General features: G+C 37.1%; 3 protein-coding genes across 5 annotated transcripts; 1 reads left to right on the plus strand and 2 right to left on the minus strand.

Moving 5' to 3' along the window:
• Positions 1-14,919: 14,919 nt before the first annotated feature.
• Positions 14,920-36,238, minus strand: LOC140833058 (probable methionine--tRNA ligase). The gene is made up of 17 exons (XM_073197454.1): positions 36,043-36,238; positions 35,277-35,421; positions 34,363-34,516; positions 34,071-34,226; positions 33,609-33,839; positions 33,320-33,463; positions 32,723-32,813; positions 32,492-32,598; positions 32,299-32,413; positions 31,509-31,627; positions 31,338-31,403; positions 31,022-31,150; positions 30,778-30,921; positions 30,539-30,659; positions 16,480-16,718; positions 16,265-16,366; positions 14,920-15,345 (listed from the first exon to the last, which is right to left on the minus strand). The coding sequence occupies exons 1-17, from the start codon at positions 36,173-36,175 to the stop codon at positions 15,115-15,117; spliced, it is 2,427 nt and encodes an 808-aa protein (XP_073053555.1). The 5' UTR covers positions 36,176-36,238; the 3' UTR covers positions 14,920-15,114.
• On the plus strand, positions 26,489-28,710 carry LOC140833059 (uncharacterized). Its single transcript, XM_073197455.1, has 2 exons — positions 26,489-27,600; positions 27,686-28,710. Exons 1-2 carry the CDS (start codon positions 26,631-26,633, stop codon positions 28,543-28,545), a joined length of 1,830 nt encoding a protein of 609 aa, XP_073053556.1. The 5' UTR covers positions 26,489-26,630; the 3' UTR covers positions 28,546-28,710.
• Positions 36,239-55,310: 19,072 nt separating the features above from the next.
• LOC140831777 (serine/threonine-protein phosphatase 7 long form homolog) lies at positions 55,311-57,246 on the minus strand. 3 transcript variants are annotated; one of them, XM_073195528.1, is made up of 5 exons: positions 57,016-57,246; positions 56,792-56,922; positions 56,677-56,719; positions 56,115-56,546; positions 55,311-56,028 (listed from the first exon to the last, which is right to left on the minus strand). In XM_073195528.1, the coding sequence occupies exons 1-5, from the start codon at positions 57,211-57,213 to the stop codon at positions 55,321-55,323; spliced, it is 1,512 nt and encodes a 503-aa protein (XP_073051629.1). In that variant the 5' UTR covers positions 57,214-57,246; the 3' UTR covers positions 55,311-55,320. The 3 variants fall into 3 exon arrangements, with proteins under 3 accessions (XP_073051629.1, XP_073051628.1, XP_073051630.1); XM_073195527.1 differs by having other exon boundaries at positions 56,632-56,719; XM_073195529.1 differs by having other exon boundaries at positions 56,632-56,719; positions 56,845-56,922; positions 57,016-57,029.
• Positions 57,247-72,089: the final 14,843 nt, after the last annotated feature.

Raw genomic sequence — 72,089 nt, forward strand, 5'->3', positions numbered from 1 at the left:
CCAGATTTTTATAAAGTGATGAGAATACGAAACATTGAAGAAAGTGAATTAATTGTGACTATTACGATGTTATGTTGGAGATATCGTGTGGGTTATAGTCCTAGTGGGAGCCCGACGATCGTACTTCCATTTAGGATATGAGGTTTGAGGCAACAATGGGAATATCATGAGGGGAGAAGGCCCCAGAGAGAGCCCATTTATGGGAAAAGGCCCAGAGGGAGCCCCGATGATCGTATTCTACTGGAAGAGGATAGGCCAATGCTCAGTTGACAGGTGAGAGTGTAGCTGATGTCTCCGCCGCCCAGTACTGTGGTTACATGTAGATGGATCCATCGAATTTTTGAGGTTTGAGGAAAGTCACAATTAACAATCTGAATTCAATAAAGAAAAATGAAAATGTTTATGATCATTAAAAAGGTTTTATGTTATGTCATGTTGAGGAAAAAGAAAGGATAAAGTTAAAGTTTATGTATGCATGTCATGAAATGTTATTTTTAAGTAAAATTATTTTCACTGTTGCATGTAGTTTTATACGTATTATTTGTTATAAAGATTATGGTGTGTTGAGTCTTCAGACTCACTACGTGTGATGGATGCAGGTGAGTTTGAGGGAGGTCTTGATGGATGATTTGACTGGATTGAAGGTGCACATAACCCGAGAACCAGTGCTTCTATTTTTCCGCAAATATGATTCATGATTTACATTAAAGATTTTAAGACTATTTATTTATGCTTTTGAGAGATTTTGAGATGTTTAGTATGGTCTATACTTTTCAAACTTACTGCTTTTTAGGTTTGGTAAAACATTGACGATTTCGTGTTTTGACGTTCCCTCTGGTATTTCAAATTCTAGTTGGTTGACGTTTATTTTTAAAGTGGTGCAAAATATTTTATTAAAATATTTTCATGGATGATGAGGGTTCAGCCTAGTGTGTAGGTTTTTTTTAAAAAAAAATCTAGTACTTTTAAATCAATAAAAAGGGCAGACGTTTCAGTTATAACAAGTACATATACATAATATGCAACAGTGAAAACTATTGTACTTAAAATAAACTTCGTGATCTTAAAAACATGAACTTAAACATACCGTGTCAAAGCATAACGTGTCTAAAACATGTCTCATCATATCAACATATACGTGTTCATTTTTTTTATTTGAATTCAGGTCATTAGTTTTGAATTTCGTAACAGCTCTAGTAGATGGATCCATCTATGTTTAACTGTGGTATCCAGCGACGGGGACATCAGCGACAGTATTACCCATCCACCGAGCCTTGGCATTACATGTTCATGTTCGTGTTCATGTTCGTATTAGTTACAACCAACTCTCATCCTTCAAAACATATCATCATATTCATCACGTATACAAATCATGCATATACGTAAATTTCCTTAAAATCAAGCATGAAACGTATTTTCGTACTTCCATAAAAATTCATGTTCGTGGTAACATAAACATTTAAAACATGTAATTTAGTGATCAGGGCGCTGCCAAGACTGCTAACTCAACCCAAGTGAAAAATGACCATTTTGCCTCATTTTGCACCTAAAAATCCTAATTGACCATTTTGTCCCTGGACCTCAAAATTTCGGCGCGAAGACAACCAAACTCCTTAAAACACCTCAAAACATATTTATAATAATTTCCTAGATGTCAGCTCGAGCCCATGCATGAAATTCTATAATTCATTTTGAAACCTAGACCGGGGTCCTGGTTTTAATCTAAATTAACCCGAAACTTAACCCAATCTTTCCAAACTTAAGCCATGCCTTAACCGTACCCTACCAGCCCTTAAACCACCTAGACCAGCCAACTTAAGACCCTCCAACAAGACCTGAAAGTTGCTGAATTTTTCTGCACAAAAGCGAACCGAACCCAGTGCACTATCCTCCTAAATCTGAACCCTATTCCAAACCAACGAGGACCAGTGAAACATCTACTAATTAAAAATGCTGCTAAAATATATTAATTTTTTTTATAAAGATCACATTTTTGAAATAAAAACTTAAATATTTTTACATGCATGCAACCCTACTGGAAAAAATATATTGTTTCAAATTAATCGTAATATAGAACTTTAAAATGCCAAACTCATCCTGTAATGCCCGAAATTTTTATCTGTTAATTTGCGAAATGATTTATGGTGAATTGATATGATTATGAGAAGATTAATCGGGACACGATTTGATTCAGCACGTGAGGTCGAATGTGCGAGGACAGTACCATCGGCGCATATGCGCGACATGAGACGCGCACATGCGCAAAATGGGCAGAGAGTCTCGCGCATATGCGCGACAGGAGGGCGCGCATATGCGCGAGCTGTGCGATGGTGCAAAGACAATTCCAGTGGACCTCGCGCATATGCGCGGTGAATAGGCGCACATATGCGCGAGCTGTCGAAGAACATATTGCGCAGACCCGTAGGTCTCGCGCATATGCGCCGCATGATGTTGCGCATATGCACGAGACGTGTTTTGCAAAGAAATGGGCCACATTTCTCTACCATGCATTTGATATATATATACATACATATCGCATATCTTCTTCAGAAAATAGAGAGAAGCTTCAAAATTTCCTCCTAGCTCAGAATTTTGGTTGTGCAACGTACGTTTATCAGAATTTGAATCCGACTTCGGTACTGTGTTCCTATCAACGCAGGCTACAACTGGACGTAAGTTTTGTTATGTTCTGACATGTTTTGAAATGATGCTATTGTGAGAATTGAATAGGATTCATATATGATGTTCTTGATATATTAGACATCGTAGAATCAAAATCAGATTGAGAAATAGATCGATTATGGAATTGTTATGAATTTTCAGGGTATATTGATTTATACCATACAGATTTGAATTGTGACTGGATTATAGATTGTATCGGATATTATATATGATTTGTAATTGATGTCTGTTGATATGGTATTGACGGGGATACTGAGATTGTGCCATTACACCGTTGAATTGAGAATGAAATATTGATATTATGATTCTCGATATATCGTTTCAGATTTACAGAGACAATCTTGAGTTCAGAACCGATATTGCTTCAGCCCCCGGCAACAAACGAAAGGTATAAGTCAATGTGATATTGGCAGATCGACTTGAGTCGGTTGGACTTGAGTTTCCCTAAATCACATACTATTTGTTATTATTTGCATTGACTTGATTTGATATGCTTGTTCTATGGATTTATAGAGAGCATGTGTTAGACGAGTCTCGACGAGTGATCTTGTGACAGAAGTGCCTGATAGTGGCGGGATCGCCACGGGCACATTGCACGATGTCACAAGATAGTATAGAAATCTTGGGACAGATGTTCCTGATAGTGGCGAGATCGCCACGGGCACATTGCACGATATCATAAGATAGGATATTGGCGATAGAACCACAGTCCATGACGGTTAGGTCAGGACACTGGATGTTTGGTTATATCGACTTGGATAGAACTGTAGTCTTTTCTATTACTGTTGGTCGATATAGGAATACCCACATCTGGAAATCGGGATCCCTAGACTAGGATTGAGTCTAGTCTGAGACGTGGAGTCACGTGTATGTTTAACAGTTTTATATTGATTATGTTTTCAGATTTTGATATATATTACTGTTATTTGTTACATGCTTTATATTATTTATATGATTGATATTTCGTTGATTTATACTGGGATTATATTCTCACCGGAATTATCCGGCTGTTGTCTTGTTTGTATGTGTACATGACAACAGGTGGGACATGATCAGGGTTCAGGAGATGATGAGAGATCGTGATAGAGTGGAGACTTCGGACTTTGATGTATATAGGGTTTTGACACTGGATAATTTGATGTTGAACCTTAGTTTTTACTGGTTTGTAAACGGTACAGGACTTGTACTTTATTTTATACCGAGTTGTATATTAGTTTGATTTCACTACATTCCGCATTAAAAAGAAAAAAAATTTATGACTCTAATTACTTGATTAGTAAATTGATCCTGATGACGATTAAGAAGTGATTAGCGTCCGGGTCCCCACAACAGGTGGTATCAGAGCGATAGATCCTTCAGATTGAGATAGAAGCTAGTGAACGGGGTAGATTGAGTTTTCTTTCCTGCTTTTGATTGCTAGCATGATTTACTGCTTTATAATGCATGTTTATCTGTTTATCTGATTTGATGTGAAAACATGTGTTATTGAGTATGAATCAGAGCCGATTCTGGATCAGCAGTAAGATGATCGGAGGAGGACTGAAACATATTTCTGTATGGGGATTGCAAACCTTTTTGATTATCAGATATGCCTCCGAGAAGAATACCAGAACAGGGTAGCACTTCAAATCCTCCAATGGATGTGACAGCCACTCCAATGGAGACATTGTTGAAAAGGTTTCAGTCATTCCATCCACCGACTTTGAAGGGTACGGATAATTCCGTGGAGTGTGAGAGTTGGTTGGACGATATTGAAATGATGTTTGAGTCTTTAGAGTATACTGATGAGCGGAGGGTGAAATTGATCGGACACCAGTTGCATGATGTTGCCAAGAACTGGTGGATCACAACAAAACGAGCATTGGAACACCGAGGTACGACAATTACCTGGAATGTGTTTAGAACTGAATTTTATCAGAGGTTCTTTCCAGTGTCGTACAGGAAGGACAAGGGGCCGAATTTGCTAATTTGAGACAGGGCCAGCTAAACATTGAGGAATATGTGGCCAAGTTCTCTTCACTGTTGCGATTTGCTCCCCATGTGGCTGAACATGATGAGGCCGTCGCTGATCAATTCATAAATGGCCTAAATCCGGAAATATTTACGTTGGTAAACACTGGGAGATCGAACAATTTTACCGACGCCTTGAACAGAGCCAAGGGAGCCGAAGCCGGTCTGATGAGACAGAGAGGAGCTTCGTTTGTGCTTCCAGCACCGGGACCACAACAACCACCTCCTCGATTTGAAGCTGGCAGCAGCAGTAGCAGGAAGAAGGATTTCTTGAAGGCTAGAGGGAAGCAGTTCAAGAAGCCCGGAAGCAGTTCTTCTAGATCTGGGAGTCCTCGACAGAGCCAGAGCTATACTGGACCTATTTGCAATACCTGTGGAGGGAAGCATCCCACTGAGCTGTGCCGAGGAGTGTTTGGCAGCTGCCGTATCTGCAAACAACAAGGACACTTTGCCCGAGTGTGTCCACAGAGAAGTGCCCAGGGATCCCAGACAGCTGAGTCATCTGGATCAATGGCTCAGACAGGTAGACGACAATCTGCTGTTCATTCTTTTCAGCTAGCACCGTCTACTCAGTCACAGCAGAGGCCAGGAGGAAGCCAGACTGTGAGCCATCCTCCTAGACAGCAGGCTCGAGTTTTTGCTTTGACCGAGGAGCAAGCACCTGATGCACCTGATGATGTTGTGGCAGGTAACTGTTTTATTTCTGGTTATCCTGCATACCTATTGATTGATACTGGTGCATTGCATACTTTCATTTCTGAGAGGTTTGCATTGAGTCATGCGTTACCTATTGAGTCATTGTTTGCGGTAGTGTCTGTCTCTTCCCAGTTAGGGACAGTTTTGATATCGGTGAAGTCTGTGAAATCTTGTATACTGCAGTACGATGGGCATACGATTGAGTTAGATTGTATTGTGCTTGGTTTATCTGATTTTGATTGTATTATCGGTATCGATATGTTGACCAAGTACCGAGCTACAGTTGATTGTTTCCACAAGATAGTGAGATTCAGACCTGAGATGGCTGAGGAGTGGAAATTTTACGATAAAGGTTCTCGAGCTAGAATTCCTTTGATATCTGCGACAAATATGACTCGATTATTGCAGAAAGGAGCGGATGGATTCCTGGTATATTCAGTTGATTTACTGAAGTCGAGCCCATCATTGGCGGACTTGCCAGTGGTGTGTGAGTTTGCTGATGTCTTTCCAGATGAGATTCCTGGATTGCCTCCGATTCGAGAGATAGACTTCAGCATTGAGTTGATGCCAGGAACAGTTCCGATTTCGAGGGCTCCGTACAGGATGGCACCGATCGAATTGAAAGAATTGAAAGAACAGCTGGAGGATTTACTAGCCAAGGGATATATCAGACCGAGTGTTTCTCCTTGGGGCGCTCCAGTACTGTTCGTGAGAAATAAAGACGGTTCCATGAGACTTTGTATCGACTACCGGCAACTGAATAAGACAACGGTAAAGAATAAATATCCATTGCCTCGTATTGATGATATATTTGATCAGTTGCAGGGTTCTTCGGTGTACTCCAAGATCGATCTGAGATCTGGATACCATCAAGTGAAAGTCAGGGATTCTGATATCTCAAAGACAGCATTCAGAACCAGGTATGGACACTATGAATTTATTGTCATTCCATTTGGTTTGACGAATGCACCAGCGGTATTTATGGGATTAATGAACCGTGTCTTTCAGAAATATCTCGATGATTTTGTGATTATTTTCATCGATGATATTTCGATCTATTCAAAGAATGTGATGGACCATGCTGAGTATTTAAGAACTGTGTTGAGAATTTTGAGGGCGGAGAAATTGTATGCTAAACTGTCAAAATGCGAGTTCTGGTTGAAACAGGTGGTATTTCTGGGGCATATTATATCCGGAGACGGGATATCCGTTGATCTCAGTAAGGTTGAGGCAGTGATTTCTTGGCCGAGACCGACATCTGTACCAGAGATACACAGCTTTATGGGTTTGGCAGGATATTATCGCCGATTCATTAAAGATTTTTCGAGTATTGCCAAACCGATTACACAATTGACTCAGAAGAATGCTCCATTTGTTTGGTCTGAGGAATGTGAGACCAGTTTTCTCGAATTGAAGAAGAGATTGACCAGTGCTCCAGTGTTGACTATCCCGTCAGGTACTGGTGATTTTGTTGTTTATTGTGATGCATCTCACCGCGGATTGGGTTGTGTTTTGATGCAGCGGGGGCATGTGATTGCTTATGCCTCGAGACAGCTGAAACCCCATGAATCTCGTTATCCAATTCATGATCTTGAATTGGCAGCCATCGTCTTTGCATTGAAGATATGGCGACATTATCTATACGGTGAGAAGTTTGAGATCTATTCTGATCACAAAAGCTTGAAATATTTGTTTTCACAGTCCGAATTGAATATGAGGCAGCGAAGATGGCTTGATTTGCTTAAAGATTTCGATTGTGAAATCAAATACTACCCAGGAAAATCCAATGCAGCAGCTGATGCACTGAGTCGAAAGGTATGGGTGTTTCGAATTTGATTGAAGACTGCTGTTTGTCTGGATTAGTAATTGAGACAGATCGGAGACCTATGAGATTATATACTATTCAAGCGGAACCAGAGCTGATTTTGAGAATTATAGCAGCTCAAAAAGTTGATCAGAATATACAGAAGTCGATTGCTATGGTCAGAGCTGGACATCGATCGGAATATCAGGTTCAAAATGGTATTTTGTAAGTGAATAATCGTCTTGTTGTGCCGAATGTTTCGGATTTAAGACAACGAATACTGACAGAAGCACACAACAGTCGTTTTAGCATTCATCCTGGTGGCAGGAAAATGTATAATGATTTGAGGACACGGTATTGGTGGAAACAAATGAAATCTGATGTTACTGAATTGTAGCCAAGTGTCTGAATTGCCAACAGGTGAAGGCTGAAAGAAAGAAACAAGGAGGACTGTTACAGAGTTTGTCGATTCCTGAATGGAAAAGGGATCAAATTTCCATGGATTTTGTGACACAGTTGCCACGTTCCTCCCGAGGTTGTGATGCGATTTGGGTCGTGATTGATCGATTGACAAAATCTGCATGATTTATTCCATACAAGATGACCTATAGATATGACCAAATGGCTAAGATTTACGTCAAAGAAGTTGTTAGATTGCACGGAGTGCCGAATTCGATTGTTTCGGACCGTGATCCTCGGTTTACTTCGCACTTCTGGCAGAGCCTGCAGCCAGCTCTCGATACGAAGTTACATCTGAGTACCGCATATCATACTCAGACTGACGGACAGTCAGAGCGGACGATTCAAACATTGGAAGATATGCTGAGGGCTTGATTTTAGCACTAATTGGCAAGATGCATTGCCTCTTTGCGAGTTTTCGTACAACAATAGCTATCAGACGAGTATTGAGATGGCTCCATTCGAGGCTTTGTACGGAAAGAAATGCAGATCCCCGTTATATTGGGATGATATCTCTGAAGTTTCTGAGACTGGACCTGATATGATCAGAGATATGACGGAAAAAGTGAAACTGATTCAGAAGAAAATGAAAGCAGCTCAGGACCGACAAGCCAAATATGCCAACCTCCGACGACGACCGTTGGCATTTGAGGTAGGAGACCGAGTATTCCTGAAGATTTCTCCTTTTAGAGGTGTTGTCAGATTTGGCAAGAAAGGGAAATTATCTCCAAGAAACGTTGGTTCCTATGAAATTCTCGAGAAGATAGGAGATCGTGCCTATCGGCTCGCATTGCCGCCTTCTTTATCAGGGATACATAATGTCTTTCATGTATCTATGTTACGGAAACATCTCTCCGATGATTCTCATATTATTCAGCCAGACGAGGCCGAGCTTGATGAATCTCTGAGTTACGTTGAAAAGCCGATACAGATTATTGATCATAAAGAAAAGAAGCTCAGAACAAAGATCATTCCACTTGTGAAAGTACAATGGACTCGTCATGGCATTGAAGAAGCAACTTGGGAGACTGAATCAGACATGAGACAGGAATTCCCAGCATTGTTTCACTAATGTGAGTTTTTATTTCAATTTCTATTACATGCCTTCTTATTGATATGGTTGATTGTCTGTGATTTCGAGGACGAAATCATATCTTAGGGGGGGAGAAATGTAATGCCCGAAATTTTTATCTGTTAATTTACGAAATGAATTATGGTGAATTGATATGATTATGAGAAGATTAATCGGGACACGATTTGATTCAGCATGTGAGGTCGAATGTGCGAGGACAGTACCATCGGCGCATATGCGCGACATGAGACGCGCACATGCGCAAAATGGACAGAGAGACTCGTCCATCTGCGCGACAGGAGGGCGCGTATATGCGCGAGCCGTGCGATGGTGCAAAGACAATTCCAGTGGACCTCGCGCATATGCGCGGTGAAGAGGCTCGCATATGCGCGAGCTGTCGAAGAACATATTGCGCAGACCCATAGGTCTCACGCATATGCGCCGCGTGACTTTGATGTATATAGGGTTTTGACACTGGATAATTGGATGTTGAACCTTAGTTTTTACTGGTTTGTAAACGGTACAGGACTTGTACTTTATTTTATACCGAGTTGTATATTAGTTTGATTTCACTACATTCCGCATTAAAAAGAAAAAAATTTTATGACACTAATTACTTGATTAGTAAATTGATCCTGATGACGATTAAGAAGTGATTAGCGTCCGGGTCCCCACACATCCAATAAAATAAGCGTAACATAATCTAATAAAATCCTAGTAATAATCAAAGTGTCAAAACCAATGTAAAGAAAATATTCATGTCCTCACTAATCTCATAAAATCATAATGTGCGGAAGAAATGTGGTCCTCGGGTCGTGCGTGCACATCCAGTCCTGCCTACTCAGAATTCGGCACCTCCAGTCCACTCATCGACATGCTCACATGCATCATTCACACCTAGTGAGTCTAAAAATTTACACACTTGTACTTGAATAACCAGTACATATACATAGCACACAACAGTGAAAAATATATTGTAATCAACATACCTTTCATGAACTTAAAAAGCGTAAATGTAAACGTGTCATATGAAATCACAACATGCCAAAACATATCAACGTATAATCATATACTTATACATTTACTTTAATTGAATTCAGTTCATTAGTTTTGACCTTCGTAACAGCTTTATCGTTTCATCATTATACGATGGATCCATCTACAAAAAATCGTCGTACCCGGCAGCTGTCGGACATCAGCGACAGTATTACCCATCCACTATGCCTAGGCCTCATCATTAGAGTTTACATATACATCGTTAGTCACAACCAATTCTCATCCTTCAAAACATCATCATTGTCATCACTTAACAAAATCATGCATATACGTAAATCTATATATATATAAAAACAGAGTTGTTGCTATTTTTAGTAATTTCCCGCCAAAATATATTTTCTAAAAAAGGAAAAAAACGAAATATGTGCCTAGATTTATGTTCAATAAATGTATTGAGAATATTTAATTTAATATTAAAATTATATATTAATGTATGTGTGTAGAATGCTTGAAACTTGAATCTAATCTAGAAATTAGAAATCAAATTAAATTACATTTCAAATTTCAAATTCAAAAAATTAATTTCATTATGGAAATTATAAAATAAATTTAAATTAATATTCAAAATTTAAATATAAACTACTAAAAAGAAAAAAAAAACCGAAATATGTGACTAAATATATTTTAATAAATGTGCATATTTAATTCAATATTAAAACCGTAGATTAATGTATGTGTGTTTCTGGCTTGAAACTTGAATTTAATCTGGAAATTAGAAACCAAATTAAATTACAATTCAAATTTCAAATCCAAAAAATTTATTTTATTATGGGAATTATAAATCAAATTCAAATTAATATTCAAAATTTAAATATGAACTATGACACTTGACACAGATTTTAAATATTTTACTTCGAAAAAAAACATTTTAGAAATTAAAATTAATATCTTTTAATATGTAAATACTTTTATAAACTTGCATTAAATATCTCTCGGAATTAGAAACCAATTTAAATTACATTTCCAATTTCAATTCCAAAAATTTAATTCTATTCTTGAAATTATAAACTAAATTCTGTATTAAAATTTTTTGAAATTTGACACAAATTTCAAAACTTTTCCTTCAATTAAATAATTTTATAAATTAACGAATCAAATTAACATCATCATCACAATACTAACATAAAATAGTGCATGTTTTAAAATTAAGATTGAGGTCACCTTAAAACCAAATACGAATATTTTTTTGAAAAATTATTCCACAATCAACCCATGTTCCAAAACATATTAAATACTTTTTTCACACGAAGGCAAGAAAAAATAAAATGACGAATAAGTAGTTTACATTTTTGAATAAGTAATTTTTTTGAAAAATTATTCCACAATTGTTTGTCCTAATGTAATTACACCTTCAAGATAAACGAAGTTTATTATCAAAATATTAATATGCAGATATAACAAAAATATATAATAAGGATTAAACTAAGTTTTTTTCATCCAAATATGTTTTAAAAATTAAAATAAGTAATTAATGTTAAAATAACATGAAAAAATATGTGTATACGATAATTTAAACCACATTAAAATTTTGTATCATGTTTATCATTTTATTTTGTTGCAATAACTGTTTTGAACATAGTACATAAATTTATATGTGTATACGATAACTGACAAACACGTTATGTCATTCATTGTCTAATACAAGCATGATATTAATTTTCATCCGAAATACAAAAATGATTTTTTTATTCATTGTTTCATTGTTATGATCTATATGTATATGAAAACAATAAACATTTCAGTTTGATAAAAAATCATGTAGAAAAAATGAAATAGATTATCATATTTTTTAATTCTAATCATCAATTAAATAAATTAATTGTCCGTGCATCGCACGGGTGAAAAACTAGTTTCCATAAAACCAAGCATGCACCGTATTTTTAATTATTTCATAAAACTCATATGCATGATGCATAAACATTTAAAAGCAAGATAAATTTGTGCTCGGGGTGTTGCTAGGACTAAAATCTCACCCTATGTGCAAAATGACCATTTTGCCCCCTAGAAACCTAAAATGACTGTTTTACCTCAAGACCTCTAATTTCGATCCGAAGGTTACCAAACTCCTTAAAACATCCCAAAACATATTTATAATCATTCCTTAGACGTAAACCTGCGCCTGTTTCAAAATTACACGATTCATTTTAAAACTTGAACCGGGGTCCCGGTTTTAACCCGAATCAACACGAATTTCAACCAAACATTTCCCAACTTGGGGTATGACTTAAACCTACATGTCCAGCCTATAACACCCGAACCAACCCTGATACGCTGCTGGAATTTTACTGCCCGTGTTAACTCAAGACCCTAGTGCACCAAATGTTCTACACCTTAGATCCTAGCTCGAAACCACGCGGACCAGCACCTCACCAGCTATACTGAGACCATGTTCGAACCCAAGAAGCTCTCCTGGACCGACCCTAGCTAACCACACAGCCCAAAGCACCAGCCCCGTGCGTCACTTTCCTCCCGATGGAACGCCGCAATAAGACACTGAGCCACCCCTAAACCTAATCCCTTAACCACAACCAGCTGTCCTTGGCCCCCTTCCAGCCTTGTCACATACCCAATAGGGTCAGCTCCTTGGCTGGAAACAAACCATGCACGACCTGCAGCCCACATCCCTCAATCTTACCCAACCCGAGCCAATAGGTGCTAAAACTCGATCGGCCCTCCATGCTCGCCCTTTAGCCAATCCAGCCCCTTACTCTCTTCAGCAGCCCCCTTGCACGATGGTAACCAAAAACATGAGTTACAAACATATGTATGCATTTATTTTCATGTAAATCATGCAAAAATGAAGCTACAAGATGGACCAACGTTTTTCCTCATGCAATAACGCATACATCAGCATCTAAACATGGTGTGAATGATGAGAAAGGAGATATATGGCGTACCTTAGCATTTATATGATCAAAAGCTTGAAGATACGCGCGTGGAACGTGAAACAGAGAGGCGGGGAGAAGTTTTCTTGAAGAACAATCAATGGCCGAGACTTGCTGGAGTTATTTGCTGAAGAACACGTGAGAGAAGCTGCTGAAAGGTGGGGTGGCGGCTGCTAAGTGGAGGAATATGTTTAGGGTTGCTTAATGGGGCTTTTAAAATAATTAATTATGCACTACTTGGCCCTAGTATGAAAATTAAAGGATAAAAAGGTTTATGAGCCCATTAAGCTTAAAAATAAACCCATCAAATCCAATAACAGTCCCGAAAAAATATTTTGTTTTGGTACATTTTGGAAAATATTGCCCGAGCCCTCAAAAAGTCCCCCGAATCGATAAAATTTGTGTACCAGTTAAAAATATGACCCCACGAGTAAAAATACTCAACTAAGGCCCATTTTCAAAAATCAACTTAAAAACACCTCATATTAAATAATTAAAAATAACTATTCAATAAAAATATTTTTCCTGAATATCACTGGTCTTCGTTCCTCATTCGAGCGTGAAATGCAACTTAAAATCCTAATGAATGAAACTTTAAATAAACCATGAATTAAAATACAAATTCATGAAATAAACATGCATTTAATGCTTTAAAACAATTTAATAAAATACCAAATAAATTTAATAACTTACATGAATGATCTTTACGTGGACCTTCAAATTTTCGGGACGTTACAACCAGACCCGAACCAACTCTTCCTAGCCCACCTCAGGACCTTCCTGGACCCTAGCCCAGCCCTCGGCCCCATGCATGATGTTGAGCGCGACTACCCGATTGCCAACAAAACGAGCCCCTACCGTGAAACCCCTCGACTTAACTCTCTCAATCGGCCCCATGACCACGACCAGCGGCATTCGAGCCATCCTAGGCAACCACTCAGACCCACCAAGGTCTAGTCCAAGGATTGGAACAGCCCTTGCACCGACGGCTCCCTCGTATATCCCGATCTAACCCCAACCGAGGCCATCAACCAAGAGATGCGATTGGTTTCCATCCAAGCTCGCCCAACTCATGACTCCTCCAGCACCATGACACCTTAACTCATGACATGTGCAACCCTTTAACCCCTAGCCATAGCAGCCCCTTGCACCATAATCAAGAAAAACATGAGTTACATGTCAAACAAATGCATATTTCGTGACAAACTATGAAAAAGTGATGCAACATGATAGTTCTATGCATTCCTCATGCAAACACACCCACATCAGCATATAATAGCGTGAATGACGAGAAAAAGAGATTTCGGGTGTGCCTTTGCATATAAATGCTCGAAAACTTCGATACCAACGCGTAGAACTTGCACGAGAGCGACGGGGAAGGATTTTTTCTACTGCTGATGATAAACGAAAAATCTACTGCAGAAGTGAGGGAGGGGGCGGCCGAGATGATACATTATGTTTAGGGTTTGATAATGTAGTGCTTAAGTCATAATATAATGTGCTAAAGGGCCCATAATTAAAATAAAGAGATTAAAAGAGTTTTGGACCTATTAAACAATAAAATAAACTCATCAAGCCCAATAACACTCTCGAAAAATATTTCATTTAGGCACGATTTTGAAAATACTGCTCGAACCTCAAAAAGTCTCTCGACTCGCTAAATTTTGCGTGCCGGTTAAAAATATGCCCCAGTGAGTAAAAATATTCCACCAAGGTCCATTCTAGAAAATATCACTTAATTACATTATTTCTATAAATGGGCTTGGTAACAAGTGCTTCGGGTCGATCTCGAGTCGTGTCGGCTACCTTGGGTATAATAGTATATGATATGATATCTATATTTTAAGGGGAATAACTCATATTTAGAATCTACAATCTAAAATTCACCACATTCCTAAATTCATTTTTCAGAAACTTTTTCTCAATTTTCAAATCAAAGTATAAAATTACATTAATTACATCTGCAATATTGCCATTATTATCTTCAAGGGATTTGTGCAAGAATCACATCTAATACTGCTTTTGCATTGCTACTTTCAAAACAAGAATCTGATCCTCGTATAACATACTCTGCTTTGGGGAAATCAATTTAAATATGCCACCATCCAATTGCACTATTTTTCCATTTAGAGGACTCGGAATGAAAATTTTTTCCAAGCATGTTTTTTTTCAAATAAAAAAACACTATTTTTTTCTTTTGTTTTAATCATCATCTGTTACTCAAAAGCTTCTGCAAAATATAAATGATGCCACTATATGGTAGAATCAATGAGATAGGAACCAATAAGGAATTGAGTTAATTCAAGTAATAGTTAACACGAAAAGATAGTACAGAATTCATTACAGAAACAAAATGTGATTTGCACTTTCATGCCTGTTCGCAACATTCTATAATTCTTTTTGAAATTTCCTCTCTGTCGCCTTAAATCCAAAAGTTTTGAAAGCTCAACTTACCTTATTGAGCCTTCACTAATTGATGAAACTCTACAAACACCTGCTGATGTTGTAAGCGGCAAATCTTTGTAGCAGGCAACCAACTCCTTGGAAGTCTGCAAATCGGCTTGAACAGTTTCCCAAACTTTCTTTTTAGGGTTCAAAATATCATCTGGCAAACCTTCGAATCCTTGAACTGTCAATCTTTCACCAACAATGGCGGCTGGGGGAGGCTCGACCAACTCAACCTAAGCAAGCAACATTCATATGAAACTTTCAAAACTAATCACTTATTTTGAAATGTCCATGATTAGAAATTGCACTAGTAGTGATGAACTAGAACATTGTAAAACGTTCACGTCTGTAATGATGGTAGCACCAAAACCGGTTGCGGGAAACTTTGCAAGTTGTTACTTCAAAACTAGCTTCGATTTTAAGAAAAAATCAATGCATCCACTTATTAACTCTCTGCCCATGAGTGATGAAGACTACAAAACAGTGCTCTTCCAAAAATTAATTTACCAAGATTGTCAAGAAACCAGTTGGAATTCCTTTTTTCTCCTGTCAGCTGCAGGAAGCTTCGCTAGCAGTTACTTCAAAACTAGTTTCGATTTTGTTAGAAAAAATCGATGCATCCACTTGTTAAATATAATAAAATTTGCCCATGAGTGATGAAGACCACAAAACAGTGCTCTTCCAAAAATAATTTTACAAAGAATGTCATTGGGATTCCTTTTTTCTTCTGACGGTTGCGGGAAACTTTGCTAGCAGTTACTTCAAAATTAGTTTCGATTTTATTAGAAAAATTAAATTCATTCACTTATTAACTATAATAAAATTAGCCCATGAGTGATGAAGACCACAAAACAATGCTCTTCCAAAAATTAATTTACCAAGAATGTCAAGAAACCAGTTGGGATTCCTTTTTTCTTCCGAGTCCTCTAATGTAACAAAGAATGAGTCCTAAAGGCTTTTTTTTAGGAGGCCTTACATTTTTGAACCAAGAAGCTTTTGAGATGAAAAGATCAAGGCATACCAAATAGAATGGCACGATCCTTGACCAGATTCAGTGAAAATAGACATCCAAACCAAAGAAACGCTGAGAAGGTAAAAAATTCATGAACAATGTGAGGCAACCAGTAATGGTTGCTAATATCAATTTCTTACCTTTGTATGATCACTGTTAGAAGCAGCAAGGACCATAGCTTGAGACTTGATGCCCCTCATGGCTGCAGGCTTCAGGTTACAGAGAACACATACCTTCCGATTCTAACAAAAATCATTCTTTCAATTTGCGTCAATTCAGAATATCACTCGTTAGAGTGCTTGTATGTTCTGTGTTGTAAATATAAACAAGACTCGATAAAAGAGAAATAGGGAACCTGCATCTCTTCAAGGGGAATATACTTGACCAAGCCACTAACAACTGTGCGAGGCTGGCGTTCACCAACATCAATCTCTTCGACATATAAAGAATCAGCATCAGGATGTTTTTGAGCCTTTACAATGAGACCAACACGAATATCCAGTCTACTTATGGAAATTTCTGTTTCAGCAGGAGATGAAACCTTAGGTTTTGCATCAGCTGATTTGGTTGGTCGATCCTTCTTTGTTTTCCCATCTATAAAGAACAAAAATAAGATGTAACTGAGCAACAACGACCAACTTCATTTTGATCCTCTACCAGGGAGTTAACTTCCATATCAAATACAGGTACAAAAAAATATATATCAGTGAAGCATTTAATAAACGCTACTTCAACTGTTACAGTAGTTGAAAGATTTAATGAAACAAAGAACTGAAATTTTCAAAAATATCACTCCTATGTACATGTACATTTATACTTACTGAAGTACTAGTAGGAAAATCTTCAATGTAGTCTCCGCTAATTTGCATTCTAGCGATGAGAAACAGGTCGATGACACATCATTTTCAAATCATCTTTACAGCCCATCATGTTGCTATCAATTTAGTGTACCGTAATCTAAATATATATAAAAGCATAGTTTTTGCGAAAAATAGTAATTTTCGGCAAAATATCATTTATAAAAAAAGAAAGATTTATCATGAATATTGACATATTAGTACTACAATAAATGATCACTTCAATTATTGTTTGCATTGATTATATCAATTCATTAATTTTTATATTACTTCAAATGTAATTTATGTATTATATGTTTTTTATTTTTTTACTCAAATAGAAGTCCATCCTAGAGAGAGAAAAATTTGAAAATGCTCTCTCCTTCACCAAACTACCGTTCGACTGAAATACTTCACCATCCTTTCACCGAGTTCCAGTTTCCCTGAGATTCATCGTTCGCCCTCATTCCCAGTCTCCGGCGCCGGCCATCGGCCGGCGGCGTCAACCAGAACTTTTAAAATCTCACCTACAACGTACCTTTTCTTACTTTGTCGGTCCCTTACTCTGCCTTTGTCATTTTATCTTGTCCCGATCTTTTCCGATCCCTTAGCTTCTCCCGGTTTATCTGACCTTTAACCTAGCCTCTTGATCCCAATAATCCTTTTCTCTATCCTTTTTTCCATCGCAGTCAGTGTGCCTTTCTTCCCAGGTCTTTCGTTAATATGAAATCATCCGTGAAGTATCAGGGTTTTGCTAGAAATCAATACAAAAAAAGCTATGACATCAAAGTTGAACAAAAATTGTTCTTAGTCAGTCGAGGTAGGTGGGGTGACTCGGTCTTGGTTTCTGAAAGAACTAGAAATGCAACCTACATTCTGGAAATTAATATGGAAAGCTTGGATTGGATCATATCAAAACTATATGATTTCATTAACAAACCACAAGATTGCCCTACTTTCAATCGATTTAGAGGCAGAGAATCAGTGGTTCATTTGCAGAAATTCGTTAACGGTCGAGGCAGCTATTTAGAACTATATAAGTTAGTCTGGAGGGGAAAGTCCCAGCGAATCATTATACCAAGCGGACGTTTCAATGGGGGATGGAAATGGTTGGCATCTTTCTTGTCTAGGTTCAGGATAAATGGCAGGGACGATGCTTTGAACTTCAGAGATATTAAACGGCCGATGGACCAACCACAGAGGAGGCATAATGTTTGGTTGAATACTGGTGTAAAGGTAAGTCCAGAAGTGGTAGAGAAGGAACATGTACCAGATATGATATCTAAGGACTGGGACAAGGCTATTATCATCACAAGAGATTGTGTGAACACTTCATGGGAGTTGGTGAGCAATACACTCGGAAAGGCTATCCAGAGAAAGATCGAAGTTTTCCCATTCCAAGCCAACAAGGCAGTTTGGTGGCCACATAACGAAGAGGTTGCTGTATTCTATTTGCGCTTGAAGAAATGCTTTTTGGAACGTAAAGTTACATTATCCTTTCAGAAATGGAGTCAAAATATCAACAGAGAAGAGGAAGTGTTCGAGTGTTGCCACAGTTGGATTCGCGTTTTAGGGATTCCATGGGACTTATGGTCCAGAGAACTTTTCACTAGTATCGGGGATCAATGTGGTGGTCTGTTAAGCATTAGTCAAGATACGGTCCTTTTTAGAGATTTATCAGCAGCAAAACTAAAAGTTGTGGGAATCGAAGGAGGATTCATCAATAGAAATTTTCAGATCAAAACCAAAAGAGGACTTATGTTCGTTCGCATTATCGTGGATTCAGTCAAAATTTCAGAGTACGACATGCAGGAAAAGAGGACTTACGCTCAAGTGGTGATGAATGCAGCCAGCAATGTGAAAGGCTGGGGTACCAAGGAAGGGATCAATGACAAATTTCAGAATGCAGAAGACTCCCAGGATATCCAAAGCAAGCACGAGGATAATACCGAAAACCATCCAGTAGAAAACCAAGAAGGAATGTTCATGCATAAACAGAAGTGCGAGTCAGTGGACAGGAACAAGTTCAGAGATTATAATGCTCCCAAGATCGTCGATCAGGATGCTAACGCTGAAAATCGGAGCTGTGTTTCAGAACCATGGTTCCGGGGGAAGAACATTAAGATACTGAAAAAGTTAAAGCCGAAAGGGGTACAAGACTTTCATAAAGGGAAGATTGACTCTACAAACATTTCTGATACTCAAGAGTTTGGACAGCATTCTTTAGAAGAGGATTGTGGCCCTGCTGTAAGGAAATTTGAGCACGTTTATTGTAGGAAACAGAAAAAGCATCAACAAGAATCAGAACAAATGAATAAAGTACAAAAACCAAAGAAAGCAATCCTTGATATCGGTAAAGTATTAGATCTCGGGGAAGAAGGAATTTGGGAGGAACAACTATATCATGGCGCTAGAGACGACACCTCAGATGATGACGGAGATTTCAGCGATGCCGACAGTCATATATCCGACCACACGGATAAGTCATCAAGAAAATCATTACAATTCGAGGAATTGGGTGAATTCTTTGAACATTCTCCGGTGAAGGTACGCAATTTACCCATAAAATCAAAACCTTGTCAGTATCCTCCTCATTCTTCTTCTGTTTCAGATTCTTTTTTTGAGTCGGGGGGAGGGTTGGAGGGCTGGGGTGAGCGGGGAAACTGTTCGGTCATTAAAAATGTGGGTTTATCCGGAAATAAAATCATGGGACATCGTGAGGGGATGGATGAAGGGGTCAATTCAAAAGGCCTGGGAAAGCAGAAATTAAGCGTTGAAGACGAGAACGAGTGCCTAAGAATGATGGGTGTGGAGAAGGTGGAACTTAGAAACTTTGATGACGATGGAAAAATGGCGGAATGTGAGGCAGCCAGCTGTAGTAAGAGTAACAGGGTAGTAGGAGTGAATCAATGAAAGTCTTATCGTGGAATATTAGAGGGGCTGGATCAGCCACTAAGAGGGGATTGATTAGAGCCGTAATCGTCAAAGAAAAACCGGATTTAATAATCTTGCAGGAGACAAAAAAGATAGTGGTGGACAGGAGACTGATTTCTGGCCTTTGGAAGTCGAGATTTGTGGAATGGGTAAGCCTACCTGCATTGGGAAGGTCGGGGGGTATCACCATTATGTGGGATCCGAGAATTATAAGGGTTAAGGACAATTTGATTGGTGAATTCTCTGTTTCAATTCACATCCAGAATGATTCACAGCATGATTGGTGGTTCTCGGCTGTTTACAGACCGTGCCATCCGAGTCTTCGTAATAATTTTTGGGACGAGCTAGCGGGTCTGAGTGTGATTTGTGGAGAAAGATGGTGCTTGGGGGGAGATTTTAATGTTGTTAGGTCCACTCAGGAGAAAATTAATAGTTGTTCAATGACATCGAGTATGCAATGCTTCGATAGCTTGATACAGGAGCTTCAATTATGTGATCCGCCTCTATTGAATGGCAAATTCACCTGGTCGAATCTTAGGACTTCTCCCATTTGTTGTCGACTAGATAGATTTCTGTTCTCGGTGGGATGGACTGAAATTTATCCATTCTATAGACAATCGATCTTACCTCGAGTAACTTCGGATCATTTTCCGTTAATTCTAGACTTGGAAAAAACAAAATGGGGCCCAACGCCTTTCAGATTCGAGAACGCATGGCTCAGGGACCAAAGCTTCAAAAACTTGACACAATTATGGTGGAATAACTCCATATCTCAAGGATGGGCGGGATATAGGATGATGATGAAATTGAAGACAATGAAGGATGATATCAAAAAATGGAACAAAGATGTCTATGGAAAGACAGAGATGAGAATGGCTGAATTATCGAACAAAATCAGAAGATATGACAGTTTAGAGGGTGAGGGGAAGGCTTCGGAACGTGTAGTGGCCGAGAGGATAGAAGCGAAGATGATGTTAGAAGAGATGATTAATCGAAAGAATCAAATGAATTTTCAGAAAAGCAAGATAAAATGGATCAAAGAAGGGAATCATAATTCTAAATTCTTTCACTCGCTTCTTAACCACCGTAAGAGTAAGGCAATCATTGATAAAATCGAAAGAAATGATGGTACAATTACAACTAGTGAGGATGAAATCGTTTCAATCATTTCAGAATTCTTCATGAGATTGTACAGCAAGTCGGGAGATAGATGTTGGGGTATTGAAGGCGTTAATTGGAGTCCAATTGAAGCCGTGATGAGTCGTCAACTTGAACAAAAATTTAGCGAAGAAGAGGTGAAAGAAGCAGTCTTCAAGTGTGATGGGGGCAAGAGCCCGGGACCTGATGGATTTACCCTCGCTTTTTTCCAGGAATGCTGGGAATTAGTAAAGACAGATATCATGTTGGATTTTGATGAATTTTTCAGTAGTGGCATCGTCAATGGAATCACCAATGAGACTTATATATGCTTGATTAGAAAGAAAGCCGACTCGTTCAAGGTAAAGGATTTTAGACCCATTAGTCTAATAACAAGCATATACAAAATTTTATCAAAAGTCCTATCAGCAAGACTGAAGAGAGTCATGGCGTCGACAATTTCAGAATCTCAAAATGCATTTGTTGAAGGACGACAGATTCTCGACTGTGGCCTTATAGCGAATGAATTGCTCGAAGAAACTAGGATTAAGAAAACAAAAGGATGGGTTTTGAAAGTGGATTTTGAGAAGGCCTACGACAATGTGAGTTGGGAGTTTTTGGATTACGTTTTAATGAAGAAAGGGTTTGGAGACAGATGGAGATCTTGGATGAGAGGTTGTGTATCGAAGGTAACTTTTTCAGTTATGATCAATGGCCGACCGAGAGGAAAATTCAGGGCTTTCAAAGGTCTTCGTCAAGGAGATCCATTATCTCCCTTTCTTTTCAACTTGGTTGTTGATGTGTTGGGAAGATTGATAGACAAAGCCAAGGAATTACATCTTTTAAAGGGGATAGAGGTAGGCAAAGAAAAGATTGAGATAACTCATATCCAGTTTGCGGATGACACGCTTTTTTTCGCAAGGAGCGACGATCACATAAAATTCTTGGCTAAAGTGGTGCATTCATTTTGTGATATATCGGGTTTAAAGATCAATTGGGAGATGTGCTCACTGCTGGGAATTAACCGCGATAGTGATCAAATTGAAAGGTTGGCAAGACACGTGGGATGTGGTACACAGTCATGGCCTATTACTTATTTGGGTGTACCCTTGGGTGGAAATCCTTTGAAAGAAGTATTTTGGCAGCCTGTGGTTGCTAAAATGTCCAGAAAATTGGCCACATGGAAGAAAGCATTTTTGTCGAAAGGAGGTAGATTAACATTGATTCTTTCGGTGTTGAATTCGATGCCCATTTATTACATGTCGTTATTCAAGGTTCCAAAATCTGTTGAGGTATCATTGGACAAGATATCGAGGGACTTTTTATGTGACGGAATGGATGGAGAGAGTCATTTTCATTTGGCCGCTTGGGATCAAGTTTGCAAACCGAAGGAAAGAGGTGGATTGGGGATTTCAAAAATCAGATTCAAAAATACAGCATTGCTTGGGAAATGGTGGTGGAGATTTTTTCGAGAAGAGGGCACACTGTGGAAAAAAATTATTGTGAGCAAATATGGATTACAAGAAAACGGTTGGGATGCGAGATTGGCAAGAAATGTAACATACCGATGTCCTTGGAAATTTATTTCCCGGATACACCCAATTTTTAAGAACTGGACTTTAATTAAGGTGAGAGACGGGAATAAGGTTAGATTTTGGGAGGATAATTGGGTGGGCGACTCTTCTTTCAAGGTTTGTTTTCCAGCTTTATTTCAGCTTTCATCGTGTCACAACTTACCTATCTCTTACTATGCTCATGTCGGGGGTACAAATCGAGAACACTCTTGGGATTTTCATTTTAGGAGGGCAGTGAGAGATGTAGAGATTGATCAACTCACAGGGTTATTAGAAGTCTTAGAGCCTGTTAGATTGGTTGAGGGGGTGGATGATTTTATCCAGTGGAGAGGGGATCCGTCGGGTTTGTTTTCTGTTGGCTCTTTCTATGATTCATTTTTCTCATCGAACCTTTTCCCAAAATATCAACTCTTTGATAAAATCTGGAGAGTTCCTGTTCCTAGTAAGATTCATTTTTTCTCTTGGACTACAACTTTGGGTAAGCTACCGACATCGGAGATGCTTCAAAAAAGATGCCCCGGCCTTGCGTTGTGTCCAAATTGGTGTGCTTTATGCAGACATGACTCGGAGTCTCAGGATCACATTTTCATACATTGCCCATTCTCGTCTTCTTTATGGATTAAAGCTTTGCAGGAGTTGAGGTTGTTTTGGGTTACGCCTAAATCAACTAAAGACTTATTCAGCATGGATTTGGGCCGGACAACAGGCAAGAGAGGAGGAATATTTTGGCGAGTAGTGGTTCAATGCATTTGCTGGACAATTTGGTTGGAAAGAAACCACAGAATCTTCGAAGAAAAAGAATCGGACGTCAACAAATGCTGGGAGAAAATCAAGCTTAATGTCGCCACATGGATTGGAATTAACAAGGAGTTCAAGAATGTTTCGGTTTTTGATTTGATAAGACAGTGGGACTATGTGTATCACTAGACCATTAGTGCGATAGATTATGAATTTTTAGGTCATCTGCTATAATCGATGACTGATGTAATCATTTTTATCACTTAAATTAAAATATTGTTTCCTATCATAAAAAAAAATTTTTTTACTCAAATTAATTCTAAACTCTATTTAAAACATAAACTAATTTTGCATCGATTATACCAATCAGTTTAATTAAAAACTGTAAAAATAAATTTAAAATACAAATGATTGTAATATTCTGTATCACTCATTAGGTAAATCATTCAAAAATAAATTTTTTTATTTTAAGTAATTTTCTGCCCAAATTACTTACTAAAAAAGAAATACAATATTCAATTAGTTATTTAATTTATCTAAAAATAAAATTAGTTGAGTGTTAAAAGTTATCACTAAAACAAGTTTTTCCAATGAACATTAATTTACCATTTAATAATCATAAATTTTTTTATCTCAATTACATATTATTTTGATATTATCTTAATTTGAAAGAATTAATGCGTTCTAATTTTCTTCCAAAACCATATGTATATTGTATATCTGGAATTGTCTTCTTAAAAATTCAAATAAGAGAGCACAAAAAATTAAAAGAGATAGATTCAAAAGAGTTTCAAATGGACATTAAATTACTCTAAATAAATATGTTTATTACCCTCAATAATCAGAAATGTTTGACACTCAATTTATGCAATTTGAGATTTCCATAATTTAAAAGAGTTAATGTATGATATAATTCTGTCAAAAGCATCCAATGTATAACTTTGTCTCTTGAAATGTCTTATTTGAATTTAAAATTATAAATAATGCAATATTGCATATTATATTATAAACCAATTTTATTCTATTTATCTTACTAAATTTATCTACTCCAAAATTGAATTCTGAAATGGCTCCTTTCAGCATCATATATGAGTTCAATCCTTCCAGTATGTGAACGTGGATTTAGACGAAATTACTGAATTTTAAAAAAAAAAGTATTTCTCATTAATTTTTATGAATGCGATTTAAAAATACTTTTTTTATCACATGTTAAAAAATAATAATATATAGCTTCTCGAAAATTAAAGAATTAAATATGTATTAAGGTTGGTGGCCGACATCAATACACTAAACACGATAAGCATCATGTCATTGCCTTAGGCTAACACAATCTAAAATTTTGAGATATGATAGTGATTATTAGCCAAAAAAATTAATCGACAGGCGTTGTATTTAAGAAAGTTTTTTAAAATTAGCGAAAAATAGTTTTTATTTTTATTTTTTATAATTATATTATTTTTTTCAATTTAAATATTTATTCATTTTCACAAATTTTTAATAATATAATCCCGTGCATTGCACGGGTTAAATACTAGTTTCTGAAAAAAAAACTTTATTTCAACTTCATGGAACTTCTTCCTCATTATGTATAGAGAAAAATGTATGTTTCTAGCGGTTCTGTGAAGACAGTTTGAGGACTTCATGCATTAGGAGCATTGATTGGGATCTTAATGCCTCTTCATTGGGGTACTATTCAACTCTAAGCCCCTAGGAGGACTCTTAACATGGTAAAACCCGAAATGAAACCATTGCCTACAGAATATTCTTTGCAACTTTTCCATTTCTATTCCTTTCAGATTCTGGATCTCTCGGTGAATGTCTTCTAACCTCATATTCTATCATATTCTTTGCCATGCATGACAAGGCAACCAACAACCAACACAAGCAAAAATTTCCAAGTTCATCACAATCTAAGGAGCTCTTTCTGTCTACTCACAATGGTGATGGCACCACCACTGGTAAAGGCAGTATTTGAGCAGTTTGGGATTTGTGGTGATATAAGGTTTAAATTGAAGGTGGAATTTGAGGGTGAGGATTAGGCAAGAAAGAACAGGAGAACGAGAATTTAACAAACTGAAACATTCGCCTTTCCTGTGTTTTTATTATTGCCAATACTCGTAATTCCACCCCCATAAAGAGGTGGATTAATGTAACTAGAATTATAATTTTATAAAAGAATATTTGTATATTCCTTTTTAGGTTTAGAAAACATCGTGTGCTGGTGTTTGAAACATAGTTGTTAAAGGCGCGCCTGAGGCGCGCCGGCGGCGCTTCAGCGCCTCAGATGACCACCAGGCGACGTGCATGGCTGGGCGAGCGCCTTTAGCGCGCCTTTCTCCAGGCGACAGGCGGTCCAGGCGTTCCGCCTCTTTGCAGCAGGCTTCTCTTTTATTTTTTAATGACCTAAAGCCCAATTAAATAAGCCCATAACTAATTTCAGCCCATAAGTAATTTATTTTAAAAAAATAGCCTAGTTTGCATGTCGATACGTATTCCTACAATCGTCCAAAGGCCCGCCGATTGAAGCTTCACGCTGCGCACCAATCTCTTTCTGCCGATTGAAGCTTTTGCGCAGTGCGCACCATCTCTTTCTCTCTGGTTTTTTGTTTGTCATCGAGTCAATCCACTCTAGCTGTAGGTCTTGTTCATTATAGTTTCTGGTTTTTTGTTTGCGCACCAATGACAGTAAACTTCTGCAGTAAATAGTTGTGGAACTGGGTATTGGTAGGGGAAGTTTAATTGTTGACTACAATGGGGCTGTTTTGATGAATATTTATTTATTTATTTTCATGAACAATGAATATGAGAGGTTCAGACTTCAGAGTGATGAAATGGGGCATGTACTGCCTCAATCTTATTTGGAGATTAACGATTATATGGTGGTGGTTGTTGCAGGAGTATGGGTTTTGACAACCCAAAATTTTGTAGTAAGGGTGTAGGTCCCGGCAATGATGGGTTCATATTTTATTTTATTCTATTTTGTTATATTCTATTTAATTTATTGTTGTTTAATTATTGCAATATCTTGGTGTGGTAATGGGGATTCACTGTTGGGTGTATTGCTTTCGAGCCTTGATACATGGGAATACAATATCATGATTGTGAAGTATGATTATATTTGAGTGGCATTGTGAAATGGGGCATGTACTGTAGTTGTTCTTATGTTTCAACTTATGTACTGTAGTTGTTCTTATGTACTGATTTCGAGCCTCAATACATTTAGTTGTTCTTATGTTTCAACTTTCAAGTAACTTGGAGTTGTTCTTTTCTGCAGCTGATATCTAATTATGGCTTCTCATCCTCAATCAGAAAACACACAACCAGATGGGGATAATAAGAAAGACCCCGGTTGGAAGCATTGTTATTTGAAAAATCCAAATGATACTAATAGTGTGACGTGTAGGTTTTGTGGCTTCACGTCCAATGGAGGAATTTTTCGAGCCAAACAACATATTGCTGGGAATTCAAAAAATGTAAGAAAATGCAAAGAGTGTCCTCAAAGTGTCCGTGATGAGCTTTTGAATTATATGAATGAAAAGAAGAAGCAAACATTGAGAGCTTGCGGTGGAATGAAGCAAGATTTTTGCTTTCTTGATATCGATGAAGATGAAGACGATGAAGAAGATGTACAACCAAGCAAAAAGAGAAGTTTGACTTCCATACACGAGACTGGAACTGGAAGTGGAAGTGGAAGTGGAAGTGGCAGTGTTAAAGGGCCGATGGATCTCTTTATCACGAAGAAGAAAACCAAAGGGGGGAAATTGAGGCAAACAAACATAAACGATGCTTGTGATAAAGAGCTTAGAGATCGAACAGTTCAAAAGATAGCTCGTTTCATGTATCAAGCTGCGATTTCTTTCAATGCTGCCCATTTAGATAGCTTCAAGGAAATGATTGAAGCCATAGGTCAGTACGGGCCGAATTTGAAACCACCAAGTTATCATGAATTGAGGGTACCACTTTTACAGAAAGAAATTGCCTACACAAATGAGTTGTTGAAAGAAAACAGAGATGAATGTGAGAAATATGGTTGCTCAATTATGTCTGATGGGTGGACTGATAGGAAGCATAGAACATTGATCAACTTTTTGGTTAATTCACCCAAAGGAACAATGTTCTTGGAATCTGTGGATGCATCCGCCCATGTCAAGACTGGAACCCTGTTATTTGAGTTGCTTGATAGATTTGTAGAGCGTGTGGGAGAGAAAAATGTCGTGCAAGTGATTACAGACAATGGCAGCAATTATGTTTTAGCTGGTAAGTGAAGTATTGAAATTTTATTTCCTTCGATATTATATTACATATAAGTTATAACATAATTTGATTCTTTTTTGTTTTGTAGGTAAACTTCTACAAGCAAAAAGACCGAATTTGTTTTGGACTCCATGTGTTGCTCATTGCATTGATTTGATGTTAGAGGATATTGGCAAAATTGAGGTGGTTCGGAAGACTATTTCTAGAGCAATTACTCTTGTTGGTTACATTTACAATCATGGAGGTGTTTTGCACATGATGAGAGAATTTACTGGAAACAAAGAGCTGGCAAGACATGGAGTCACCTGTTTTGCTACTACATTTCTCACTTTGCAAAGCCTCCACAAACGACAAAAGGCTTTGAAGAGAATGTTCATATCAACACAGTGGATAGAAAGTAAATGGTCAAATGATATAAAGGGTAAGAAGGCAAATGATACTGTTTTCAAGCCTTCATTTTGGAATAATGTGACATACACCCTTAAAGTGATGTGTCCTCTAGTGATGGTTCTTCGCATTGCCGACAATGAAACAAGGCCAGCGATGGGTTATATCTATGAAGCTATGGACAGAGCAAAAGAAACAATTCTCAAGTCCTTTGATAACGACAGAGAGAAATGTAAAAAAGTGTTAGAATTTATAGATGCTAGATGGGATAATCAGCTTCATCATCCTTTGCACGCGGCACGATACTACTTAAACCCATATTTTTACTATCACAATCCGAAAGTTGAGACGGATGCAGAAGTCACAAATGGGTTGTTTGCATGCATACAAAGATTGATTCCAATCCATGGCGTGAGGGATAAGATTATTATGGAGGAGTTGCCGGTATATAAGAACTCGGAGTCATTGTTCGGCAACGAATTTGCCATTAGAGCAAGGAATAATAAAGACCAACCAATGGCGCCTGATATGTGTTTTTTTTGCAAGAAGTTAAATAGTTAAATACTTAAATATCAAATGAAAATGATGAGATACATTTTTTTTTCAGCGGATTGGTGGAAAATGTTTGGCAATGGTACTCCAAATTTGAAAGAATTTGCTATCAAAGTTCTTAGCCTCACATGTAGTGCTTCGGGTTGTGAAAGGAATTGGAGAATATTTGAGCATGTGAGTAAATACTATTACGGTATTACATGACTTCTTTCACTTTTTTTTTTCAATTTATAGTTTATGATGGTTTCGTGTCACAGATACATTCTATGTTGCATGGATACGGGTACGAGTATCGTATCGAATACGATACGGATACGGCGATACGTCAATTTTTGAAAATATAAGACACGATACGGCTAGGATACGACAATCATTAAAATATATATAAATATTATATATATTTATACTTCATATAAATTTAGTATTGAAAAGTAAAAATCATAGAGATAGATGTAATATGCGGCGACGGCGGCAGCGGCGGCGGTGGCGGCAGCAGTAGCAGTGGCAGAAATAGAGAAGAAGGGGGACGCGATATCACGAAAGAGAAAGAAAGAGACGACAAATGTATATTGGAATTTAAAAGCCCAACCCAATATATGTTAAAGTATTTTCCTTTTAGTCCTCAGCAATTTTAATTTTTTTAATTAACCCATAAAACTTCTAAAAATTTACAATTTTGCCCAAACGTATCCGAAAAACGTATCCACGCCGTATCCATGGCGTGTCCTCGCCGTGTCCAAAACGTATCCGACTGGTCAACCCTAAACAAAGTCAACGACACGGATTTTGGAGTATCCGACACGCGTATCCGCGTATCGTATCCGTATCCGTGTCGTATCCGTATCCGATACTTCAAAAAAAAAAAAATTCGAGGTATCCGTGCTACATAGGATACATTCAAAGAAAAGGAATAGACTCGATCACAAGAAACTAAGAGATTTGGTATATGAGAAGTACAATCAAACACTCAACGCTCGTGCGGCTAAGAAGGATAAAAGAGATCCTATAGTTTTGAGGAATATTGATGATTGTAATAATGAGTGGTTGATTGGAATGATGGAAGCTGGAGAGGAACCTGTTTTTGATGATGATGATGATACTTTGACATGGAACGTTGCAGCAGAGGCTGCTGGAGTAGAAGAAGAAACCAGATATACTAGACAACAACGGACCTCGAACCCTATTTATAGGGGAGCTTCAACTTCTAGAGGCAAAGGTAGGGGAGGACGAAGAGGTCGGATGACAAGCCAAACTACTCATGATCTACAATCACCAATGGATGTAGATGAAGAATCTACTGACGAGGGAGAGTTTGATGATGATGTGTTGAAAGATGATTATTCAGACATTGATGAAATTGTGGAGGATGGTGATGTGGATGAAATGATTGAATTAGAAAATGATTGATCTGAGTCTAGATTGTTTTGGAAAAATTAAATTGTCTAGCATAAGATTTGAATGTGTTGATTTATCGACAATATTGAGATATTTTTGGTTTTTGTCACTTGAAGCTTTATATATTTAGGTTTTCATATAGTTCATTATTATTAATAGTTGATTTTTAGTATAACATAAATATATAATACATTCTCTCTATATCATCGCCTCGTGGCTAGGCGATCGCCTTTTGTCGCCTAGGCGTTCGGGCGCTAGGCAGTGGCTCATCGCCTTGACGTCGCCTAGCGCACTTTGAACATAACAAACTAGGAAGAAAAAAATCGTTATTCATCTCATTCATTAAGTACAATTATGAAACAGAGAAGAAAATAGAGGAAAAAAATAAGAAGTCCATTTACCACATTTAGTGCACCACATAGAAAACTGGTTATAGAGCACCTCATCTCCATAATATAATATAAAAAAGGGAACAATAACAGATGAAATCGCAGATGTTAGAGAAAAAAATATGTTTAGTGCTAACATTTTAAGGTTTACAGTGTTGTGCCAAGGAGCTACAAGTTACAGAGTCGTTAAACTAATAAAAAAAGAGAACGAGTATAACCTGATATCTTTATTTCTTTAAATTTTTCAGAAATTTCCTTGGCTTCCGCTTTTGCTCTCACAATCCTTTCAGCTTGACTTCCAGAAAATTTGTCTCTATAGAACTCTACTTCTTCGTCTTTCTGCTCATTATATAGGGGTGGAGTCATATATAGACAGTCAACAAAACATGATAATTACTTCAGCTACATGGATTCATAAAACATGCTGCCAAAACGAAGTGACAAAAATGAATAATACCAGTTCTCTGAACAAAAGTGTTGGGGTTCCAATTCTATGACCCGAAGCTAGCATCTCCCAGGGTCTTTTAACTTTTTCAATATCACCTTTTTCATCAGAAAGTGAAAGTTGTCCTTCATGAGGTAAATTCAGCTGTTTAAGCACCTACACAGTCGTGGATGTAAAGGTATCAAATAAACAGATTTGTTTCTGTGTAAAGATGCAGCTCATCTGGAGATCGAAAAAGTAGCTGGGGTCAAATTACCTCAAGAGAAAATGATGGCATAAAAGGTTCTAAAAGACATGCAAGAAGATACACCAATCCAGCTGCAGTTTTCATCACCACGGAGCAGGAAGGCCGATCCTCTTTGTAAAGCTTCCAGAATTGGCTTTCCTACATGGTAAAATGCGAATACAGTAAGTCTGATGTTTCAACATGAGAGCCATCATAAGTCCATCAGCCATGGCAGAAAAAAATTAGGAGCTCAGTTGATTAAAAATAACCTCATAAATCTTTGCATAATCAATATATAGTTGGCACAGAAAAGATTAATATTTTAATGCACGTCACAGGCATATACTTGTAAATAAGCATTTCCTTCACCGGAAATTGTCATGGCAATCTTCAACCCTTGTTTTAATTTCACCTGAATCAAGATGGTTAAACAGTAAATAATTGCAGCGTAGGGTCCTTCAATAGTTCAAGTCAAAATTAAGTGATAGCATAATTAACAGCTACAAATTTTGATTACCTTCTCCATAGCTTCTATATACTGATCTACATAATCACTAATTCTTTCTCCCAATGCCATGGTCAATGGATGGGAATCTGCATCAGGAGCATCAGGAATGATAGAACCATATCCGGAACCTGATGTAATAAAAAAAAATTTAAAAGGTTGGCTGGTCCCACAAAAAAATTTCAAAAGTGAAACATCAGACCGATACCATCTACATCATAGTAGTGAAAGCCTTAAGGCACACGTGCAAACATTGATGCTCTGTGAACTGCTTTGGCTCTAAATTTTTTTTCCAAGGGTATTTTTTAGTGATCTTACAAAAACAGATCCAAAAGTAAACTTAAAAGAGGAATTTTTCATGTATTGGTTCTTAATAAATTGCAACATGTTATTGTCAAGCAAGAAAAGTAATGCACACACCAAAGGGAAAAGGCTGCGACAATTAGAAATTTCTTCCACTCTCTACAGCACTAACACATTGATAATTTATATTAGAATCATGGATAATGGTAAAGTGACGCTCTCCAAAAGATTCAAGACTTCTGTTACGACCACAAGAAAAATAACAGGAAATAATTTATGTACTTTCTGGTAGTAAAAGACTCAACTGGATACAACCCCTACTAAGGGAATCAAAATAAATAAATAATTAACAAAGAATACTCCCTAAGCCTCCATACATAGTCTTTAAGAAATCAACAAAGTCTGACCTATAATCGATACAGAGTCTTTAAGAAATCAACTAGGTATTTTCCAATGAGAGCACAATCTCAAATTTCTAAAAAGAAATAAGATAAGTGACCTGGGTCCTTCCCGATGAAACTCAAGACTCTATTAACATAATTTCCAAGATTATTCAACAGCTCACTGTTTAACTTTGCTTGCAAGTCAACCCATGTAAACAACGTATCCGATACCTATCAATGGAAAATTAAGTATCCAGTCAATCATTAAATAGGAGATGCTGTCGAGGTACTTCAAGTACAAAGACATACCTCTGGTCTATTTGTCAGCAAATAATACCTCCACACCTCCACCGGAATGTTGGTGTCTTTTACATCATTTCCAAATACTCCAATCCCCTTGCTTTTGGAAAATTTTCCTACGCACGAATGTGAAACAATTCAACAAGGGTGAATATTTATAGGAGACTTTGAATTGAATGTATTGTCATCATAGTCCCAAGAATATATACATTTGATTATTTGATCCACTATCTAAATAACCTGATTCATAATTCAAGTATTCTGTAACACTAATGGTTTTCATCAAAGTCCAATTTTCACCCGTTCCAATAAGTGTAGAAGGGAACATCACCTGAAAGGTAACGACAGAATAAACAAAGTAATATTACACCAAAAAAAGAAACATATTTTACTAACCCTGTTAACAAGGATTACCACAAAATAACCAGGTGGCTGAAATTATTATAAATGAAGAAGTAAGCTTCCAAAAAGCCATCACCTCTCCCTACCAAGCGGTCCACACTCGCAAAAGAAAACAAGAAAAACTCCAATCCATGGTTCATCCACACACACATTTATAATCCAGAGAGGAAAAATCACCAACTAGAGACATGCTCGGAAGTTTTAAATATGGAAAGAGTAAATATCACCAAATAACACGTATGTCAAATTGGCTACAAACAAACCAATTACCAGCTACCAAGAGAACAATCATTAAAACCTTGAGTAAAAAGTAAAAACTTTAAGAATATAAAAAAAGATCCTGCAAAAGACAATGATCTCTGATGTGCTATACATCACACTATTCTATGCATCAAATATTACTCAACAGCATAACTTAAACTCGTTTACGCTTACAGTATGAAATGGCACATTATCCTTGCCCATAAACTGGTACAGTTCAACATTTTCAGGATTCTTCCACCATTTCTCCCACTCAGTTGTATGGCATGATGTGATTGAAACATATCCAATCGGCGCATCAAACCACACATAGAAAACCTAATCATTAAAACAGAACATGTTATATGACAATAATATGCTAATAATGGGCATTTTCATTATTGATATCTTTTCCAAGATATTTAAACATGGGGCCTAAATCATAATATGTATTTAAACAGCAACACTTCTCAACTAAATTCACCTTGTCCTTAAATTTTTCAAGTGGGACAGGAACACCCCATTTTAAATCTCTTGTAATACATCGTGATCTCAACCCTTCTCTGAGCCAAGCATGTGTTGCTTGGATAGCATTCTGGCTCCACCCTCCAGCAACGGACATGTTGCCAATGTACTCTTCTAACTTATCCTTAAGCAAAGGAAGCTCGAGGAACAAGTGATCTGTATCTCGAATATGTGGAGTACTGCGACAAACCTGTACATGAAGCAGGCTCAGAATTTTTACTCTACACCCTACAGCTGTTGAACTGCTTAAAATTAATACTGCATACATTCAGTTTTTACTTTTTCCTAGTTAGAAATTTGTGTAAAACATGCATCACAATGCAATTAAGAAAGAAAAGTCAATTGAAGGACAACTCAATGTCACCAAATCATAGGTCCAAGTAAATGACGCCGGTCCTAGGTAACAGTTTCATTAGCACACCTTGCATTTCGGATCCAGAAGTTCCGTCGGATTTAATAGTTTTCCACACTTTTCACATTGATCTCCACGAGCAGAATCATAGCCACAACCTGGAGTTGGACAACTACCCTCTACAAGCCGATCAGCCAAAAATCTTTTACAAGTCTCACAATAGAGCTGCATGAAGAGATCATCATAAATGAACTTCTAGATGATGTCAATTGGTTAGAGAAACAGATTATGACATTTAATTATCACATGAAGCACAGGAACTAAGAGCAAAAGTACCGGAGTTCAAAAATTATTCATGCACCTGCTGCATTGTATTTTCAGAGAGCCAATTATTTTCCAAGAGCTTCTTGAAAATTTCTTGACAAACTTCAGTCTGCTGCGGACTTGAGGTGCGCCCAAACTCATCAAAATTTATATTAAACCATTCATACACCTCTTTATGAATAAAATGAAATCTGACATTAAAAAAACAGAGAAAGCAAAATTAGAACAGATTAATGAACATATTGCTTATGGGTCAAATAAAGTGCAGTTTCATATGCTGGCTCATTCATTCATCATGAGATTTTTCTTTCTCCGCAATGATGTATAATTTTTTACAAAAAGGCATATGATAAGTCAGTTTTCAATCAGGAAGGCTGACTTTAACTCTCAACACAGTTTGCAACTAGAAGTTCTATGTGCAATTGTGACGCCATATAAGGTTGATCTTTGTTATCGTAAGAAATGAATCAATGATTGGCCCCATCTTTTATATAATTAATATGGATAGTGGGTATGAAAATGCCGTTGTATAAATAAGCATCAGAGTCCAATGACATGAAGACTTGAAACTCGAATCGGCAACAAATATTTGAAAAAGTCACAAACAGTGGGTATGAAAATGCCCTTGTATAAAATAAGCATCAGAGTCCAATGACATGAAGACTTGAAACTCGAATCGGCAACAACTATTTGAAAAAGTCACAAACACGTTAAAAAACCATCAAATATTAACATCAAGTAACAGAAAGATTGTCTTTACATTCAAAAAACAACATTCTGCAATCACTAATGACAAATATTGAAACAAATCCCCTTAATTCATGAAAAAAGAAAACATAAGTATTCATTAAATTCATAAACCCAGGAAACATAAAAAAGAATCATGGAAAATCATTGAACTTAAGCCACAGATAACAGTCAACTAATTATGAGTTCAGAAAGACAAATTACTTATCACAAATTTCTTTGGGAGAACACCCTTCCTCCATTGCCTTGGTCTCCGTTGCTGTTCCGTACTCATCCGTACCACAAATATATAAAGCATTATACCCTCTAATTCGGCAGTACCTTGCAAACACATCAGCACTCAACACACCTGTTGAGAAAATAAGTGAAAAAATAAATCTCTAAATAAAATTCAACATGCACGGAAATATTTCTTTGCAAGCATAACTGCGTACAAAAAATGAGTTTCTCCAACCATCATTCCATGCATGAACATAGAATTGTGGGAAATAGTGAGCACGAAAAAAAAATTTAGGGGAAAGCAAACTTTGATGATAGAAGTATGGAATCCACTGAATTGAGGTCCTTACTTGATAAAGTATGTGGTAAATTAAATAAAAGTGTCTATGATTCTACTTTAATATTTCAATATATTGGCGACAAACATCATGTGAACATCTTCACACCATCCCAGCATGACCGTGATTCAGTATATTGAAATACAGAGATTTAAAGCTAAGAAGCTTGCGCATCGAAAAGGAAAAGATGCATATAAACCCAATTTTCCAGAGAGGGAGCTCCGATGCACATAATTGAGCTCCTAGAATTGGAATGTGAAAAAAAATACCAGTTCAAATCTAAATAAATTTGACAGGAATATTAAAATACGAATTCCAAAGCTTCAATCTTTTCGATACCAAAATAATTCACCAGGTACATATCAGAGCTTGCAAATATTAAAAACATGCAACAGTGAAATTGTAATAATTACATCCGATGATGTTGCCAAGGTGAGGAACGTTGTTGACGTAAGGCAAGGCGCTGGTGATGAGTACGTTTCGCTTGCCAGGTATCGGCAGCTTCGCGGCGGCGGCGGCGGCGGCGGCGGCGGAATGATCTCCCATATCCGGGTATTGTGGGCTTTTACGCAGCGGAAATATAAAAAAGAGTGGAAGGGCAGCAGCCTATAGTAGTAACAGAACTTAACTATTAGACTTTTTAAATAAATATTATAAATTAAAAAAAAAATTCAAAAATATTGTTGAAATATTATTTAAAATGTGAAAAATATTTGTGTTGAAAATGTGAATGTTGAATGTTGAAAAATAGGTGTTGAATATTGAAAATTAGTGTGTGATGATGTAGGTAATGATGTATTTTATTTTTGGATTATGTGTAAAGATTTCCTATAAATAGATCTCTCATTTGTGAAGAAAATCACAATTGAGTAGAGAGAAAAATATTATAAAGTGTGTAGTTTGGTAAATTTTGAGAGTTTGAGATTTTTACTTTTTACCATAAATTTTTACTTTTTCACAACACGTTATCAGCACGAAGCTCTAAAAGTCCTACATACTATTCCAAGCTCCAAACAGAAGAAAAAAGTAACAAAAGTAATAATATTTATTTTACTGTTATTTATTTATTGTGTATTTATTTAATATACAATATAATGTTATTATTAGAAATAATAAAAATAAATTTTTCATAAAACTTGTTATAAATCCTGGGAGGATGTTAAGACGACATCCCACACTCCCGGTAAGGGATACGACAAGTATAAAAGCCTATACGGTTTTTAAACAAAAAGTAATAATATTTATTTTACTGATATTTATTTATTGTGTATTTATTTAATATACAATATAATGTTATTATTCGAAATAATAAAAATAAATTTTTCATAAACTTGTTATAAATCCTGGGAGGATGTTAAGACGACATCCCACACTCCCGGTAAGGGATACGACAAGTATAAAAGCCTATAAGGTTTTTAAACAAAGTAAATTATGACGCTCATTATAATATTATGATATGATATACATAATTATTTAAACATGTCTAATATTATATACATCATATTATTACCATAAAATTATACAAATACATACATTTATTTTTTTGTACACCAACGGTCATAAACGGTAACAAACGGCTAGTTTTTGCCCTATAAATATCATCTCACAAACACATTCAATCACTCCAACTTTCTCTTCTTCTCTAAAAATTATTCATCATCAAATTTTTCGAAGAAAAAAGAAGATGGCTTTCTCAAGGATATTTTTAATTATTTTGGTTATCATACTCACGAGTCTTGTATTTATCGGAGAATATCCTCCTCGTGCGTTTTCTTTATTTTTACAAATACTTGTACTTGTTGTTTATCCGTTACTTTGTATTGCAATATTTATTAACTAATAAAATGCATCGTAATTTTTTTTAGTACCACCATGTCAAATTTAACAAAGCTCGAATTTATTGCGCTCGACATCACGGGAAAGAATTATATGCCATGGACTCTAGATGTAGAAATGCATCTTGAGTCATTGGGTCTAAGCGAGACCATTAAAGAAAATGGCATATGCACGTCACAAGAAAAGGCAAAAGCCATGATATTTTTGCGTCGACATCTCGACGATGGATTGAAATGTGAATATCTGACTGAAAAAAATCCCATGGCTTTGTGGAAGGGATTAAAAGAAAGATTTGAACATATAAGGGAAGTTATACTTCCGACCGCCCGGGATGAATGGAACACACTGAGATTCCAAGATTTTAAAAAAGTCAGTGATTACAATTCGGCGATGTATAGAATAATCTCGCAATTAAAATTTTGTGGACATGAAGTCACAGAATCTGAGATGCTTGAAAAAACATTTTCCACATTTCATGCATCAAATATTACTCTACAGCAACAATATAGAGTACGTGGATTTGCGAGATATTCTGAGCTCATCGCCTGTCTTCTTGTGGCGGAAAAGAACAACGAGCTATTAATGAGAAATCATCAGTCCCGACCCACTGGATCAACAACATTTCCAGAAGTAAATGCTGTAAGTAAAAATGAATTTATACCTGGAAACCAAAATCAATTTCAAAGACAAGGTTTTGGTCGAGGTCGAGGTCGAAGTCGTGGACGTGGACGTGGACGTGGACGTGGAATTGGTCGTGGTCGTGGACGCGGCCGTGGTTTTGAAAATAATAGAGATAGTTATAACTCATCTCAAAAGAGCGTCCCAAACCATCCACAGAAAAGACATCATGAGAATACAAGTGTTAATGAGAATCACTCAAAAAGATATGAAAGTTCTTGTTACAGATGTGGTACTCCAGGACATTGGTCCAAATTTTGTCGAGCCCCTGAGCACCTTTGTAAACTTTATAAAGAATCATTAAAGGGGAAAGAAAAGGAGACCAACTTCACTGAACGCGGTGACCGTTTGAGTGATTCAACTCATCTTGATGCTGGTGATTTTATGAATGATTTCTCTGGAAATGATCAACATGTTGGTGGGATAGAAATGAACAATTTTGATGCTGCAGATTTTCTCAATGATTTTTCTGAAAATGAACAATATAGTGGTAGAATATAAATGTACAATAATTTGTTTTTCATGTATTCATATAATAATGTTTTATTGTACAATTATGATATGTGTTATATTTATATATGTATTGTCAGTAATTTTATTTCATTGCATATTTTTTTGAAGTTCAAATATGGAAAATGCTATGAGCAAAGCTGAAGTTTGCATACCCGATAGTGGTACAACGCACACTATCCTCCGAGATAAAAGATATTTCTTGGAACTAAAACCAACAAAAACAACGGTGAACACAATATCAGGTCCTGTAGACTTGATTAAAAGATGTGGTAAAGCACAATTTTTGTTACCTAATGGTACAAAATTTTTGATCAATGATGTTTTATATTCACCCCAATCGAAAAGAAATTTGTTGAGTTTTAATGATATATATTCCCATGGGTATGATACTCAAACAATGAATGAAGGGAATGAGAAATATATGTGTCTTATCACATATAAATCAGGAAAGAAATATGTGATTGAAAAACTATCAATGCTCCCTACTGGATTGCATTCATTATACACATATAAGTCCCATTGAATCAAACATGGTAGTTGATAATTCCTCGATATTAACCAATTGGCATGATCGATTGGGACATCCTGGTTCAACAATGATGCGAAGAATTATAGAAAATACACATGGTCATCCACTGAAAGACCAGAAGATCTTTCAGAATAATAAGTTTCAATGTAAAGCATGTTCTCTTGGAAAACTTATTATAAGACCATCACCAGTCAAAATCCAAACTGAATCACCAATGTTTCTTGAACGTATTCAGGGTGATATTTGTGGACCAATCCATCCACCATGTGGACCATTCAGATACTTTATGGTATTGATTGATGCCTCCAGCAGATGGTCACATGTATGTTTATTGTCAACTCGAAATGTTGCATTTGCAAGATTACTTGCTCAAATAATAAAATTGAGGAATCAATTTCCCGATTATACAATCAAGAAAATTAGACTTGATAATGCTGGTGAATTTACTTCCCAGACTTTCAATGATTATTGTATGTCTATGGGAATCATTGTTGAGCATCATGTTGCTCATGTACATACACAGAATGGATTGGCTGAATCATTGATTAAACGTCTGCAAATGATTGCTAGACCAATGATTATGAAAACAAAGCTCCCTATTTCTATATGGGGACATGCAATTTTACACGCTGCTTCATTAATTCGCATCAGACCAAGTGCATATCATAAATACTCCCCATTGCAGCTTGCATTTGGTAAAGAACCAGACATTTCTCATCTGAGAATTTTTGGATGTATGGTGTATGTGCCTATTGCACCATCACAACGAAAGAAAATGGGACCTCAAAGAAAGGTTGGAATTTATATCGGTTATGATAGTCCATCAATTATTCGATATCTTGAACCTCAGACAGGAGATGTGTTCACAGCACGTTTTGCTGATTGTCATTTTAATGAGGAAATCTTCCCAATGTTAGGGGGAGAACAAAAACATACCGAAAAAGAAATTACATGGTATGTATCATCATTGTTACATCTGGATCCAAGAACAAAACAATGTGAAAAAGATGTACAACAAATTGTACACTTGCAAAGAATAGCAAATCAAATACCAGATGCATTTACAGACACAAAAGGGGTAACTAAATCATATATACATGCTGCAAATGCCCCTGCTCGAATTGAAATTCCAAAGAAACAAATGGAAGATACTCATGATGTCATTAAACGCCTGAAGCGTGGAAGGCCAGTCGGTTCCAAGGATAAAAATCCTCGAAAAAGAAAATTCATAGAGAAACATGATGATCACAAAATAGAGAATGTTGTTCCTGAAGAAACACATGATGATGAAAATGTTTTGTCAGAACCACATGATGATGAAAATGTTCTGTCAGAACCACAAACTGACGAGAATCATGAAATCTCTATCAATTACATTAATACTGAAAAAATATGGAACCGAAAAGATATAGATGAAATTGATGATATATTTTCTTATAATGTGGCAATCGACATCATAAATGATAATGAAGATCATGAACCAAAATCTTTTGGTGAATGTAAAAATCGGCAGGACTGGATAAAATGGAAAGAAGCCATCCAGGTTGAATTGGATTCGCTAAATAAACGTAATGTTTTTGGACCTATAGTCCTTACACCTGAAGGTGTAAAACCTGTTGGATACAAATGGGTTTTTATTCGAAAGCGAAATGAGAAAAATGAAATAGTAAGATATAAAGCTCGACTTGTTGCACAGGGTTTTTCTCAAAGGCCTGGAATTGATTATGAAGAAACGTATTCTCCTGTGATGGATGCAATTACGTTTCGGTATTTGATTAGCTTGGCGGTATCTGAAAATTTAGAAATGCGTCTTATGGATGTTGTTACAGCTTACTTATATGGATCACTTGATAGTAATATATATATGAAAATCCCTGAAGGATTTAAGATGCCTGAAGCACAAAGTTCAAAACCCAGGGAATGTTATTCTGTGAAATTACAAAGATCATTATATGGGTTAAAGAAATCAGGTCGAATGTGGTATAATCGACTAAGTGATCACTTGATGAAAAAAGGATATGTAAATAATTCAATATGCCCTTGTGTTTTCATTAAGAAAACAACATCCGGATGCGTAATTATTGCTGTATATGTTGATGATTTAAACATCATTGGAACGAATAAGGAAATTCAAGAAGTTGTGTCATACTTGAAGGAAGAATTTGAAATGAAGGATCTTGGAAAAACCAAGTATTGTCTGGGTTTACAAATTGAACAAAAAGAATGTGGAATGTTTGTTCACCAGACAAATTATACAGAAAAGATCCTTAAACGTTTTAATATGGATAAAGCAAATCCTTTAAGTACTCCAATGGTTGTTAGATCATTAAACATAGAAAAGGATCCATTCCGTCCATGTGAAGATGATGAAGATATTCTTGGTCCAGAAGTACCATATCTAAGTGCCATCGGTGCCCTTATGTACCTTACAAATTGTACAAGGCCTGATATATCTTTTGCCGTAAATCTGTTGGCAAGATTTAGCACATATCCAACAAAGAGACACTGGAACGGAATTAAACATATATTCCGTTATCTACGAGGAACGACAGACTTGGGACTTTTGTATTCAAAAGATGCTAATTCAAGTATGATTGGTTATGCTGACGCTGGATACTTATCTGATCCACACAAGGCACGTTCCCAAACTGGATATGTATTTACTCGTGGAGGCACTGCAATTTCTTGGCGTTCACAGAAACAAACGCTCGTAACTACTTCATCAAATCATGCTGAGATTATTGCACTACATGAAGCAAGTCGTGAATGTGTGTGGTTAAAATCAATGACCCAACATATCCAAATCTCATGCGGATTATCATTCGATGAGAAACCTGTGATACTATATGAAGATAATGCTGCATGTGTTGCTCAAATGAAAGAAGGATACATAAAAAGCGACAGAACTAAACATATTCCTCCTAAGTTCTTCGCATTCACCAAGGAGCTTGAGAAGAATAAATGTATTGATGTTCGTCACATTCAATCAAGTGAAAACTCATCAGATCTCTTCACAAAGGCACTTCCTAAGTCAATATTCAGAAAGCACATATATAATATTGGGATGCGCAATCTACAAAATTTGTGAAGAATTGTTCATGTCAACATCAGGGGGAGTTTACGTGACTGCACTCTTTTTCCCTTACTATGGTTTTTATCCCAATGGGTTTTTCCAAGTAAGGTTTTTAACGAGGCAGTACAAAACACGTAATGAAGACATCATCGTATCATGATCATCATCACAAGGGGGAGTGTTGAAATATTATTTAAAATGTGAAAAATATTTGTGTTGAAAATGTGAATGTTGAATGTTGAAAAATAGGTGTTGAATATTGAAAATTAGTGTGTGATGATGTAGGTAATGATGTATTTTATTTTTGGATTATGTGTAAAGATTTCCTATAAATAGATCTCTCATTTGTGAAGAAAATCACAATTGAGTAGAGAGAAAAATATTATAAAGTGTGTAGTTTGGTAAATTTTGAGAGTTTGAGATTTTTACTTTTTACCATAAATTTTTACTTTTTCACAACAAATATAACAGATTTTAAAATTTTAAAAGAATATGATAAGGTGGGGTTTGTAGCCCCACTTCATTGAGGAGTCGGGGTCCCCGACTGCTAATTGTGTTTTTCGAGGAGTCGGGGTTTGAGACCCCGACTCCTTGACCGCTACAGTAACCACTGCGAATCTCGGGACAAATGTCTGATTGAAATATATTCATTGAATCCTCTTTTGTTTTTTTATGCTTTCTTCCCACTATATATGTATCACTTACATGACTAATAATTCATTCATCCCACTATATATGTATAACTTACATGAATAATAATTCATTCGTATTGACATTGATGAAGATGCATTCGGCGATGATGTGGTAGTGTGAATGTTGGTTATATATAAAGGTATTTTTTCTTCAACATTTTGTTTCAATTTTATTTACATGTACTAATTAAAATGAACTTTTTTTTCTCTCTAAAATCAATCACTTTACGATCATGGTTAATTTATTCAGAATTTCATAGTTTTATAACATATGTTGTGTTGTGATTAATTATAATTATATTCACGTAACACAGAAAATGGACACTATATCAGTGGCGTTGTATGTCAATGGTTATGTAGTTGCACAACAAGGAACTGTGGAATACAGTAAGCCTGCTGTGAAGAAGATGATGGTACCATGTTCCATAACTTATTCTGATTTGATGAAGAGATTGTATAAAAAGTTAAATATTAACAGCAAGGAATTTATGCTGAAGTTGACAACCAAATATGCCTACATGGAGATGACGCATAGAATAGAGTTTCAACTTTGTATCGAAGATGACGATAATTTACATTTTATGACATCTCAGATTGACCTGCGGTGTTTACATTTGTATATTGAGTTTGAGTCGGTACAAAATAATGTTTGTTCCAATGATCTAGAAGCCTACATCCCATGTATTACACAAGGATTTAGTACAATGGGCTTCGATGATGGAGGAGGCACTTCAAATGTTGTTGTGGGTGAAGATGAACAGCCAAATAATTTGGATCGATATGTGAATAATCATGTGGTTGAACAAACCATTCCATGGGCAGATGATGGGCGTAGATGGGAGTCTAGTGCAAGAAGAAGGTGTAATCCGTATGAAATTACTCCGTTCACATCATATGATGAACAAACGAGACATGATTTCTTTATGGATAGTTACCACGATGAGGATAGTGATGAAGATTCACCTTCCAACGATTCTGAAGATGGTAATGTTGATGAAAATGATGATAATAATGCATTTGAACGTGATGTCGGTTATTCACAAGTTCCAAATGAGGGTACATCATCTCAAGCATGGAGGCAAGGTACGGTGCCTGACAATATTCAAGCGGATAGGTCGATAATCTGTGAAGATCCACCATTTTTCAGCCAAGTGTACGATGAGCAAATTCCAGATTCTACAGATCTCCCATATGCAAGTCGCACGACCTATTACAACCCTGAAAGAGGCGATTTGTGCATCAACATGATATTCAAGGACAAAAAAGAACTGATTGCCAGTGTCAAGGACTACTCTGTTAGGGTCGCACGACGTGAGTACCGTGTCGTCCAAAGCTCACCGACGTTCTGGAAAGTTTGCTGCAAAAATAAGTCTTCAACTATGCCATGTCATTGGGGTCTTCGAGCATCGCTCAAGGTGAAGTCGGACTATTGGAAAATCACTAAGTATGGAGGGCCACATACGTGTATCTCTAGTCATGTCGGCCTTGACCATCATAACATGGACATGAACATGGTGGCAAACACTCTTGTGGGTATAGTTCGTTGTGACCCTTCATACGAAATCAAATATGTAATGCAACTGATTAAGGACAAATTTGGGTACAATATTTCGTATCACAAGGCATGGCATAGCTTGAGGCGATCTGTTGAGAATGTTTATGGAACATGGGAAAGTTCTGTTCGACGACTACCGAGATATATGGGCGCCCTCGTGAAGCACAATCCAGGCTCTATCGTTGAGTGGAACCATATTGATACGTATAACCCAACAGTGAAGATTTTGAACTATGTGTTTTGGGCATTCAGACCGTGCATAGATGGGTTTGAACATTGTCGTACGGTTATTAGCATTGACGGAACCCACTTATATACCAAGTACAAGCACAAAATGTTGATAGCAGTGGGATTGGATGCAAACAATCGGGTGTTGCCATTGGCTTTTTCGATTGTTGATGAAGAGACGTACGACTCATGGAAATGGTTTCTTGATAATCTAAGCAAACATGTCATTCGTGGGGCTAGAGGTATATGTCTTATCTCTGATAGGCATCGGGCTATTGTAAGCGCCGTGGATGATGTACCAGATTTCAAACCTCCTCGTGGAGTACATCGTTTTTGTTTGCGCCATGTATGCTCAAACTTCAACAATCAGTTTAAGAATGTTCATTTGAAAGATCTTTGTTGGCGAGCGGGCACTCAACATCAAATACGTAAGTTTGATGCCACAATGGATGCAATTAAAAACCTTAACCCGAATGCGTATCGATATTTGTGTGGGATTTCACGTGAGAAGTGGACGATGGCCCATGATGGTGGATGGCGTCGTGGTGTGATGACGACAAATATGTCCGAGTGTTTGAATGGTGTGTTGAAGGGTGCAAGACGTCTTCCTATTCCAGCAATTGTGCAGTTAACAAGTGGACGTTGTGTAAAATATTTCTTCGATCATAAGGAAAGAATTACCTATATGGTGGCAAACAACCAACCGTGGCCTGATTTTGCATTCCACAAATACGAGAAATGGTCAATCAAATCAAGCAATCACAGTGTTAGCAGTTACGAAATCAGTGACAAATCTGCATCCGTAGTAACACGAGGACGACTAGGACATAATGAACATGTACAAGTTGTGAACTTGAGTACTCGTGATTGCTCTTGCGGAAAATGGACAATTTTCGGAATACCTTGCTCTCATGCCATATGTACAGCAAAGTGGTACGGTTTGGACCCGATGGAATTAATGCAGCAGTGGCTTAGTATACACCGATATGTTAAAACATATGAAGGAAGATTTATCCCAATACCAGATGAAGGATATTGGGATGACGCTGTGTAAGGCTCGAGATTATTAGTTTCATTTAAATACGACTCGGAGGATAGGAGAATGCATGAAATGCAATGAGGGAAGAAAATACATGAGAAATGAGGGTTTTGCAAGACTGCACCCGCGCTTAGTACAAGAGTGCACCCGCGGTCATGCAATTGTGGATTTGAACAAGAAAACTCGAAGCTACACCGCACCCGCGGTGCCACTAAGACCGCACCCGCGGTGCATGTCCAGTAGGGGGCATGTTTTTGACATTTCGAGACCGCACCCGCGGTAAGATCAGACCGCACCCGCGGTGCAAAGACCGCACCCGCGGTCTTGCAGCGACCGCACCCGCGGTCTTGCAGCGACCGCACCCGCGGTCTATGTTCTGCATTTTTGGATAGAATAGCCGAGAGCTTGGCGCACCCGCGTTCCTTACAGCTACCGCACCCGCGGTCATGCGTGTAATGTGAAAAATATAGACACTTGTTCCTACCATGCAAATTTAATGAGTTGTCTTCATTTCCTTGCCATTTCAGAACTTTGAGGGCCGAGAGAATCCAGGAAGAAAGTCTCCATTTCCTTTGATCTTTGAAGTTAGAATTCTCAAGGTTTAACCATCCGATTTTCACTCCGAGTTGAGATTCTTGTTCTTCGCGTCAAGGGCTTCAAGGTGATGTAATTTTCCTTCAATTCAAGCATGGGTTGAGATATTAGTGTTAGGGAAACTTGGATATGCTTGTAGATATATGTTCTTATGAGTATAAGCATTATATATTCGCAAGCGGATCGATTATCGGATGTCCTACGCAATTGTTACGATTTTCCAGCATATTTAGAGCTAAATTATGCAGATTTTGGATAGTATCATATGATTATGATGATGAATATGAGTTGAGATTATTGATTATTGATATATGATGAGATTTGGATAGACCGGTATTGAGAAATCATGTCGTTATGATGTCCGACTGTACCAAGATCACGTATAGAATTAGATAGGTGTTGAATTGAGTTGGGAATTGATATTGTATGTCTCTGCATTGTCATTTCAGATTGGGAGTGACAGAGGTTAGATCCCGACTTCGAGACTTCGATTTAATTCAACACGAAAGGTATAAGCAATGTTTGTTTGGGAAGTCAAAACTCAAATAAGATATTATTTGAGTTTCCCAAACTAAAATCACATACTAGAATTGTTGTATTTGTTGAATCATGTTTATGAATTGTTTATAGAATTATATCCAAATGTTGTAACATGATTATGCTTTGATTATAGAATTGTATTCAAGCATATAAGATTATTGTGATATTCAGATATGAATATGAGCATGCTTTGTTTACAGATTGATATTCATTGAATTTAAGATAGGAGAGTCGTTGACAGCCATCGTCAACTATCTAGATGTTCGGTGTATCTCAGCTTAGGAGCAGCCATGACTCCTATTGCAACCATAGATACAGCTCAGACCGAAGTCTAGGAATAAGACGTACAGTCACCCCGAGTGGGAGGGTAGGTGACAGCCATTGACGTCTTATTCATACGGGATCCCTAGAGTTATAGTCGAGTCGAGTCTATACATGATTTGATTAGCATTGCATGTATATATATGAATGTTCTTCATGATAGCATGTTTCATGATTTAAATTGTTATATGCATCCATATATGTTTATACTGGGATTTGTTCTCACCGGAGTTTCCGGCTGTTGTTATGTCTGTATGTGTGCATAACAACAGGTGGGGCAGGATCTGGGTCACGCAGAGGATGAGAGCTGGACATAGCGTGGTGATCTCGGGCATAGCAGAAGAACTAGTAGTTGTACTTGTGGCATGTACTGTATTTAATTTCTAGTTGTTGAGTAGAAATGGAACCAGACATGTTTTTACTTTGTGTTTGTACATGGTGATGGTAAAATAAATAAAGACTTTATGTTGTATATTATACATTAGATGTAATATGAAAAGCAAATTTTTGACCACATTTTCTAGCAAAGATCCACTTAAATCCCAAAAGAATTGAGTTAGAGCCCGGGTCCCCACAACAGGTGGTATCAGAGCCATAGGTTCTGTAGACTAAGATAGGATAGAATGAGCGGGGTAGATCGAGTTTTCTTCCTTGCTCTATGATGTGCTAGCATGTTTATTGCTTTCCTTATTACATGTTGTTTGTTATTTGATTGATTACAGCATGTATTGGTTAAGACTAAATCAGAACCGATTCTAGATCAGAGGTAACTGACTAGAGGAGGGCTGAGACAGTTGTATATCTTGTATTCTAATCAGTTGGATTATTAGATACATGCCTCCTAGAAGAGCAGTTGTGCCAGTACGACCACCAGCGCCAGAGCAGGGTAGCACATCCGGAGATACGATGGATGTTACTGCTACGCCCATGGAGACTCTATTAAAGCGATTCCAGTCATTCCGACCCCCGACTTTAAAGGGTACAGAAAATGCAATTGAATGTGAAAGCTGGTTGGAGGATATCGAGATGTTATTTGAGTCTCTGGAATATAGTGACGAGAAGCGAGTGAAACTCATTGGCCATCAACTGCAAGACGTGGCTAAGTATTGGTGGGTGAATATAAGGAGAGCACTAGAACAGCGTGGCACCGAGGTTACATGGAAAGCATTCAAGACGGAGTTCTATCAGCGATTCTTTCCTGTATCCTACCGTAAAGATAAAGGCGCTGAATTTGCAAACCTGAGGCAAGGGCAACTGAACATTGAAGAGTATGTTGCTAAATTTTCTTCCTTGCTTCGCTTTGCACCTCACGTTTCAGGTAATGATGAAGCCGTAGCAGATCAGTTTATAAACGGCTTAAATCCAGACATCTTTACGTTGGTAAATACGGGAAGACCCAACAACTTCGCTGATGCATTGAATCGTGCCAAAGGAGCCGAAGCCGGATTGCTAAGGCAACGGAGTGTTCCGTATGTTGCTCCGAGTCCTAGACCGCCACTACCTCCAGTGCAATCTTTCCCCAGAATTGAAAGTGGTGGTAGCAGTAGTGGACGCAGAGATCAGCTGAAAGCAAAGGGCAAACAGTTTAAGAGGGCAGGGAGCAGTTCTTCGAGCTCCAGCGGGCCAAGACAGAGAGGTCCTGGCCAGAGTTTAGAGGTGACGAGTGGATATTGCGGTACTTGTGGAGGTAAGCATGCCACAGAACAATGTCAGGGAGTATTGGGTAAATGTAATATATGTAAGCAACAGGGGCATTATGCCAAGGTCTGTCCTCAGAGAAGTGGTACATCGAGATTTCAAGGTGCGGGGTCATCTGCATCAGTGACTCAGCCTGAGAGACAAGCTTCATCTGTCCACTCATTTCAGCCGTCAACTACACCGACCCAGCCTTGAGCTAGAGGTGGTCATACCGGGAGTCAGCCGACCCGACAACAGGCCCAAGTGTTTGCCTTGACAGAGGAGCAAGCACAAGATGCCCCAGATGATGTCATTGCAGGTAACTGTTCCCTTTACGGTTATCCTGCTTATATATTAATAGATACGGGTGCATCGCATACATTCATATCAGAACGATTTGCATTATTGCATTCTTTGCCTGTTGAGTCATTGTTAGATGTTGTGTCTATTACTTCGCCGTTGGGAAGTGGTTTGATATCGGTGACTACGGTTAGACATTGCATCTTACAGTTTGAGGGTCATGAACTTGATCTAGATTGCATAGTACTTGGACTAGATGATTTTGATTGCATTGTTGGAATTGATATGTTAACAAAGTACAGAGCCACCGTGGATTGTTTCCACAAGATTGTCAGATTCAGACCAGAAATGGCAGAAGAGTGGAAATTCTACGGTAAGGGTTCCAGATCTCGGATTCCCTTAGTATCGGCTTTGACTATGAATAAGTTGTTGCAGAAAGGAGCAGATGGGTTCCTTGTGTATGCTGTAGATGTACAGAAATCGAGCCCGACATTGGCAGACTTGCCAGTAGTACGGGAATTTGCAGATGTGTTTCCAGAGGAGATTCCAGGATTACCTCCAGTGCGAGAGGTAGATTTTAGTATTGATTTGATTCCAGGTACCACTCCTATTTCGAGAGCTCCGTATAGAATGGCGCCTGTTGAGCTAAAAGAATTGAAAGCACAGTTGGAAGATCTGCTAGCCAAGGGATATATCAGACCTAGTGTATCTCCTTGGGGTGCTCCAGTGCTATTTGTGCGAAAGAAAGATAGATCGATGCGGCTATGCATCGATTACAGGCAATTGAATAAGGCCACGATAAAGAATAAATATCCATTGCCGAGGATCGATGATTTATTTGATCAACTACAGGGATCGTCTGTATAATCTAAGATTGATTTACGATCCGGATATCATCAGCTTCGAGTTCGAGATGTAGATATACCAAAGACAGCATTTCGAACCAGGTATGGGCATTACGAATTTATTGTTATGCCTTTTGGTTTAACAAATGCTCCGGCGGTATTCATGGGCTGGGCTTGACGAATCAAATCTTTCAGAGGTATTTGGACGATTTTGTTATTGTCTTTATCGATGATATTCTGGTGTATTCTAAGAACAAGAATGAGCATGCAGAACATCTCCGAATTGTGTTGCAGACACTGAGAAATGAGAGATTGTATGCCAAATTGTCAAAGTGTGAATTTTGGTTAAATCGAGTTGTATTCTTGGGACATATCATATCAGGAGATGGTATTTCTGTAGATCCGAGCAAAGTGGAAGCTGTGACTTGTTGGCCGAGACCGACTTCTGTACCTGAAATACGCAGTTTCATGGGTCTAGCGGGATACTATAATTCATCCAAGATTCTCCCGTATTGCCAAGCCAATCACACAATTGACACAGAAGAATGCGCCATTCCTATGGTCTGAGGAGTGTGAGTCTAGCTTTCTAGAATTGAAAAAGAGGTTGACCAGTGCACCTGTCTTGATGATTCCTTCAGGTACGGGAAATTTTGTTGTATATTGTGATGCCTCTCACAGAGGGTTGGGATGTATTCTTATGCAGCGAGGTCATGTGATTGCCTATGCCTCAAGACAGTTGAAGACTCACGAGACTCGATACCCCATTCATGATACCCCATTCATGATCTGGAATTGGCAGCTATTGTATTTGCACTGAAGATTTGGCGTCATTATTTATATGGCGAGAAATTCGAGATTTACTCAGACCATAAAAGCTTAAAGTACTTGTTTTCTCAGTCGGAGTTGAATATGCGATAGCGTAGATGGCTTGATCTGCTGAAAGATTTTGATTGCGAAATCAAATATTATCCAGGAAAGTCGAATGCAGCAGCTGATGCCTTGAGTCGAAAGGTATGTGCCTTATCCTTATCGACGATAGGTGTTACAAAACTCGTGGAAAATTGCTGTTTTTCTGGATTAGAGTTTGATACCGATAGAAAGCCACTACGACTTGCTACTATTCAAGTTGAGCCAGACTTGATCAGAAGAATAAAAGAAGCACAAAGAACAGATCAGAATGTACAGAGATCGATTCAAATGGTCAGAACAGGACACGTATCAGAATATCAGGTGCGTGAGCATGTGTTGTACGTAAATAACCGTCTTGTTGTGCCAGATGTTTCAGATTTAAGACATCAGATTATGTCTGAAGCACATTGTAGTCGGTTTAGTATTCATCCTGGTGGCCGAAAGATGTACAATGATCTGAAGACACAGTTTTGGTGGAAGCAGATGAAGTCAGACATCGCAGAGTATGTGTCTAAATGCTTAAATTGCCAACAGCTAAAAGCCGAGAGGAAGAAGCCAGGAGGATTACTCCAGAGTTTGTCAATTCCTGAATGGAAATGGGACCACATTTCCATGGATTTTGTAACAAAGTTACCCCGATCTTCCCGAGGCTGCGATGCGATTTGGGTCGTTATCGACAGGTTGACCAAATCAGCTTGCTTCATCCCGTACAGAATGACTTATCGACATGATCAGATGGCGGAGATATATGTTCGAGAGGTAGTTAGATTGCATGGTGTGCCAAAGTCTATCGTATCAGATCGTGATCCACGATTCACTTCACACTTCTGTCACAGTTTACAGCAGGCCTTAGGTACGACATTACACCTGAGTACTGCGTATTATCCTCAGACAGACGGACAGTCAGAGCGGACTATCCAGACACTAGAGGATATGTTGAGAGCCGTAGTACTAGATTTTGGTACTAGTTGGCAAGATTCCCTACCTCTTTGCGAATTCTCTTACAATAATAGCTACCAGACTAGCATTGAGATGGCACCGTTTGAAGCTTTATATGGTAAGAAGTGCAGATCTCCGCTATACTGGGATGATATTTCAGAAGTGCCAGAACTTGGGCCAGATATGATTCGTGACATGACTGAGAAGGTGAAGATCATTCAGAAAAGAATGAAGACAGCACAAGATAGGCAAGCTAAGTACGCCAATATCAGACGTAGACCGTTGGTGTTTGAACAAGGAGATAGAGTATTCTTGAAAATTTCCCCATTCAGAGGCGTGGTCAGATTTGGCAAGCGAGGGAAATTATCTCCGAGATACATTGGTCCTTACGAGATTCTTGAAAAGATTGGCGATCGAGCTTATCGACTTGCTCTTCCTCCTTCTCTATCTGGGATACATGACGTCTTTCATGTATCGATGTTGCGTAGATACATGCCAGATATTTCTCATGTCATTCAGCCTGACGAAGCAGAACTTGATCAGACATTGAGCTATGTGGAACAACCGATACAGATTCTTGATCGAAAAGAAAAACAACTCCGTGCGAAAACCATTCCACTTGTGAAAGTTCAGTGGAGTCGTCATGGCATTGAGGAAGCAACTTGGGAAACAGAAACAGATATGCGACAGAAACATCCCGAGTTGTTTATATGATGTAAGTAAATTTTCAGTTTTGATTATATTACTTATCATATATGTTCAGTAAATGCCTGCGATTTCGAGGACGAAATCATTTCTTAGAGGGGGAGAAATGTAAGGCTCGAGATTATTAGTTTCATTTAAATACGACTCGGAGGATAGGAGAATGCATGAAATGCAATGAGGGAAGAAAATACATGAGAAATGAGGGTTTTGCAAGACTGCACCCGCGCTTAGTACAAGAGTGCACCCGCGGTCATGCAATTGTGGATTTGAACAAGAAAACTCGAAGCTACACCGCACCCGCGGTGCCACTAAGACCGCACCCGCGGTGCATGTCCAGTAGGGGGCATGTTTTTGACATTTCGAGACCGCACCCGCGGTAAGATCAGACCGCACCCGCGGTGCAAAGACCGCACCCGCGGTCTTGCAGTGACCGCACCCGCGGTCTATGTTCTGCATTTTTGGATAGAATGGCCGAGAGCTTGGCGCACCCGCGTTCCTTACAGCTACCGCACCCGCGGTCATGCGTGTAATGTGAAAAATATAGACACTTGTTCCTACCATGCAAATTTAATGAGTTGTCTTCATTTCCTTGCCATTTCAGAACTTTGAGGGCCGAGAGAATCCAGGAAGAAAGTCTCCATTTCCTTTGATCTTTGAAGTTAGAATTCTCAAGGTTTAACCATCCGATTTTCACTCCGAGTTGAGATTCTTGTTCTTCGCGTCAAGGGCTTCAAGGTGATGTAAGTTTCCTTCAATTCAAGCATGGGTTGAGATATTAGTGTTAGGGAAACTTGGATATGCTTGTAGATATATGTTCTTATGAGTATAAGTATTATATATTCGCAAGCGGATCGATTATCGGATGTCCTACGCAATTGTTACGATTTTCCAGCATATTTAGAGCTAAATTATGCAGATTTTGGATAGTATCATATGATTATGATGATGAATATGAGTTGAGATTATTGATTATTGATATATGATGAGATTTGGATAGACCGGTATTGAGAAATCATGTCGTTATGATGTCCGACTGTACCAAGATCACGTATAGAATTAGATAGGTGTTGAATTGAGTTGGGAATTGATATTGTATGTCTCTGCATTGTCATTTCAGATTGGGAGTGACAGAGGTTAGATCTCGACTTCGAGACTTCGATTTAATTCAACACGAAAGGTATAAGCAATGTTTGTTTGGGAAGTCACAACTCAAATAAGATATTATTTGAGTTTCCCAAACTAAAATCACATACTAGAATTGTTGTATTTGTTGAATCATGTTTATGAATTGTTTATAGAATTATATCCAAATGTTGTAACATGATTATGCTTTGATTATAGAATTGTATTCAAGCATATAAGATTATTGTGATATTCAGATATGAATATGAGCATGCTTTGTTTACAGATTGATATTCATTGAATTTAAGATAGGAGAGTCGTTGACAGCCATCGTCAACTATCTAGATGTTCGGTGTATCTCAGCTTAGGAGCAGCCATGACTCCTATTGCAGCCATAGATACAGCTCAGACCGAAGTCTAGGAATAAGACGTACAGTCACCCCGAGTGGGAGGGTAGGTGACAGCCATTGACGTCTTATTCATACGGGATCCCTAGAGTTATAGTCGAGTCGAGTCTATACATGATTTGATTAGCATTGCATGTATATTATATGAATGTTCTTCATGATAGCATGTTTCATGATTTAAATTGTTATATGCATGTATATATGTTTATAATGGGATTTGTTCTCACCGGAGTTTCCGGCTGTTGTTATGTCTGTATGTGTGCATAACAACAGGTGGGGCATGATCTGGGTCACGCAGAGGATGAGAGCTGGACATAGCGTGGTGATCTCGGGCATAGCAGAAGAACTAGTAGTTGTACTTGTGGCATGTACTGTATTTAATTTCTAGTTGTTGAGTAGAAATGGAACCAGACATGTTTGTATTTTGTGTTTGTACATGGTGATAGTAAAATAAATAAAGACTTTATGTTGTATATTATACATTAGATGTAATGTGAAAAGCAAATTTTTGACCACATTTTCTAGCAAAGATCCACTTAAATCCCAAAAGAATTGAGTTAGAGCCCGGGTCCCCACACGCTGAATTTGAATTAAACCATAACCAATGTCGACGTGAAAAACGAAGAGTTGGTAGACATAGAACATCAAGGATACATAATGAGATGGATCGACCAACAACAAGAGAGAGACATGCTTATGCACGTGGTGGTACATCATAACAATGGAGTTTCATGTGTTGTTTATCATAATAATATTAAGATTTGTGTTGCAAGTGAAGTGTGGTTACGTGTATTACGAATGTGTAATATCAACAGTTTTTAAATAATTGTAGTTGTTGTTTTGGCTGTAATTGATGTTTGATTTTTTTACTTTGACTATTGATATTTTATTCTGTCAATAAATTTATATCATGTTATATGATTTATATAAGTATAAATCAATATTTCAACTTAGTTAATTACATATAAGTTAACGCTTTTTAAAATAAATTTTATTACATTGTATTATAATAATATATTCAAATATATGATTTTTTATTGTATAATATATATTATACAAATGACATTATATATCATATTATTTTCAAATAAAAATATCATAACACATCCAAAATACAAATACCAAAATAAAACAACAAACTACAATTGACGAGAATATGAAATCGACATGCATAGAGGATATAATAATACTAGTAGTAATAGAAATGGCTAGTGCCACAACCACGTGGTATACGCACTCGTAGACTTCTTCGCAAGTTCAACTGTTCTGCTTCCATATCCGTATTATGTTCTGTCTCCGTATTGTGTTCTCTGTTTAAACCATATGGATCATTAGCAGATGATGTGGCAGAAAATCCATGGAATGGAAACGGTGAAGTCAAATAGTTTGGACGCACTTCATGATTAAACGAGCGCACTTCATCATCAAACTGTCGATGGTCAGAATTTAGTAGATCAGTGAATGATACACTGTTAGCAACGTACGGAGTGTGAAAACCGTATTGCATTGATGGTCGATAGTCAACATTAGACACTGTTGATGGTCTATGTGACGTTCCAGACATGTCATGACCACGTGATGACCCACACATGCAATGTCCATGTGAAGTGGCAGTGACATCGAATCCATGTGGTCTACGATGTTGCTGTGAACCAGATGAGCTACTAGAACCCGATTCACGTCGTCGACGACGGCTACATTCCTCAAGATTTTGAAACGAGTTTCTACGTGGTATATCATGTTGCACTTCTTCATCATTAGATACCCTATTCAGTGCATCACGAAGACGTGAACCAATTCTCCAATCATCTTGAATGGTTTCCTCAAGTGCCTCCCTCGATTGTTCATGTACGCTAAGCCCTCTGAATCGATTTGTGAGTGTGGTTGCTTCCTCGTCCTATGTAGCATAAATCATATCAATTAAGAAAACATTAGAAAATAAGTACAAATAATTTACTTTGATAAATTTGCATTAACACTAACCACAATGGCTCGGAAATATGCTTGTCCACTGGAGTAACCAATTCCTTCGCTATTTGGAGAAATGGATCGTATAGTGATGTTGTCGTACCATTTCTTATATTGATAGTCCACCATCATGTGTCCAGAGACGAGCATATCCTCCACGATATGCGTTTCCTTATTTTTCCATATCTCAATCGGACCACTATGAAATTCTTTCCAATCAAAATTACGATGTCCTACTCGGGACAAGTTGTGTAGATCATCCCCATCAGTTGCGGGTTCGGGAATTCGTTGTCGCATTCCAAATTGACGCAACACCCGATTTGGACGATACATTTCCACAATATCAAAACAAATTAGAGGGCATACACATCGCCATATTTCCCCTTGATGTCCTGTGATGAATGCTTGCACATCGAGCGCTTCGAAATTGTAAACAGTCCAATTAAACTGCAATTAATAAAAAAATGTAAAATCAATATGAGTGTTAATTGAATGTTAGTATTAATATTGATGAATATTGATTGATAAACACCTGACCATCTTCCATAAGATCAAGTATCTCACGTATAATACGTACTGAGTGGGTAGATGTATGAGTATGACTAAAATGACGAGCCCACCTAAACAAACAAACAAAAATAATTTCAAATATTTTTGTAACTCAAATGCTAAATTGATTTGCAAAAATTTACCTTGCACCATAAGGAGCAATTTGAAGAATTGTATCATAGTCGTTATCATTTACATCGGGGGCTGCAGGAACAATATGGCAATAACCATGTACATCAGGACTAAGCGATGTCATCCTGCTCCATGCCCAAACCTGCATTAAAGAAAGCACCATTAACAAAGGCCTACAAATTATTTTTGGCTTACAAAAATTGTGAAATTATTATAAACAAAATAATAAAGCTACCTGTAAGATCAACAAAGGCCAACAAATTATTTTCCTCCCTATAATTGATGATTTACATAACTCGCGATACAGGAAGGATAATACAGCGCTTCCCCAACTATACCTACTCACCCGTGGAATATTAAGAAGTAGCTGCAAATACATAAGACTCACAACACCACCACGAGAATCAGGGAACATGCATCCTCCAATTACCATCAGGGCAATACATCGAGTATATTGCACCACCTCCAAGTCTGAAATGTCGTTGTCAATCTGATTTTCTCTGCAGTGTGCGTCTAAAACAGATATCGATAAGCGTCCTCCAGTCACTAAAGATGCAGTGGCTGCAAGACCTAGTAACTCGACACATTTTTGACGCCATTCTTCAGCCGTGTGCTCATGTCGGTTCCCGTTACAGGTTGGCCCTTAATATTCAAACCCCATATTATTTCAACATCCTGGAGTGTGACGGTGGCCTCACCAACACGTAGGTGGAATGTATGAGTCTCACGTCTCCACCTCTCAACTAAAGCTGTAATTAGATGATTGTCAATAGGTCGAAAGCCACATCGGAGAACACCATATAACCCCATCTCATTCAAGAGGGTCAGAACACGATTGTGAATTAAGCCAGAACTATAAAGTTTCGAAATTCGGTTATCCGATCGTCTGACTTCTAAAATGGTATCGATATTATCGCTTGATATTGTTCTTGAGATATGAGTCTCCTGCAAGTGAAGGACACTATGGTCGACCGGTTTGATATATGCCCCCATCTTGTAAAAAATAACAAGAATAATTTATTATTAATTAGAAATAATAATATTCCTTCAAAAAAATAGAAATAATAATACAAAATTATAATTATATTTTTAACATTACAATATTTTTTTAAGTCCAAAAAGCTAATAAAACATTATTTTGTTATATTTTTACAATTAATATATTTTTTAAGTGTACAAAAATTAATAAATTTATTTTAGGAAAGTTCAGTATATTTATGTTATGAGAAAAATGCTATAATATTTTTTTATATATATTTACATAAAAATATTTGAAATTATATCATTTATGATATAAAAAAATGAGTATACTATTTAATTTTTTAAATATATAAACAATATTTTTAATATTATTAATGAAATATTTACTATTAGAAAATTTTCACGTATATATGTATATCAAATTAATATTTATTTCGTATAACCAATTTATTTTTTTCAAACTTATCATTAAAAGCTTTGTAATTATAAAACATTTCTCTCAATCGATTTTGATAGAATTTTTTTTAAAAAAGATTATAAATAATTATTTGATCTTAGAAAAATTTTGTATTATAAATACTAACATCTTTTTGACTATTTATACAATTTATATTTATTATGTTTTGAAAGGATATATAATAATGAATAGATATTTAGTTAGAAAAATCATAACCTGATAAATATTCAGATACTGATAAATATATGACAAAAAAAATTAAATTATAATTCAAATGTCGGTTAAAATTTGCTACAAGATTTTTATTTTATAATATTTATAAACATTTCTATAATTAAAATTTAATTAATATCACAAAATTATTTTTAATTTGCTCAAAATTTTCATTCTACTGAAAACTAATTGAATAAAAAAAGTTTTTAAATTTTATCAGATTGTATCTAAATTATATTTAATATCCAAATTCTCCAAACTAGTTAATATTCAACAATTAAATTTTGATTACTATAATTTTTCAAGGCATTCGTATCCGTTTTAACATTAATATTTGTCACAATTAAAAAATTTTAACATCTTAAATTGTATTATTTACAAAGTATGAATGATATAACACTAAACATAACAAAGTCATGATAAATTTAATTAAAAATATTAACAATTGTTGTTTAATAAAAAAATCACTTACTTTGTTGACGAAGAACTCCAAATTATTGATTTTTCAAAAAAATTTATACCTGCAAAAGAAAAAATTTAAGCTTCTTGTTAGTTCATCATAAACACAAAGTAAAGAATAAAAAAAATTGGTGTTGAAGAGGAAAAATAGATTGAAATAAGAAAAAAAAAGATAGAAAAGAAGAAAAAACTTACATGCACCTTAGAAGAAGTACATGAGGGAAAGGAATGATATAAGCAAGCAATTACTTGTTCGAGCATCACTGATATTGCAAGTTGAATTCAGTATAGATTCACGGGTGTTCAATTTGGCCATCACGGGTGTTCAATTTGGCTTTATCAGATACATTTGTCATACAAAATGACAAAAAAAAAAATCAACATTAATCAATTGTAAGAAGTTGTCGGGAAAAAAAAATAAAAAGAGGAGTCAAACCCCGACTCCTCGAAAAACACAATTAGCAACCCCGACTCCTCAATGAAGCGGGGTTACAAATCCCACCTTATCATATTCTTTTAAAATTTTAAAATCTGTTATATTTTTGATTTTTTTTTTTAAAATTTATAATATTTATTTAAAAAGTCCCTTAACTATTGGGTTTAGGATTTGAAGTCTTATTTTCGCATTTTTCAAATTATTTTATTTTTTTATCATACAAAACGATTTTTCATGTTTCTCTTGCGCAAATGATCCATGTCTCTATATCATCTCATCTCATCTCATCTCAATAATTAAATGTATGCTCAATATTTGTCATATCAACTATTTTCCTACATCTTTGTATACTCCAAAAATTATTTCTGAACTATTTGACCCATTTGTGTTTTTCGAATGAAATTATATACAAAACATTGAAAATTTGGAACAAATATATGTTATTTTAAAATGAAATATTTTAGATCTAACACAAATATATGATTTTTTTAGTATTCATGAAACGTCTAAAACTCGTTCCTTTTAAAATATACTAGAAATAAATTTTTTCCCCTTTCGGCCGAAATGCATACATACATAAATATATTTACTCTGCACTATTTAAAATAATTCACCAACTTATATTTGAAAATGCAAAAGAATGCAGTGCAAAAACATAAATTCGTAAGATGGCAATTAAACGTAAAAATATTATTTTTTTTTCAAAATAAATCAGGAACTTTTTAATCCTCTCAAAAACCACTCAAAAGCATTAAAATCATAAAATATTTAAAATCATACTAATGCGGAAAACTAACAAATGTTATCGAGTTATGTGCACCATCAGTCCATCAAATTCAACCATCAAGTCCTACAACATCAACAAAATCATGATTATGTGCATCATTCACACCTAGTGACTCTAATGACTCAGCAAACTTTATATTCACATGCGATAGTGAAAATACTTTTACTAAAAATAGCTTTTCATGAACACGTATAAACTTTAAACATTTTTCCTTCATCATAAACATATATATATATATATATATATATATATATATATATATTTATATTTATATAAACATTCCCTTAAGGTGAATTCCGTTCATTAATTGTGATCATCCTTCGGTCAATTGATCAATCTCAGCTGCAACCATGGTATCAGGCGGCGATACAATATTACCACTTTTCTGTTATGTGCCTTGGCCTATAGACAGACATGGGCGACACTTTCACCCATCAACTGAGCATTGGCCTTACATATCATCATATCCTTTCAATAGAAATTCAGTCGTTGGATTCCCACGGGGTTTTGTCCCATAAACAGGTTCCACTAAGGCTTCCTTATTTCCTTACTGTCACAATTAAATCACTTCTTTCAAAACAATTTCCTTGTTTCCATCACTTTATAAAAAACATGCAATAATATCAGTTTCTTTTAAGCCAATCATACAACACATCTTTTAGCATTTATCGTTTTCCATCAAAAAAATTCATAATCTTTCAAAATAAACATTTTAAAATCCATTACAGCATTCAGGGCACTGTCGGAACGTCAAACATTTTTCAGGTGTAATTTGATTGTTTTGCCCTTGAAACCCTAAATTTCTCAATTTATCCTTGAACCTTAATACGATGACCTGAATCCATCCAAACTTAACATATCACCTTAAAATACGCCCATAAGCATTTTTTAGACGTAAACTTAAGCTTCTCGTCTAATTTCTCAATTCGTTTTAAAACTTAAACTTACTTCTTGGTTTTAACCCGAATCGACTCGAAACTTAACCAAACTTGAACCATAGCTTAACAACACCTAACCATACCCTATACAACCCAAATCGAACCATTTAAGACCCTCAGAATATATTAGAGTGCCTACTGAATTTTCTGAACCAATTTATCAACCCTAGCTTAATATAACATGGGTCCCTTCAAGCCTAGGCCCTAACCATCATGTACAGACCCTAACCAACCATCTTAGGACCTAGACCACACTCTAAGGATCCTACTGGAATGATCCTACAACGCCTTTCATGAGTTGCGCCCTAAACCCGTGCCCCTACAATCCTTGAGCGTCCAATGCACATGTACCTTCCCTAGCCCTTGTACCAGCCTTCGCTCAAGCCATCTAGGACCATGAATAGACCCCTTTAGGACCCCTGGACGTGACCCAAAAACAGCACCTTTCCTGCTCCTTCCTAGCCCTCAAAATCGAAACCTTAGCTTATTAAAACCCCAATTTTCGTTCATCCTTTTGCCATCTCCTTTCCAGCCTTTAAAAATGCATCTAGGTGCTTTTAAACTTATTGAAATATGTCCTTTTTATATCCCTACCATGTGAGCCCCTTTGTGCATCATAAACATGAATTTAAAAAAATGAAAATAAAAGTTTTATCATGTATATGCCTCAAAAACGAAAATAAGGGTTTCATTTTTTTCATGCAAACATGATTAACACACATAATACGGTATTAACGATGAGTGAAGGAAGATTAAGACGCGTCTTTACGTATTCTACGAAGGAAAACAATTCTTGGCGCGAGGTACGTCGAGCAGACTGCAACATGTACTAGGAATACCAAATTTTCAGAAAAGCTACAGTGTACGATTTTCAGAAGAATGTTGACGTGGAGATACAACGGATATAAAGTTTCAAATGCATTCATTGTTACCGTTGGAAGAAAAGCCTATAAATAGCCGAGAAGATCAAATGAAGAAGTGTAATTTTTGTGCAATTTTTGAGTAATCGTGCAATCGAGTAATCCATATCAAGCAGAACTCTGTGCATACCCTTTCAGTCAAAATCTCTCAAAAGCTCACGCTTAGTATATACATTCATAGCTTTCAGGCTATACATTGAGCTTAAAAACACAAACACTCACTGTTGTATTATTCGATCTTGTGGAGATTAGTTGTGCAAAGAAGGTTACATATCACTTGAGTACTGATATTTTGTATTGAATAAGAGTTTCGGTTTTGGCAGTGTTAAGTCAAAACTGAAGTGGGTTTATACAAATCTTTGTATAGATCAAAGTCTTTTAGTAAATATCCTATCTTCGAGATAGAAAGGGTGACATATGTGATGCGAATCCGAGTACGATGAGAAGCAAACACGATTATCTAAATCGCACCCTCAACTCAATAACAAACAAGGATCGATTGTGTTGTCCCGATCTTTTGAAACAAGTAACGATTTGTGTGATATTCACCTCTAAATGATTTGAACACTTAGCAACAAATATCAACGATAAGAACAATTGAATCAAGAACGAACCTTCAAAGATCTTGTCTTGACAATCCGAGCTTAGAAACAATCGACAAACGCCACAAAGAATAAATCTTTGATAAGTTTGATTTTTGATAAAAACCAAAGCAATCGAATGCCTTGAATATTGAGAGAAAACTCCAATAATATGTTTGATATCTGAATTATTTCGTTCTTGGTCTATTACAAAGTTTAAATAATGATTAAAATACAAGAAAGTAGTGAGAATACATTAAATAAAGTAACAAGCAACTTTGACACGGAAACGCGCGCGGTAGCGCGACTTCTCGCGCTAGGGCGCGCGGCATTCTGCTCATTTGTCATCTTCGGGCGCGCGGTGGCGCGGGTTCTCGCGCTGGGGCGCTCTGTGTATTTTTTCTCGGGCAGCAGCTCGCGCGCGGGGGCGCGAGGTTACGCGCGATGGCGCGCTGATTTCTGGTCAGGCCGCGCGGCAGCGCGAAGTTCCGCGCGGGGGCGCGCATGATTCTGCACACGGGCAGCCCCGGGCGTGCGCGCGGTGGCGCCGCTTCTGGAGCTGGCGCCCGCAGCTCTGCTGGTCTGCACTAGCGCAGTGCGCTGCTGTGCTGCTTCTGTTGCGGGTGCGTGCGCAGTTCTGCTCCTCTGCGCTAGCGCATGCTGCTGGTTCTGCACATCTGCGCTAGCGCGTGCTGTTGCACTGATTCTCTTGGGCCATTTTTCACTTATATGCTTGACTGTTCCGGACTCATTCATTATATGCTTTGTTGAACTCCTCCATTTTTTTGAATAGACTTGATTCATTATTATTAAACTTGAAATTCCGAGACAACAATGCATCCTAAATTTTCCTCCAAACATTTGTACGTAACACCTGGCCAGATTCATATCATACTCCCCTTCTTCAAAAAGATTTGTCCTCAAATCTTGTCCACCTGCACAGAAACGAAACAAGTTAATAATAACAAGAATGATATTATCAACATGCTTACCTTTAAGCTCCAGATTGTAGGTGCTATCATCGACTTGTTCCAACAGCACTGGAAACCCCAACTTCACGGGCGCCTTCCCTATGTATTCATCAACTTCAACATACATTAAATAATAAATGACACCAACGGATAAAATATCACTAAGGATCACAAATATCAGATTCTTCCTCTTCTTAGACCTAGTCAGCAATATAAAGAAATTTATACACGTGTTCAACCATATCTCACTAGGAATAAGATGTAACTGATTCACGACATATGAATACACTCGACGTGTCATTCTCCCGTATGCAATGCATGTACCCCAATCATACTCTACATATCGCTTCATATGTAACCAACACATATAATCACAAATTATATCAACAATGAAATCACAACAATACTCTTCAATAGGGAATAATTCATAAAATGAACATATCATGAACAATTTAATCTCCTTAAAAATATATTCATTATGAACATAAAATTTTTTATATTCACTCATCATCTTTCCAAATTCATTATTAAACAAGTATGAATCATGCAAATAGAACACACTGGATTTACTATCCATGTAAACATTTAACACATCACAAAGATTTGAATATAAAGCATACAACTCATGCAATGAATGTAGGCTAAAATTTTTATGATTTTTAAACATATATACATCTTGATTAAGGAAATATTCATATTCATCCTTGCACTTTTCAAAACCATCAAACAAATTTAAATATAACATGCCACATGTACTATCAATGCAATCATTTAACTCTTTACACAAATTTAATACAAACGCGTGCAATTCACTGTCATAACAAAAACTCATCAATTTGACATCTTTTGAAAAATCACAATCACTAACATTTGAATTTAATTCATGCAATATGTAACCATTCTCCATTCTATGACACTTTGGCAAGATTATCAAATTACAATCATTCTTACAAAATGTCACACTTTCAACTCGTTCTCCCAATTCTTGAAAACAAAACAACGACGAATTAAGATAAGGAAACAAATCATACCTCTCAGGTGTTGCGTTGGCAACTAACCTTACCTCATCTCGAATGTTTTTGACTTCATATGGATCATCCCATCGCATTCTTACACCATCAAGACTTGTTTGTCTCATCATCATGACTTCATTCGAAACCTGCAAAGAAGAATTAATATCGCTCGGGATTGAACCGGCTATATCATCACAATGACAATAAACCACTTTGTACAAAGGTACTTTAAAGGGTTTACTCAAAAATACATAATTCTCAACCTCACTCTTTTTACTCTTTTGGGCCTTCAATTTATTTTTCTTTTCTTTGGCCTCTTGTTCTTTTTCTTTTCTTTCTTGTTCTTTTTCTATGGCCATCTCACTCTTTTGTTCTATCTTTCTTTCGACCATATCAATTTCTTTTTCACTCATTTCAAGAATAAATTTCAATTGATCCTCAAGAACAATTGGATTCAATTGAACCAATGAAACATTTTGTTCCTCAACAAATTTATGTACAATAACTTCTTCTTGCCTACTCTCCTCCTCCATAGTAGAAAAATTAGGCATTTATTCACCACTCAATGATTCTCCTTCCACTAAACACAATTTAACATCATCCGACTCATCAACTAGTGGAATAATATCATCACCAAGTTTCTCAACCACAACCTCATATTCATGTTTCAATACAATCTCAACTTCATGTTCAAGTTTAGGAATCAATGGGGTACCAACCTTCTCAATTCTCTCAACCTCCATTTTAGATTCAATATCAATGCTCACTTCAACTCCACATTCGACGACATTCTTAGGTTCATATTCAACTCTAGAATCAAGTACCTTCATCTCCTCATTTGGACATTTTCTAATATCATGTCCAAACTCTAGACACCAAACACATTGAATATCATAAGTACTAACATTTGAAATTTTAGATGTACCTTGATATTCATATTTGCTAGCTTCACGTCTCGACTCCTTCTTTGGCTTAGCACTGATTTTCTCATTCAAGCTCGTCAGCCAAGTAGATGTCAAAATCTCTCTATACACATCACGTTCACCTCTTCGGCCTACTCCTCTATTCTCCTCACATAGCCTATCATCATAATGATCCACGTGCAAATCTCTATCTCCACAAATTCTACTACCTCGTCTATTCCCATCATCATGCCTCAAAGTTTGTAAATTCTTAAACATTTCTCTATAATAGTGATTTGGTACAAACCTCTTCCTCATCACGCTTTTCATCTCCGCCCAAGTTTCTATAGGTCGCTCATTGCATCTTCTTTTAGTAGTCACTAATTGATCCCACCAAATAAGTGCATAATCAACAAATTCAACCACGGCCAACCTAACCTTCTTTTGTTCGGAGTAGTGGTGAAAATCAAACACAAATTCAACTTGCTTTTCCCATTCTAAATAAGCCTCCAGATCCGACTTACCATGGAACGACGGAATTTTCATCTTAATGCTTCCTATGTTATCATCTTCTTTATTCCCATCATTGTACCTACCCGTAAGGCTTCTCTTCTTCCCCTACCAAATCCTCCTCTACCTCTTCCGCTTCTACCCCAATTTTCATTTTGACTCTCCTCTTCTCCTTCCAAATCATATTCATCATCTTCTTCAACTCTACACATCCCTTTAGGCTTAGATTTATTTTCACTAGTGCTAACCTCAAGCCTATCCAACCTCTCACAAAAAGAATTCAACTCAGCCTTTAACATTCGACTAAACGCCTCCATAGATAACCCCTTATTCGAACTTTCTCCTACTTCCTTCTCCATTTTACTTTCAGATTTTTTTATACCTGCAATAAAACGTTAGTAGAAATAAAAGATGTTCCTCACCCAAATTCTCACAATCACTCCAAAGAAATAACACTCGCACTCGTCTTTTTCCCTCACCACAAAACCTCACAAATCACTCCAATGAAAATTCACTCCACTCAAATATTTTCACTCAAGTGCGATAGTTCTCTCGATGTTATGTTCAATCTTTATATATTTTTTTTTTTATCAAACTAACAAGATCCAACTTGTGAACACTTGCAACTGTCTCACTTGGATTGCACAAAAACAAGAACGATAGAATAACACAGAACAAATTTTTATTTTTTTTATTCCTTTATATCTCGAAAATTCAAGATATAAAAATGAACAAATTTTTCGATAATTCCAGGTTCACGAACAACGATGAATGATAGAAATAACGTAGATCTGAAAACAGAACAAAGGATAACACAAAACTGAAACAAAACAAATTTTTTTGTTTTTGTTTTTGATAGATATGACAATAGAAACAAAATTATAACACAGATCTGAGAACAGAACGAATTTTTAAACAGATCTGAAAATAGAAACGAACTGATAACACAAATTTGAAACAGAAACAAATTTTTGTTTTTGTTTTTCTAACAGAAACGAAAAGATAACACAGATCTGACACAGAACGAAGAAATAACACAGATCTGGAATTTAATAACAAGATAACTTACTTGAATTCAATGAGCCTAAGCTCTGATACCAAATGATCGAATCCGAGTATGATGAGAAGCAAACACGATTATCTAAATCGCACCCTCAACTCAATAACAAACAAGGATCAATTGTGTTGTCCCGATCTTTTGAAACAAGTAACGATTTGTGTGATATTCACCTCTAAATGATTGAACACTTAGCAACAAATATCAACGATAAGAACAATTGAATCAAGAACGAACCTTCAAAGATCTTGTCTTGACAATCCGAGCTTAGAAACAATCGACAAACGCCACAAAGAATAAATCTTTGATAAGTTTGATTTTTGATAAAAACCAAAGCAATCGAATGCCTTGAATATTGAGAGAAAACTCCAATAATATGTTTGATATCTGAATTATTTCGTTCTTGGTCTATTACAAAGTTTAAATAATGATTAAAATACAAGAAAGTAGTGAGAATACATTAAATAAAGTAACAAGCAACTTTGACACGGAAACGCGCGCGGTAGCGCGACTTCTCGCGCTAGGGCGCGCGGCATTCTGCTCATTTGTCATCTTCGGGCGCGCGGTGGCGCGGGTTCTCGCGCTGGGGCGCGCTGTGTATTTTTTCTCGGGCAGCAGCTCGCGCGCGGGGGCGCGAGGTTACGCGCGATGGCGCGCTGATTTCTGGTCAGGCCGCGCGGCAGCGCGAAGTTCCGCGCGGGGGCGCGCATGATTCTGCACACAGGCAGCCCCGGGCGCGCGCAGGCATGCGCGCGGTGGCGCCGCTTCTGGAGCTGGCGCCCGCAGCTCTGCTGGTCTGCACTAGCGCAGTGCGTTGCTGTGCTGCTTCTGTTGCGGGTGCGTGCGCAGTTCTGCTCCTCTGCGCTAGCGCATGCTGCTGGTTCTGCACATCTGCGCTAGCGCGTGCTGTTGCACTGATTCTCTTGGGCCATTTTTCACTTATATGCTTGATTGTTCCGGACTCATTCATTATATGCTTTGTTGAACTCCTCCATTTGTTTGAATAGACTTGATTCATTATTATTAAACTTGAAATTCCGAGACAACAATGCATCCTAAATTTTCCTCCAAACATTTGTACGTAACACCCGGCCAGATTCATATCAATATGAGTGTTTGAAATCTCCGAACATTCACAAATCTCTATCTATCATTCAGTTTATTTCCGCACTTTATTAGTTAACTGATTGACATGGACAACAAGATTTGCGAATTTAGTTTATCACTAAACTGATTCATAAATCGAAAAAGTTGTGAAAATTGTAAAGTGTTTATTCAACATCCCCCCTTCTAAACACTTTTTCACTCCCAACTGATCCTAACAAGTGTATCAGAGCAGTTGAATCTTGTTCCCGTATATTCCTATCTACCAAACTGATCAACATGTCTTCCTTCAACAAAATCCCAATGTTTTCCAGAGAATAATTTGACGATTGGAGGATTAGAATGCAGGCTCATCTAGCTGGACAAGATGATGATATTTGGTACGTTATCGCTAACGGACCAATGAAAATACTGAAAGTAAACACTGTTGCTGCTATAACTGATGGTGCACCACACCACATTGAAAAGTCCAGAGAAGAATGAACTGCAGAAGACCAAAAAAAAAAGCCGATTTGGACAATGTAGCTAAAGACATCTTGTACAAAACGCTAGATAAAATTACTTTCAGCAAGATAAAGATGTGCAAGACTGCAAAATAAATATGGGAGACTTGTTACGTTCTTATTCAGACTGGGATCCCTAGACGTATATAAGAGTCGAGTCAAATATTTAGAATTAAAGAATTTGAGTTAGAGCTATGTTTTGATTTATATGTTCTAGATTTTGATACACGATGTTTAACAAGTGTTCTATGCTTTTAGATATCTTGCATGATATGCATGTATACATTGTTTATACTGGGGAATATATGTCTCACCAGAGTATCCGGCTGTTGTGGTGTTTGTATGTTTGTATGACAACATGTGGGACATGATCAGGATCGAGAAGAGCTTGAACGAGTGAACTTAGAGTGGTGATCCGAACTTGAATGGAAAGAAAACTGGTGGTTTATCACTAGACATGTAGTTGTGATTAATAAACACTAGTTGTATGACTTTTCGTTGAATAACTTTTTATCGTTGATCTTGTTGTAGATATTAAACTGGATCTGGTACAAGAAATAAAGAACGTAACGTGTGTACTCTTTTATATTCTTGGATGAGATATTCGCCTTTAAAAAAAATAAAAATTCGACCCAGTTTATTTAATTGATCCATTTAATCCCAAGAATGGTTAAGAAAATGATTTGCGTCCGAGTCCCCACAACAGGTGGTATCAGAGTAGTAGGTTCCTTAGACTGAGATAGAAGAGAGTGAACATGGTAGATTAAGTTTTCTTTCCTGCTTCTGCGGTGCTAGCATGTTTTACTACTTTATAACATACATGTTTACCTGATTATCTGATTTAATTGGAAACATGTATTTTTTAGAATGAATCAGAACCGATTCTTGATCAGAGATATGATCAGAGGAGGACTGAAACAGATTTGTTAGATTTGATTTCTAATCATTGTGATAATCAGATATGCCTCCTCGAAGAACTGCAATTCGTATTGATAGAACAAAACTTGCACGGTAAAATCCCCAATAAAAATATGGTTTTGTAAGCTCGAAAATTAATCGCAAGTGCACGATGTCAAGTAATAATATAGTATACAAGAGTACGAGTGGTTTGTTTTATAACTAATAACATAAAATATTATTTTTAATCCCCAATAAAAATATTATTTTCAGTTATGAAATCTTTAGCACGAAATTTGAGTGGTTTTTTTTATAACTAATAACATAAAATAAAACTTGATAAATGGCTTCAAGGATTAAATGCTAAAATATAAATGCTAGACCAATTGATTTAGTTTCAATAAAAAGTGAATTTGTTGGGAATTCTGGCTCACCTACCCCTCGTTAATTAATTAATTCCCTCGATCGTGATCTACTCTTCCAACAGGATTTCCTATTCTATTGAACACACTCTCTCGAGCTATGCCAAACTAATTCTACTCAATGAAGTAATTAAATATCTTTAGTTATTTATCAAGAGTGGATCGCATTTCGATCTATAAAACCCCCTAGTTTTCGACCCTTAGGACTATGACTATCGGCACGTATCAAGTTTCATATATCTATGTAAATTGTAGATCCGTGGATTATACTATTCGTTCCTATCACAAGTTATTCTCTCGAACTCACTCGCGATATAAAATTTGTTATTAAAGTTAGCTACGCTTTAACAACACGCTCAAGCAATAGTATAATCAAGAACAAATCAACAATCGAAGTATAGATTAACTAAAATCAAAGTCTGGGGTACGATCCCCTTAAATCCCAACAAATATTAAAAAGTTAGCTGCTAGAATTCATAAATAAACTAAGCAAAACAATGTTTAAAAGATGAAAACTAAATTAGAAATACTAGATTTGTCGAAAAACGCGAAGAACGGTGCTCGGAAATCCTCGAATCTTCAATCCAAGCGCAAAAATCTCTCCAAAGCTCCGAGCCGTCTCTTCAATGAAGTCTCCATCTTCCCCCAATTCGTGCCTCTTCCCTTTCCATATCTTCCCTTTTCCAAAATAAGGTAAAAGATCGGACAAGAAATCTTGCCAAAATTAGGTGGCGCTCGGGCGGTAGGGAATTACCGCTCGAGCACCAATTCTTCTGTAACTTTTCTCTTCTCGGCTCCTGGGTCGCGCTCGAGCGGTAGAAAACAACCGCTTGAGCGCCGACCTATTTGGAATTCTCCTTGGCCTTTAACCTCTCGCGCTCGAGCGGTACAATTTCACCGCCCGAGCGCCAACTCTTCTGCACCTTATTTCCTTGACTTGGCACTTGGCTCCGATTTTTGTTTTTTAGGTCATTTTTCCTGCAATTTCGTCATATCCAAGTGAGACACGATCACATGCCAATGTTTACTCTAAAATGAACAGAATGTAAACGAAATGTACGCATGCACAATGCAAACACACACAAATTAATGCAATAAAACACGTAAAAATCACACATATAAACCCTCTCATACTAACTTTTTGCTTGCCCTCAAGCAAAATAGGTTATAGACCACAATCAAAACACGAAACAAACACAAAAGGGAGGGTATTTAAACAGCTAAAATGATGGTGAAGTAGCGAACCGGTATCTCCTGCCTCAGCGGGTGTTTGAACCACATCCAATTAGTCACATCTCAACATTCATAAATATCCCTTTTCGAGCACCTTGTAGCATTTTGATTTGACCAGAAAGTGTGGTCGTGTGTGTGTGTGCTGTGGGTTTCACTAGCTTGTGCTTCAGACAGTTTTGTTCGCGAATCATGCGAGTCACCAAATCGACAGTTCTATGCAAGTTACTCTATCCTGAGTTCTGTTTCTATTTGTAACCAACAAGTAAACACAAAACGCCAAAGTAATCTGGGTGTACAACAGGAATTTGGGAGTCAATATCCATGAGTTTTTAAACGGCTGAAAAAGATGGGGAGTACACTGATTATTTTCATTATGCACTTGTCAGAATTTTTTCTGACATTCCTCAATGCCTTACATCTCCATCTTTTTAGCCTCGGGATAGGATTTCATCCCTTTTTTGGCTCCCCCACACCTTACATCCCCTTTTTATTTATTTATTTATAATTTTTTTTTCTTTCTTTTTTTTAGTGCATAATTTTCTCATGTGTACTCCCTAGGTTCTGAATATAAAGTGTTTGCTTTCAGATGGCCTAGGGATGGATTTTTAGATTCTATGCACGATTGGGAACAAGAGGATTTGAGGTACTCTTTGATTATCTACTCGAGTTAATGCTACCGGTTGGTCACTCCTATCAACCAAAATTCATTCAAGTGCAACCCGCATATCATGTTTCTCTCAGTTTCTCCCACAGATATTTTAAACTCGACTGTCATTCACACCACCACCAAAACCCACTTTTATGTGCATATGAAAACTTACAAAACCGAGGTATTCATAACGAGGGATAAGGCTAAACAACATGCAGTTCATTTATCTCACAATCATAATTGGCTACCAATTTACTAGTTTCACCATCACTAACA

Source organism: Primulina eburnea, chromosome 5 (genome assembly GCF_022965805.1).
Source record: "Primulina eburnea isolate SZY01 chromosome 5, ASM2296580v1, whole genome shotgun sequence".
NCBI lineage: Eukaryota > Viridiplantae > Streptophyta > Magnoliopsida > Lamiales > Gesneriaceae > Primulina > Primulina eburnea.

Bases quoted from the DNA above. Each gene is read 5' to 3' on its own strand.
- LOC140833059 (XM_073197455.1), top strand. From the start codon at position 26,631: ATGGCTTCTCATCCTCAATCAGAAAACACACAACCAGATGGGGATAAT. The intron at 27,601-27,685 runs GTAAGTGAAGTA...TTTGTTTTGTAG, and splicing joins CAGCAATTATGTTTTAGCTG to GTAAACTTCTACAAGCAAAA.
- LOC140833058 (XM_073197454.1), bottom strand. From the start codon at position 36,175: ATGGGAGATCATTCCGCCGCCGCCGCCGCCGCCGCCGCCGCGAAGCTG. The intron at 31,628-32,298 runs GTCACTTATCTT...TTATTACATCAG, and splicing joins TTTCATCGGGAAGGACCCAG to GTTCCGGATATGGTTCTATC. The intron at 16,367-16,479 runs GTTCCCTATTTC...GATTTTTGTTAG, and splicing joins TTCCCCTTGAAGAGATGCAG to AATCGGAAGGTATGTGTTCT.
- LOC140831777 (XM_073195527.1), bottom strand. From the start codon at position 57,213: ATGGTAATTGGAGGATGCATGTTCCCTGATTCTCGTGGTGGTGTTGTG. The intron at 56,720-56,791 runs GTAAATTTTTGC...TTGTTTGTTTAG, and splicing joins ATTGCTCCTTATGGTGCAAG to GTGGGCTCGTCATTTTAGTC. The intron at 56,547-56,631 runs GTGTTTATCAAT...TATTAATTGCAG, and splicing joins ATCTTATGGAAGATGGTCAG to TTTAATTGGACTGTTTACAA.